Here is a 58407-nt window from a genome sequence, read left to right on the forward strand (position 1 = left end):
AGATTTATGGAGAAACATCATCAAGTTAAGTAAGATTTATGGTGAAACTTTAACAAATTAAGTAAGCTTTATGGTGAAACTTTAACAAGTTAAGTAAGATTTATGGTGAAACTTTAACAAGTTAAGTAAGATTTATGGTGAAACTTTATCCTGTTAAGTTGGATTTATGGGAATAATTTACCAGGTTATCTTTTATTTATAGTGGCGTGTATCCAGGTTAGCACTTTATGCATAAGGGTCTGAGTTACTTGAATTAAAAAAATGTATAATTTACACAATATTATGATAATGTTTACAAAGAAAACGTTACCGATATCTGTGTAGTTAATGCATGTTATAGTTTTCATGCAGACACATACAAATGAACATTAATTTCTTTGATCATGACAATATTCTTTACCAGGTATTTTTCAACTGGTTGCATGTAGACAAACGTCAATCATCATGTAGACAAACGTCAATCATCATGTAGACAAGTGTTATTCATCATGTAGACAAACGTTATTCATCATGTAGACAAGTGTTATTCATCATGTAGACAAGTGTTATTCATCATGTAGACAAACATTATTCATCATGTAGACAAATGTTATTCATCATATAGACAAACGTTATTCATCATGTAGACAAACGTTATTCATCATGTAGACAAACGTTATTCATCATGTAGACAAGTGTTATTCATCATGTAGACAAACGTTATTCATCATGTAGACAAACGTTATTCATCATGTAGACAAACGTTATTCATCATGTAGACAAACGTTATTCATCATGTAGACAAGTGTTATTCATCATGTAGACAAGTGTTATTCATCATGTAGACAAATGTTATTCATCATGTAGACAAGTGTTATTCATCATGTAGATAAGTGTTATTCATCATGTAGACAAACATTATTCATCATGTAGACAAATGTTATTCATCATGTAGACAAACGTTATTCATCATGTAGACAAACGTTATTCATCATGTAGACAAACGTTATTCATCATGTAGACAAGTGTTATTCATCATATAGACAAACGTTATTCATCATGTAGACAAGTGTTATTCATCATGTAGACAAACGTTATTCATCATGTAGACAAACGTTATTCATCATGTAGACAAACGTTATTCATCATGTAGACAAGTGTTATTCATCATGTAGACAAACGTTATTCATCATGTAGACAAACGTTATTCATCATGTAGACAAACGTTATTCATCATGTAGACAAACGTTATTCATCATGTAGACAAACGTTATTCATCATGTAGACAAACGTTATTCATCATGTAGACAAACGTTATTCATCGTATAGACAAACGTTATTCATCATGTAGACAAGTGTTATTCATCATGTAGACAAACGTTATTCATCATGTAGACAAACGTTATTCATCATGTAGACAAGTGTTATTCATCATGTAGACAAGTGTTATTCATCATGTAGACAAACGTTATTCATCATGTAGACAAACGTTATTCATCATGTAGACAAGTGTTATTCATCATGTAGACAAATGTTATTCATCATGTAGACAAGTGTTATTCATCATGTAGACAAACGTTATTCATCATGTAGACAAACATTATTCATCATGTAGACAAACGTTATTCATCATGTAGACAAACGTTATTTATCATGTTGACAAACGTCATTCATCATGTTGACAAACGTCATTCATCATGTAGACAAACGTCATTCATTCTTCATCATGTAGACAACGTTACTGAGTAAATTATCAAACGTTATTCATCATGTAGACAAAAGTTATTCATCATGTAGACAAAGTTATTCATCAGATAGACAAACGTTCATCTAACAGTGACATGTAGACAAAGTTATTCATCATGTAGACAAACGTTATTCATCATGTAGAAAGTTATCTCATCAGATGTAGACAAACGTTATTCATCATGTAGACAGTTATTCATCATGTAGACAAAGTTATTCATCATGTAGGTGTTATTCATCATGTAGACAAACGTTATTCATCATGTTATAGACAAACGTTATTCATCATGTAGACAGTTATTCATCATAGACAAACGTTATTCATCATGTAAAGTTATTCATCATGTAGACAAAGTTATCATCATGTAGACAAAGTTCATCTAACAGACGTTATTCATCATGTAGACAAAGTTATTCATCATGTAGACAAACGTTATCATCATGTAGAGTAAAGTTATCTAATCAGATGGAGTAAAGTTAAGAGACGGAGTAAAGTTATCTATCAGACGGAGTAAAGTTATCTATCAGACAGAGTAAAGTTATCTATCAGACGGAGTAAAGTTATCTATCAGATGGAGTAAAGTTATCTATCAGATAGAGTAAAGTTATCTATCAGACGGAGTAAAGTTATCTATCAGATGGAGTAAAGTTATCTATCAGATGGAGTAAAGTTATCTATCAGATGGAGTAAAGTTATCTATCAGATGGAGTAAAGTTATCTATCAGACGGAGTAAAGTTATCTATCAGACGGAGTAAAGTTATCTATCAGATGGAGTAAAGTTATCTATCAGATGGAGTAAAGTTATCTATCAGATGGAGTAAAGTTATCTATCAGACGGAGTAAAGTTATCTATCAGATGGAGTAAAGTTATCTATCAGATGGAGTAAAGTTATCTATCAGATAAAGTAAAGTTATCTATCAGACGGAGTAAAGTTATCTATCAGATCAGACGGAGTAAAGTTATCTATCAGATGGAGTAAAGTTATCTATCAGATGGAGTAAAGTTATCTATCAGACGGAGTAAAGTTATCTATCAGATAAAGTAAAGTTATCTATCAGACGGAGTAGGAGTAAAGTTATCTATCAGACGGAGTAAAGTTATCTATCAGACGGAGTAAAGTTATCTATCAGACGGAGTAAAGTTATCTATCAGATGGAGTAAAGTTATCTATCAGATGGAGTAAAGTTATCTATCAGATGGAGTAAAGTTATCTATCAGACGGAGTAAAGTTATCTATCAGATGGAGTAAAGTTATCTATCAGATGGAGTAAAGTTATCTATCAGATGGAGTAAAGTTATCTATCAGATAGAGTAAAGTTATCTATCAGACGGAGTAGGAGTAAAGTTATCTATCAGATAGAGTAAAGTTATCTATCAGACGGAGTAAAGTTATCTATCAGATGGAGTAAAGTTATCTATCAGATGGAGTAAAGTTATCTATCAGATGGAGTAAAGTTATCTATCAGACGGAGTAAAGTTATCTATCAGACGGAGTAAAGTTATCTATCAGATGGAGTAAAGTTATCTATCAGACGGAGTAAAGTTATCTATCAGACGGAGTAAAGTTATCTATCAGATGGAGTAAAGTTATCTATCAGATGGAGTAAAGTTATCTATCAGACGGAGTAAAGTTATCTATCAGACGGAGTAAAGTTATCTATCAGATAAAGTAAAGTTATCTATCAGACGGAGTAAAGTTATCTATCAGATGGAGTAAAGTTATCTATCAGACGGAGTAAAGTTATCTATCAGATAGAGTAAAGTTATCTATCAGACGGAGTAAGGTTATTCTAGGAGTATGTTATTGACTGGAGAGTATGATGTTATTACAATATGTAAAACATTCGATGATATCTGCTGTTGTACACATTACAAAATGACAGGAAAAAACAACGTCAGTGTATATTTTCTGGGAATTAACATACCAATTCAATAAACACTGTACACAGAAGGTTCAAGTGTGTGTGAAAGTGACTTCCGTTTACATACATGTCATAGCATTGTGTCCGATACATTTCAAATTTAAAAAGCAAATCTTATATGCTTCTGTTCAAACTTGTACTACGAAATTGTTGGCAAGTTTTCTTTATTAAATATTTCATAGTGCTTTTCAGAGAATGGAAGAGGGACCTGGATCACTATTCTTTTCTATAGTCAGTTCTAAATAAGATCTTTAACAGGTGCTGATATATCTATTGTGTTACTTCAAACGTCAACACGATGTTTAATACGACTGAGAGAGAGAGAGAGAGAGAGAGAGAGAGAGAGAGAGAGAGAGAGAGAGAGAGAGAGAGAGAGAGAGAGAGAGAGAGAGAGAGAGAGAGAGAGAGAGAGAGAGAGAGAGAGAGAGAGAGAGAGAGAGAGAGAGAGAGAGAGAGAGAGAGAGAGAGAGAGAGAGGTGTATTGTGACTGTTAAGGAACGACAACTCTGGTAGAGATTGTTTACAGGGGTGTATTGTGACTGTTAAGGAACGACAACTCTGGTAGAGATTGTTTACAGAGGTGTATTGTGACTGTAATGGAACGACAACTCTGGTAGAGATTGGCGCCAAAGGCGAATAGTAACATGGCGAACATAGCAACGAATAATCACCCAGACGCTTCCTCACGTGTACAGACTCTGATTGACTGACAAACCTGCTGTCCGAAAGAATATACTAGGGAAAAAAACGTAACATCATGAATAAGTTAGGAGCACAGCAAATACAATGTTTAAGGAAAGGAAAATTTACTTAAAATCACATTTGCTTCCCCCGGAGTAAAATACCTTTGTCATAATTCATATTTGCGCGAAGTTCTATACCGTTAATGTATGCCTATGGGCGAGCGCGATACTGTGATCAATACTATGAGATGAAAAGGAATCTATTTTAAGGTGTTTCCAGTCATAAATTTTGTATCTTCTCAAACTAGAAACACCCTGAGTATCACGTTGCAATATTTATCATGATACCGTGTATGTCAATATTTACCGCCTATACGGGCTAGCGACAATAAAGATAAAAGTGTATTGGATTACCTTACCTTAGTATAACATTTAATCCACTAGGGTATGCTTTAAACCGGGAATTATACCAACAGGATTTTATCTCGATTGATTAAATCTGCGTTTGCACAACATTTTCGGGCATTTCTGTTTTCAAAGAAATTTCTTAAGAGTTGTTGAGTTTATTTTTTGTTTCTTTGTTTGTTTTTTGTTTTTGTTTTTGTTCGTTTTTTCTTTACTTTTTAGTACGATACTTGATGGGATATGTTGTAGGTCAGGATATCTTTAATTTATCGATCGGTCGGAGGTTCTAAATACATCCTCCAATTGTCCGAGGCTGATCGCACATGTTGTTTGTTGAAATATGTTTTCTGTGCAAACTGTTAAAACAGGCTGAGAATACCGACTTGGTAACTATTAAAAATACAAATAGATAGAAGAGGGCATCAAAGCAACAAAAGAAAACACGAAGTGAATTTGACCATGTGTTCCGGAAGGGTAACTGACCTCTTCGTCGATATCACTTAATCTCGGTAGTTCAAGTAATTAATTTCAATTTTTCAAATGAGTTCACGATTAGCAAAGAATTAAACAGACATATTAACAAGTAACATTTCCCGCCTTCCAATATTCGTCATCAACCTGAAACTGTCGAAGCCTTTTGTTGTATATATATCGCTTTATATAATTTTTTGTAAGGGAAATCAGTCCTATTTACTTGCAATCAGTTTACTGTAATGATGTGAAGCTCAACTCTTGTTAAATGCAATGAACAATAATTCGTCAGTCAACTTTTTAATAACATTTTTGATAACCTAATAAAACAAGCAATTAATAACTACCTAGGCGATTTATCACAATAGACCTAGGTGTAGCAGACACGACGGCGTACAATATCACCTAACTTAATACACCTAGTCACCTTTACAAAATAATGCAAAACGATCGATCACAACATCAAACGATCACCAGCTTACTACTAGAAAACTACCTTGGTATGTATAGATATATTTTTATCAGTTAGAAAACGTATCACCATAGAGACACAAATGTAAAAACTCTGACTGAAATACTTGTGTACATGTACATATAGACCTTGAATTGTACATTGGTGTACGCCCATACCGGTACTAGTACCCATACGCCCTGACTAGTACACCAATGTACCCCTACGCCCTGACTAGTACACCAATGTACCCTTAGGCCCTGACTAGTACACCAATGTACTCTGACTGAAATACTTGTGTACATGTACATATAGACCTTGAATTGTACATTGGTGTACCAATGTACCCTTTAACCCTGAAAAGTACACCCTGACTAGTACACCAATGTACTAGTAGTACACCATACGTACCCAGTGTGACTAGTACACCAATGTACCCATACACCCTGACTAGTACACCAATGTACCCCTTAACCCTGACTAGTACACCAATATACCCATACACCCAGACTAGTACACCAATGTACCCCTTAACCCTGACTAGTACACCAATGTACCCCTACGCGCTGACTAGTACACCAATGTACCCCTACGCCCTGACTAGTACACCAATGTACCCCTACACCCGGACTAGTACACCAGTGTACCCCTACACCCGGACTACTACACCAATGTACCCCTACACCCGGACTAGTACACCAGTGTACCCCTACACCCGGACTAGTACACCAATGTACCCCTACACCCAGACTAGTACACCAGTGTACCCCTTCACCCTGACTAGTACACCAATGTACCCCTACACCCGGACTAGTACACCAGTGTACCCCTTCACCCTGACTAGTACACCAGTGTACCCCTTCACCCTGACTAATACACCAGTGTACCCCTACACCCGGACTAGTACACCAATGTACCCCTACACCCGGACTAGTACACCAATGTACCCCTACACCCGAACTAGTACACCAGTGTACTCCTACACCCAGACTAGTACACAAATGTACCCCTTCACCCTGACTAGTACACCAATGTACCCATACACCCGGACTAGTACACAATCCATTAACCCAGTGTACCAATACAATCAACACATTAATACCCAGTGTACCAATACAATCAACATTAACCCAGTGTACCAATACAATCAACATTAACCCAGTGTACCAATACTATTACACCAGTGTACCAATACAATCAACATTAACCCAGTGTACCAATACAATCAACATTAACCCAGTGTACCAATACAATCAACATTAACCCAGTGTACCAATACAATCAACATTAACCCAGTGTACCAATACAATCAACATTAACCCAGTGTACCAATACAATCAACATTAACCCAGTGTACCAATACAATCAACATTAACCCAGTGTACCAATACAATCAACATTAACCCAGTGTACCATGTACCAACATTAACCCAGTACCAATACCAACATTAACCCAGTGTACCAATACAATCAACATTAACCCAGTGTACCAATACAATCAACATTAACCCAGTGTACCAATACAATCAACATTAACCCAGTGTACCAATACAATCAACATTAACCCAGTACAATACCCATTAACCCAGTGTACCAATACCCAACATTAACCCAGTGTACCAATACAATCAACATTAACCCAGTACCAATACAATCAACATTAACCCAGTGTACCAATACAATCAACATTAACCCAGTGTACCAATACAATCAACATTAACCCAGTGTACCAATACAATCAACATTAACCCAGTGTACCAATACAATCAACATTAACCCAGTGTACCAATACAATCAACATTAACCCAGTGTACCAATACAATCAACATTAACCCAGTGTACCAATACAATCAACATTAACCCAGTGTACCCATACAATGTACATTAACCCAGTGTATACAATACAATCAACATTAACCCAGTGTACCAATACAATCAACATTAACCCAGTGTACCAATACAATCAACATTAACCCAGTGTACCAATACAATCAACATTAACCCAGTGTACCAATACAATCAACATTAACCCAGTGTACCAATACAATCAACATTAACCCAGTGTACCAATACAATCAACATTAACCCAGTGTACCAATACAATCAACATTAACCCAGTGTACCAATACAATCAACATTAACCCAGTGTACCAATACAATCAACATTAACCCAGTACCAATACAATCAACATTAACCCAGTGTACCAATACAATCAACATTAACCCAGTGTACCAATACAATCAACATTAACCCAGTGTACCAATACAATCAACATTAACCCAGTGTACCAATACAATCAACATTAACCCAGTGTACCAATACAATCAACATTAACCCACAATCAACATTGTACCAGTGTACAATCAACATTAACCCAGTGTACCAATACAATCAACATTAACCCAGTGTACCAATACAATCAACATTAACCCAGTGTACCAATACAATCAACATTAACCCAGTGTACCAATACAATCAACATTAACCCAGTGTACCAATACAATCAACATTAACCCAGTGTACCAATACAATCAACATTAACCCCAGTAGTACCAATACAATCAACATTACACCAATACAACAACATTAACCCAGTGTACCAATACAATCAACATTAACCCAGTGTACCAATACAATCAACATTAACCCAGTGTACCAATACAATCAACATTAACCCAGTGTACCAATACAATCAACATTAACCCAGTGTACCAATACAATCAACATTAACCCAGTGTACCAATACAATCAACATTAACCCAGTGTACCAATACAATCAACATTAACCCAGTGTACCAATACAATCAACATTAACCCAGTGTACCAATACAATCAACATTAACCCAGTGTACCAATACAATCAACATTAACCCAGTGTACCAATACAATCCAATACAATCAACATTAACCCACTGTACCAATACAATCAACATTAACCCAGTGTACCAATACAATCAACATTAACCCAGTGTACCAATACAATCAACATTAACCCAGTGTACCAATACAATCAACATTAACCCAGTGTACCAATACAATCAACATTAACCCAGTGTACCAATACAATCAACATTAACCCAGTACCAATACAATCAACATTAACCCAGTACCAATACAATCAACATTAACCCAGTGTACCAATACAATCCACATTAACCCAGTGTCCCAAAACAATCAATATTAACCCAGTATACCAATACAATCAATATTAACCCAGTGTACCAATACAATCAACATTAACCCAGTGTACCAATACAATCAACATTAACCCAGTGTACCAATACAATCAACATTAACCCAGTGTACCAATACAATCAACATTAACCCAGTGTACCAATACAATCAACATTAGTGTACCAATACAATCAACCCAGTGTACCAATACAATCAACATTAACCCAGTGTACCAATACAATCAACATTAACCCAGTGTACCAATACAATCAACATTAACCCAGTGTACCAATACAATCAACATTAACCCAGTGTACCAATACAATCAACATTAACCCAGTGGACCAATACAATCAACATTAACCCAGTGAACCAATACAATCAACATTAACCCAGTGTACAATCAACAATACAATCAACATTAACCCAGTGTACCAATACAATCAACATTAACCCAGTGTACCAACATTAACCCAGTGTACAATACAATCAACATTAACCCAGTGTACCAATACAATCAACATTAACCCAGTGTACCAATACAATCAACATTAACCCAGTGTACCAATACAATCAACATTAACCCAGTGTACCAATACAATCAACATTAACCCAGTGTACCAATACAATCAACATTAACCCAGTGTACCAATACAATCAACATTAACCCAGTGTACCAATACAATCAACATTAACCCAGTGTACCAATACAATCAACATTAACCCAGTGTACCAATACAATCAACATTAACCCAGTGTAACAATACAATCAACATTAACCCATACAATACATTAACCCAGTGTACCAATATCAACATTAACCCACCAATAATCAACCCAGTGTACCCAATACATTAACCCGTGTACCAATACAATCAACATTAACCCAGTGTACCAATACAATCAACATTAACCCAGTGTACCAATACACCAGTGTACCATTAACCCAGTGTACCAATACAATCAACATTAACCCAGTGTACCAATACAATCAACATTAACCCAGTGTACCAATACAATCAACATTAACCCAGTGTACCAATACAATCAACATTAACCCAGTGTACCCCTACACCCGGACTAGTACACCAATGTACCCCTACACCCGGACTAGTACACCAGTGTACCCCTTCACCCTGACTAGTACACCAATGTACCCATACACCCGGACTAGTACACAAATGTACCCCTTCACCCTGACTAGTACACCAGTGTACCCCTACACCCGGACTAGTACACCAGTGTACCCCTTCACCCTGACTAGTACACCAATGTACCCCTACACCCGGACTAGTACACCAATGTACCCCTACCCTACAGACTAGTACACCAGTGTACCCCTACTAGTACCCTGACTAGTACACCAGTGTACCCCTACACCCGGACTAGTACACCAGTGTACCCCTACACCCCTGTACCCCTTCACCCTGACTAGTACACCAGTGTACCCCTACACCCGGACTAGTACACCAGTGTACCCCTACACCCGGACTAGTACACCAATGTACCCATACACCCGGACTAGTACACAAATGTACTCCTACATCCTGACTAGTACACCAGTGTACCCATACACCAGGACTAGTACACCAGTGTACCCCTTCTCCCTGACTAGTACACCAGTGTACCCATACACCCGGACTAGTACACCAGTGTACCCCTTCACCCTGACTAGTACACCAGTGTACCCCTACACCCGGACTAGTACACCAGTGTACCCCTACACCCGGACTAGTACACCAGTGTACCCCTACACCCGGACTAGTACACCAGTGTACCCCTACACCCGGACTAGTACACCAATGTACCCCTTCACCCTGACTAGTACACCAATGTACCCCTACACCCGGACTAGTACACCAGTGTACCCCTACACCCGGACTAGTACACCAGTGTACCCCTACACCCGGACTAGTACACCAGTGTACCCCTACACCCGGACTAGTACACCAGTGTACCCTGACTAGTACACCAATGTACCCATACACCCGGACTAGTACACAAATGTACCCCTTCACCCTGACTAGTACACCAGTGTACCCATACACCAGGACTAGTACACCAGTGTACCCCTTCTCCCTGACTAGTACACCAGTGTACCCCTACACCCGGACTAGTACACCAATGTACCCCTTCACCCTGACTAGTACACCAATGTACCCCTACACCCGGACTAGTACACCAATGTACCCCTTCACCCTGACTTGTACACCAATGTACCCCTACACCCGGACTAGTACACCAATGTACCCCTACACCCGGACTAGTACACCAGTGTACCCCTACACCCGGACTAGTACACCAGTGTACCCCTACACCCGGACTAGTACACCAGTGTACCCCTACACCCGGACTAGTACACCAATGTACCCCTACACCCGGACTAGTACACCAGTGTACCCCTTCACCCTGACTAGTACACCAATGTACCCATACACCCGGACTAGTACACCAATGTACCCCTTCACCCTGACTAGGTCATTAATCCGCGCACTGACACAAACCAATTAAAACATACATACATTTTTTCATATGAAATGCATGCCTGGTCTAAGGTCTGAGCATTCAGTAGTTGGTATATCTATTGACTGTACTGGTGAGTGGGTAGATTGCTTATTAGCAGACACGGTGTGTATCTATCCCCAGACGACGTTCTCATCCCAGTACTTTTGTATAACTCAGTAAAACGTTTCAGCTGTATCCCAATGACAATCGTAGGAGGCCAAGTTCGTGCTAGACTGGTGTGTCTAGGTTTTGGATGTAAACATATAAATATAAAAAAAATCTTTGCGATAAAAGCAAAAGAAGGAATGTAAAACATCCTTATTAACACATTAGTCCCACAGTGTAGCCATTATGTCCAATTAGATAAAATCGGACTTCGTATTGTTACAATAAATCCATATTGAACATACCAATTTTCATCAAAAGCTAGGAATATCGAATTTCTCCTACAAGTCCTGACTAAGTCCTATCAGAAACGCCTTTATACCGATTCTCATCAAAATCTTACATTAGAAATCTCTCTTCGGTGACCATTTTGTTAAACCAGAGATAGGACTCCAAAATTGTGTTTCTGATGTAATACAATACCTATATACAATTGTACCAATTTTCGGAGAAATCGGACGATATCTAAATTTCCACATATCAGAGGCCTCCCGTCGGCGGCCACGCACTTGAACCTTGGTGTCACAGACAATATACATGTACAAACTTTGGTGTCACACACACAGCGTCAACACACAAGTACAAAATGCACCACAGCGTCAACGAACACATAAAAATACAAGGTATCATTACACGGGTACGATATAAATACTTGAAAGCCAACACCATAACATAATAAACTATATAACTGATATATAATTGATTCTAAATAATACATTAAACGAAAATGTTCGGACGAAATTATAAACGTGACGTCACAAGATAAAATAGATAAAAATAACGCTTTTGTTTGGACGGTTTTAATGACAATGAACCTAGGTATAGTAGTTCTATAGAAAGTGGCTACCTAATGCTGATGCTACTATTTGTGATATCTATCTCAGCCAGCAGTAGTACAGTAATATGTCAATAGTTTGATGAGAATATGATTGGTAGATAAATATCTGCTTCATCCACCTTTCGGTACTGTATTGAAGTGGTCTACAATTGTAAATAAATTATTCATACAACTATATCAGAAATTTATTTATGGATATGATCGACCTCTTACGGTCTAAATAGACCTCGTAACCATAACGAACATGTATCAATATTCCATCGTTGTATGGTAAATACCAAATTTATATTTATATCTCATTATTCTTACTTCCAGGTAATTGTTTATCGTAATTTATTATATTAATTGTTTTTCACGTGAGAAACATATTTACTTTGACAACTTATGGATTATCATCGTTAATTTGTGTTCGCTTTGATACACACGGCCTGTTGTAAGCTGTTTAGTGGGTAAATCGGCCCTGTCAGCATCAGGAACATTCTGTGAGATTTCTACTGCGCCTTGTTGTCAGTCTCTCAAAGGCTGTGGATGGCATCCAACTGGACGTAAAAGAAGATGACAGCCTCTTAGGAAACAGTAGGTAAGATTATCATAGTGGACAACAGAAAAGCGATAATGATAATTGAAATTCTCCACTCTTCGCAATGTAACGGTAGGTTTTCTGTGCGGTGTATAGCTACTCATTATTGCAAATCGTCTTATCTCAGGTGTTGTATATAGGAAAATGACACAAACGGAAAGTCGCAAAGCTCATGATCTTAATTCGGAATAGAAATCGAATCTATAATTTTTCAAACAAACATTAAGATTACCAAATCCTTTATACAGGATTTACTCTAGTATAGTAGTTACATCCAAACTCATGTTACGTTTTACCGTAAAGAATTTTAGATCTAGTAACTAACTCCAGGCTCCGCATAAGTTATACTCATACATTATCATGTTATAGTCAACATTAACAATACATTATCATGTTATAGTCAACATTATCAATACATTGTCATGTTATAGTCAACATTAACAATCCATTATCATGTTATAGTCAACATTATCAGTACATTATCATGTTATAGTCAACATTATCAATACATTGTCATGTTATAGTCAACATTAACAATACATTATCATGTTATAGTCAACATTAACAATACATTATCATGTTATAGTCAACATTAACAATCCATTATCATGTTATAGTCAACATTAACAATACATTATCATGTTATAGTCAACATTATCAATGCATTATGGTGTTATAGTCAACATTATCAGTACATTATCATGTTATAGTCAACATTATCAATACATTATCATGTTATAGTCAACATTATCAATGCATTATGGTGTTATAGTCAACATTATCAGTACATTATCATGTTATAGTCAACATTATCAATCCATTATCATGTTATAGTCAACATTATCAATCCATTTTCATGTTATAGTCAACATTATCAATGCATTGTGATGTTATAGTCAACATTATCAATGCATTGTGATGTTATAGTCAACATTATCAATGCATTGTGATGTTATAGTCAACATCATCAATCCATTATCATGTTATAGTCAACATTAACGATACATTATCATGTTATAGTCAACATTATCAATGCATTGTGATGTTATAGTCAACATTATCAGTACATTATCATGTTATAGTCAACATTATCAATCCATTATCATGTTATAGTCAACATCATCAATGCATTGTGATGTTATAGTCAACATTATCAATCCATTATCATGTTATAGTCAACATTATCAATGCATTATGTACATTTCATGTTATAGTCAACATTATCATTGTGATGTTAAGTCAACATTATCATTTTCATGTTATAGTCAACATTATCAATGCATTGTGATGTTATAGTCAACATTATCAATGCATTTTCATGTTATAGTCAACATTATCAATGCATTGTGATGTAATAGTCAACATTATCAATGCATTGTGATGTTATAGTCAGCATTATCAATGCATTGTAATGTTATAGTCAACATTATCAATACATTATCATGTTATAGTCTACATTATCAATGCATTTTCATGTTATAGTCAACATTAACAATACATTATGCATTGTGATTATAGTCAACATTAACAATCCATTATCATGTTATAGTCAACATTATCAATGCATTGTGTGATGTAATAGTCAACATTATCAATGCATTGTGATGTTATAGTCAACATTATCAATGCATTGTGATGTTATAGTCAACATTATCAATGCATTGTGATGTAATAGTTAACATTATCAATGCATTGTGATGTTATAGTCAACATTATCAATGCATTGTAATGTAAAAGTCAACATTATCAATGCATTGTGATGTTATAGTCAACATTATCAATGCATTGTGATGTAATAGTCAACATTAACAATGCATTATCATGTTATAGTCAACATTATCAATGCATTGTGATGTTATAGTCAACATTATCAATGCATTGTGATGTAATAGTCAACATTATCAATGCATTGTGATGTTATAGTTAACATTATCAATGCATTGTGATGTTATAGTCAACATTATCAATGCATTGTGATGTTATAGTCAACATTATCAATGCATTGTGATGTTATAGTCAACATTATCAATGCATTGTGATGTTATAGTCAACATTATCAATGCATTGTGATGTAATAGTCAACATTATCAATGCATTGTGATGTAATAGTCAACATTATCAATGCATTTGTGATGTCAACATTAACAATACATTATAGTCAACATTATCAATGCATTGTGATGTTATAGTTAACATTATCAATGCATTGTGATGTTATAGTCAACATTATCAATGCATTGTGATGTAATAGTCAACATTATCAATGCATTGTGATGTTATAGTCAACATTATCAATGCATTTTCATGTTATAGTCAACATTATCAATGCATTGTGATGTTATAGTCAACATTATCAATGCATTGTGATGTAATAGTCAACATTATCAATGCATTGTGATGTTATAGTCAACATTATCAATGCATTGTGATGTAATAGTCAACATTATCAATGCATTGTGATGTTATAGTCAACATTATCAATGCATTGTGATGTTAAAGTCAACATTAACAATACATTATCATGTTATAGTCAACATTATCAATGCATTGTGATGTAATAGTCAACATTATCAATGCATTGTGATGTTATAGGCAACATTATCAATGCATTGTGATGTTATAGTCAACATTATCAATGCATTGTGATGTAATAGTTAACATTATCAATGCATTGTGATGTTATAGTCAACATTATCAATGCATTGTGATGTAATAGTCAACATTATCAATGCATTGTGATGTTATAGGCAACATTATCAATGCATTGTGATGTTATAGTCAACATTAACAATCCATTATCATGTTATAGTCAACATTAACAATCCATTATCATGTTATAGTCAACATTATCAATGCATTGTGATGTAATAGTCAACATTATCAATGCATTGTGATGTTATAGGCAACATTATCAATGCATTGTGATGTTATAGTCAACATTATCAATGCATTGTGATGTAATAGTCAACATTATCAATGCATTGTGATGTAATAGTCAACATTATCAATGCATTGTGATGTAATAATCAACATTATCAATGCATTGTGATGTTATAGTCAACATTATCAATGCATTGTGATGTAATAGTCAACATTAACAATACATTATCATGTTATAGTCAACATTAACAATACATTATCATGTTATAGTCAACATTATCAATGCATTGTGATGTTATAGTTAACATTATCAATGCATTGTGATGTAATAGTCAACATTATCAATGCATTGTGATGTTATAGGTAACATTATCAATGCATTGTGATGTTATAGTCAACATAATCAATGCATTGTGATGTAATAGTCAACATTATATCAATGCATTGTGATGTAATAGTCAACATTATCAATGCATTGTGATGTTAAAGTCAACATTAACAATACATTATCATGTTATAGTCAACATTAACAATACATTATCATGTTATAGTCAACATTAACAATACATTATCATGTTATAGTCAACATTATCAATGCATTATCATGTTATAGTCAACATTATCAATGCATTGTGATGTAATAGTCAACATTATCAATGCATTGTGATGTTATAGTCAACATTATCAATGCATTGTGATGTTATAGTCAACATTATCAATGCATTGTGATGTTATAGTCAACATTATCAATGCATTGTGATGTAATAGTCAACATTATCAATGCATTGTGATGTTATAGTCAACATTATCAATGCATTGTGATGTTATAGTCAACATTATCAATGCATTGTGATGTTATAGTCAACATTATCAATGCATTGTGATGTTATAGTCAACATTAACAATACATTTTCATGTTCTAGTCAACATTATCAATGCATTGTGATGTTATAGTCAACATTATCAATGCATTGTGATGTAATAGTCAACATTATCAATGCATTGTGATGTTATAGGTAACATTATCAATGCATTGTGATGTTATAGTCAACATTATCAATGCATTGTGATGTAATAGTCAACATTATCAATGCATTGTGATGTAATAGTCAACATTATCAATGCATTGTGATGTAATAATCAACATTATCAATGCATTGTGATGTTATAGTCAACATTATCAATGCATTGTGATGTTAAAGTCAACATTAACAATACATTATCATGTTATAGTCAACATTAACAATACATTATCATGTTATAGTCAACATTAACAATACATTATCATGTTATAGTCAACATTATCAATGCATTATCATGTTATAGTCAACATTATCAATGCATTGTGATGTAATAGTCAACATTATCAATGCATTGTGATGTTATAGTCAACATTATCAATGCATTGTGATGTTATAGTCAACATTATCAATGCATTGTGATGTAATAGTTATAGTCAACATTATCAATGCATTGTGATGTTATAGTCAACATTATCAATGCATTGTGATGTAATAGTCAACATTATCAATGCATTGTGATGTTATAGTCAACATTAACAATACATTATCATGTTATAGTCAACATTAACAATACATTATCATGTTATAGTCAACATTAACAATACATTATCATGTTATAGTCAACATTATCAATGCATTGTGATGTTATAGTCAACATTATCAATGCATTTTCATGTTATAGTCAACATTATCAATGCATTGTGATGTTATAGTCAACATTATCAATGCATTGTGATGTTATAGTCAACATTATCAATGTATTGTGATGTAATAGACAACATTATCAATGCATTGTGATGTTATAGTCAACATTATCAATGCATTGTGATGTTATAGTCAACATTATCAATGCATTTTCATGTTATAGTCAACATTAACAATACATTGTGATGTTATAGTCAACATTATCAATACATTATCATGTTATAGTTCTCATTATCAATGCATTGTGATGTTATAGTTCTCATTATTAATTTTCAGTTCAGAATAACATATGGAAGTAAATGATAAATCCGTCCTTCTAGACTCCTTCAGTGATGATGAACCTAAAGTATGGAAGTCTGATAGGGGAATCTAATTATCTTATGAAAATATTGATACACCAGTGATATATTTCAATTACCAAAACCAGGTAGGCAGGTGCACTTACCCTCAAATTATATACATGTACTATTTTCTTGTCCGTACTGTCGTTGAATGATTTCCAAGACACCATGTATATATTGATATTCCGAGCCGTGTGACTATTTGAACAGATTAAGGCAATTTATGGCAAACATCTTGGACTACAAGTCAGCCGGTAGTGTCTACTATACTGAAGACTTTACAAAAGATATAAGATGGATTTAACCACATCTCCTCATACTGATCATTGCCTTTAATTGTAAAACCAAGAGGGCGGTCGAGGAAAATTCAAAATGATCAAGATAGAGATCATTAGTTAAAAGAGTAAATGAATTATATACCAATCTTGATATTTCAGGAGAAATACGAAGTGTTCATTATCACGATCAGGAGGGATTTACTTTGTGATGGAATTTATGTTTCGTTGTTATAACGGATGACAAGGTGATTCCTAATGGCAAAGATTAATTCAGTGATTGTGATAAATATTATTTAAAAATGACAACCACGAATGTAATGGTTGCTACCAATACTACTTCCCAATCCTCTGACCAGGTGAATATAACATGGGACGACGCTACCTGGATACTGACCAGCTCCTTCATCATATTCACCATGCAGTCGGGTATGTATAGTCAGAAGGTAGATATGACCAGGAATAGTTTAAAAACATTAAACCCTGTAGTCATCTCATCCTTCAGTGCATGTCCAACATTTATATAAACTAACTAGTCAATTTTTGTTTTTTAATTTTACAGTATTGATATGACGATGTCATTTTAAACATGTTAATATAAAGAAACTTCCGTGAGATTGGTGGAAACTGTAAGTTTACAACTCTATGTCTAGAGAGAATCTGTATAGTTGATACCATTGTAAATATGCTGCAAAGTAAAGATGTGGAGAAATATTAATGGAAATATTTAATTTACAACATTTAAATACTTGTTTCTTTTTATCGATGTAGCATTCATAACTATCGCATTCTTGTATATAAATCATTGTCTGACTACCGATACATACACGGGTCGCTAAAAGTTTTATGTTTTTATACAAGAAGGAGTTCTGACTATCGACCTCGACCATGTTTAGTTTAAACATATCTTATTTGACCAAAAATCAAATGGAATTGGACACAAGTTAAACAACTTAGGAACGACCTCTTCCATTAACAATTAAACAAGGTTACATACATATATGGCAGCATTGCATCAGACATTGAATCATTGAACCAAGACAAACATTATGTATACTCAGAACGTTCGAAATAAAATAAATAAACAAGAAATAGAAGAAAAACATGTTGACTTAATCTTTAAAATCATAAATACTGATTATTGTTAGGAATCTACTGTCGACATTACTTTACAAGAATGCACATAGCGTTGCTATTTATAGATTGTTTAATGTCGATTACAAAACCAACAATGTTATTGGATGAGTCTATACCCATATATCATAGTAACAATATACCTGTTTCACGAAGATGGATGTGACAAGGTGATAATAGGCACATGGCTAAAACAGGTCGGCAAACAAAGGATCCAGCATCCATACCTCAGTCTGAAAAGCGACATCAAGCTTTTAAAGCTAAATATAAAAACATATGATTGCTTCAATTAAAGATAGTTATTTTCATCGAAGTTATCCATTTTCTTAGTCATTGAAGGTCATGCTGTCCGCAAATCACACGCCCTATCCTTAACATTTTACATCCTCCGTAATTAAGCAGTAAAATGTTTCAGCTGATGTTATATTTGATTAGAACATTTGAAAACTGCCCAGAGGTATGTAACACCGGTAATATACAAAACTCATGTGGTTTTAACTACTCTCAAAGTAGATCCGTGTTCACTTTCTTAAAGTGATATATCGCATGCGTAAGTAGAGCCCGTAAGTGAGGTGTTTTTCGGTGTTTCAGGGACCTTTGTTAGGTATGACAGACAAGTGAGGTACTTGTGGTGTTTCAGGGACCTTTGTTAGGTATGACAGACAAGTGAGGTATTTGTGGTGTTTCAGGGACCTTTGTTAGGTATGCCAGACAAATGAGGTATTTGTGGTGTTTCAGGGACCTTTGTTAGGTATGACAGACAAGTGAGGTATTTGTGGTGTTTCAGGGACCTTTGTTAGGTATGACAGACAAGTGAGGTATTTGTGGTGTTTCAGGGACCTTTGTTAGGTATGCCAGACAAGTGAGGTATTTGTGGTGTTTCAGGGACCTTTGTTAGGTATGGCAGACAAGAGAGGTATTTTGTGGTGTTTCAGGGACCTTTGTTAGGTATGGCAGACAAGTGAGGTATTTTGTGGTGTTTTAGAGACTTTTGTTTGGTATGGCAGACAAGTGAGGTATTTTGTGGTGTTTTAGAGACTTTTGTTTGGTATGGCAGACAAGTGAGGTATTTTGTGATGTTTTAGAGACTTTTGTTTGGTATGGCAGACAAGTGAGGTATTTTGTGATGTTTTAGAGACTTTTGTTTGGTATGGCAGACAAGTGAGGTATTTTGTGATGTTTTAGAGACTTTTGTTTGGTATGGCAGACAAGTGGGGTATTTTGTGGTGTTTTAGAGACTTTTGTTTGGTATGGTAGACAAGTGAGGTATTTTGTGGTGTTTAAGAGATTTCATTTGGGTATGACACACAAGTGAGGTATTTGTGGTGTTTTAGAGACTTTTGTTGTGTATGGCAGACAAGTGAGGTATTTTGTGATGTTTGAGAAACATTTTGGTGGTATGGTCGACAAGTGAGGTATTTTGTGGTGTTAAAGGAACATTTGCGATCGGATTAGTAAAGTTTGTTAATTATCTGTCTACATAAATATAACAAAAAGACCAAAACTTGGAACATACCTTCTACCGATGTTACCATACCGGCTTTCTAGAACGTAACCTACCCTGACTATATCCGGATTGTGCAATGTGACTGTAACCGGAATATAAAATACGAGCGTATTCTTAATGTAAAATATACGTGTATCTAGAAAGTATATAAAACTGTATTCATCATGTGAAATGTCAACGTATCCACAATGTTTATAACCTACAAGAAACATTGATGAAAAGCTAATACCGCGTCTAGTAGAATGCCACGGTTAGTACACAGGAGTAAACAAAACTGTTATGTGATCAATATTTATAAAGATTGATCGTCTGATTAAATTACATAATACGACGCAGACAACAAACATGGACGAGATGGCGAAGTTGCTTTTACAAGAGCATGAATGATATATCCAAAATGTCTTTCATATGTAGACAGAAAGCTATACCCCAAAAGTCTATCTTATGTAGACAGAAAGATATACCCCAAAAGTCTATCTTATGTTGACAGAAGGATACACCCCAAATGTCTATCTTATGTAGACAGAAGGATATACCCCAAAATTCTATCTTATGTTGACAGAAGGATATATCCCTAATGTCTATCATATGTAGACAGAAAGATATACCCCAAAAGTCTATCTTATGTTGACAGAAGGATATATCCCTAATGTCTATCATATGTAGACAGAAGGATATATCCCTAATGTCTGTCATATGTAGACAGAAGGATACACCCCAAATGTCTATCTTATGTAGACAGAAGGATATACCCCAAAAGTCTATCTTATGTAGACAGAAGGATATATCCCTAATGTCTGTCATATGTAGACAGAAGGATATATCCCTAATGTCTGTCATATGTAGACAGAAGGATATATCCCTAATGTCTGTCATATGTTGACAGAAGGATATATCCCTAATGTCTGTCATATGTAGACAGAAGGATACACCCCAAATGTCTATCTTATGTAGACAGAAGGATATACCCCAAAAGTCTATCTTATGTAGACAGAAGGATATATCCCTAATGTCTGTCATATGTAGACAGAAGGATATATCCCTAATGTCTGTCATATGTAGACAGAAGGATATATCCCTAATGTCTGTCATATGTTGACAGAAGGATATATCCCTAATGTCTGTCATATGTAGACAGAAGGATATATCCCTAATGTCTGTCATATGTTGACAGAAGGATATATCCCTAATGTCTGTCATATGTAGACAGAAGGATATATCCCTAATGTCTGTCATATGTAGACAGAAGGATATATCCCAAATGTCTATCATATGTAGACAGAAGGATATATCCCTAATGTCTGTCATATGTAGACAGAAGGATATATCCCTAATGTCTGTCATATGTTGACAGAAGGATATATCCCTAATGTCTGTCATATGTTGACAGAAGGATATATCCCTAATGTCTATCATATGAAGACAGAAGGATATATCCCTAATGTCTATCATATGTAGACAGAAGGATATATCCCTAATGTCTGTCATATGTAGACAGAAGGATATATCCCTAATGTCTGTCATATGTAGACAGAAGGATATATCCCTAATGTCTGTCATATGTTGACAGAAGGATATATCCCTAATGTCTGTCATATGTAGACAGAAGGATATATCCCTAATGTCTGTCATATGTTGACAGAAGGATATATCCCTAATGTCTGTCATATGTAGACAGAATGATATATCCCTAATGTCTGTCATATGTTGACAGAAGGATATATCCCTAATGTCTGTCATATGTAGACAGAAGGATATATCCCTAATGTCTGTCATATGTAGACAGAAGGATACACCCCAAATGTCTATCTTATGTAGACAGAAGGATATATCCCTAATGTCTGTCATATGTAGACAGAAGGATATATCCCTAATGTCTGTCATATGTAGACAGAAGGATACACCCCAAATGTCTATCTTATGTAGACAGAAGGATATATCCCTAATGTCTGTCATATGTAGACAGAAGGATATATCCCTAATGTCTGTCATATGTAGACAGAAGGATATATCCCTAATGTCTGTCATATGTTGACAGAAGGATATATCCCTAATGTCTATCATATGTTGACAGAAGGATATATCCCTAATGTCTGTCATATGTAGACAGAAGGATATATATCCCTAATGTCTGTCATATGTAGAAAGAAAGATATATATACCTAATGTCTATCTTATGTAGACAGAAGGATATATCCCTAATGTCTATCATATGTTGACAGAAGGATATATCCCTAATGTCTGTCATATGTTGACAGAAGGATATATCCCTAATGTCTATCATATGTTGACAGAAGGATACACCCCAAATGTCTATCTTATGTAGACAGAAGGATATATCCCTAATGTCTATCATATGTAGACAGAAAGATATATCCCTAATGTCTATCATATGTTCCAAGTTTTGGTCTTTTTGTTACATTTATGTAGACAGATGATTAACAAACTTTACTAATCTGATCGCAATGTTCCTTTAAAGCCCCAATATATGTAAAAATCACTATAAAAAACAAACTTTATCTTATTTTCCAACAAAACAAAACAAATACTTTCCTTTAATTAAAGAAAATAAAACTGACTGTTTTCAATTTAAATAAAAATTGAAAAAATCGGAAAATAAACAATGTGGGACCCACAATAATTCATACATTACCGCTCGTAGCGATGACATTGCGCATGCGCATATTCCGCGTGTGTAAACATGGCAGACACAGCTAAGAAAAGATGACCTGTCGCTTCCTTTTTTTCCAATCATACATCAGGCCAGTTCTAGATTCTTACGTTATAATTGTGCGTCGTATCGTTTCTAAACTAATTATTCCTTCTAATAATTTCCCAAAAACAGAATGTTTATCACAGGAATACCTCAAGTCTACGACAAGACTTCGCAAACAATGTTTGTAAACAAAAACTTACCGTAGACATATCTGCATGTGCTTCCTCTATAAGTAGAAACCTCAACTCTCGCAAGATCAGGCCATGAACTTTCCAACGTGGTTCGGCAACAATCGTAATTTCGATGGCGGCGTGTTTAAAATGGAGATGTGTTTACAAATAGCGAGATTCAACTGCTCATATATCAATACTTTATGCACAAAGTCATGGTAACTATTGTTTGAATAACTTAATTTTAACTACATCTTAAAGAATATCTCAATAATTATGTGTGATTCTACACTAAATTTTTGGTGAATGTTACGTATATTGGGGCTTTAACACCACAAAATACCTCACTTGTCGACCATACCACCAAAATATTTCTCAAACATCACAAAATACCTCACTTGTCTGCCATACCACACGAAAGTCTCTAAAACACCACAAATACCTCACTTGTCTGCCAAACCACACAAAAGTCTCTAAAACACCACAAAATACCTCACTTGTCTGCCATACTACACAAAAGTCTCTAAAACACCACAAATACCTCACTTGTCACCATACCACACAAAAGTCTCTAAAACACCACAAATACCTCACTTGTCTGCCATACCACACAAAAGTCTCTAAAACACCACAAATACCTCACTTGTCTGCCATGACACACAAAAGTCTCTAAAACACCACAAATACCTCACTTGTCTGCCATACCACACAAAAGTCTCTAAAACACCACAAATACCTCACTTGTCTGCCATACCACACAAAAGTCTCTAAAAACACCACAAATACCTCACTTGTCTGCCATACCACACAAAAGTCTCTAAAACACCACAAATACCTCACTTGTCTGCCATACCAAACAAAAGTCTCTAAAACACCACAAATACCTCACTTGTCTGCCATACCAAAAAAAAAATATTATAACGATATTCTTTAATGTGTCATCGAAATGTAAAGTGGAGAGTATGTTAATGATAATCTTTGACATATTCCCGTTCACTTTTGAAGGGAGGCAAAATTTCCGAATGTCGACAAAGACGATAACCGTAACAGCAGGCGATGTTCTCAATCCAGGAATTTCAGTCGTTAATATTACAACGTAATGGAATCATATTGCATAGTATTGTCTCCTGCCTTTACCAGATAATTCTGTAGAGAATGATACATAAATCCCAATCTCCATTTGAAAGAAACGCACTGACAACTTCGGATGAGTTTTCTGTCATGATCTCTTGTCGATACCATTCTCCGATGTCCGTTGTTTTATTGATTTACTTTGGTGAACAAATACCTTTACCATTCAGAGATAGATATGACGAATTTATGGTATGTACACCAGGAATCACTATAAACAACAATTTAGACAAATAATATGCCTCATCCTACATTCTGACTCGAAACAATCGACATCCTCGTCGTCAATGGTAGAAAGGAGCGTTTTGATTGGCCAAGGCAATGTGAGGGAACGTTTCTAACAAACTTTTGCAAGTCTGGAGTTAAATTTCGTTGATATATTACAACATTCAAACTATTGTAGAATAGGTTGCGTCTCGTGTAAAAACAAAATTTAATAATCTAATCTCCAATATATGCATAAAAACAAGTATATCATCCCATAATTAGCTAACCAATGTCATATATGACACAGGATCATTTTAAAACACTGGGGCTATTGTTAATAGAAATGTTGAATGTTCCGCTTTTAATATTGCCTCCACTGAATATTTAACTGATTGTGTTTTCAGGATTTTCCCACACGTACATGTTGTGCATTTCTGTGTTGTTTATTCTTAAAATGTAGATGTGGAGTATGTCAGGCTTCAGTATTTGATAAGATGACTGACATAGATTTTGCTGACTGTCCAAATAGCGATAGGTATTAATTGATTGGGCGTTTTGTGTCCGGTTATGTGGACAGCTTGTGTCTTACGGACACTTGTTTTTATCAAACGTTTAGAGTTCACACCCGGTAGTTGTTATTTTTATCATAAGATTTGAAAATTTAGTTTTCCTATTGGTCCACGTAGAAACCTCTCAGGATGAATGTCTGGGTTTTTGATTGACAGCAAAGTCATGCCCGGATATTACATTTGCTCCATACCTGTGCCCTTTGAGATCTCTCTCCATGATCCTAATATTCCCCTTAGTTAGCTGTGTTGACATCCTGTCCTATTTCGTTGATGCACACACACACAAAACTTCATCAGGTATTTTTCTAACTCTGTTGCTGGAATGTTTAATATTTCTGGCATATCATTGTTTTCGACAAGAAATTAATGCAGTAATTTGATATGTGACTATTGATAATTTTTTTGTTTTGTTTTTGAAGTGTGTTTTGTTATATATGATTCGCAACAAAGATGTTCTCTTGGGTGACGTTCTCTTGGGGTGATGTTCTCTTGGGTGAAGCTCTCTTGGGGTGAAGTTCTCTTGGGGTGAAGTTCTCTTGGGGTGACTATTGATAATTTTTTTGTTTTGTTTTTGAAGTGTGTTTTGTTATATATGATTCGCAACAAAGATGTTCTCTTGGGTGACGTTCTCTTGGGGTGACTATTGATAATTTTTTTGTTTTGTTTTTGAAGTGTGTTTTGTTATATATGATTCGCAACAAAGTTATTGATCTGGGATATGCAAGTGGCAGATTTAGGCCTTGTTATGAGTGTTTCAGAAGTGACAGAACTATCGTTATCTGTGCAGTTAGTGAAGCTTGACAGAGTCTTCGAGGTTCTAGTAGACAGTTGGAGATTAAGGGGAAATACATCCTGTGGAGTAGGGGCAGTAACAGTAGCTGTTGCTAGTGAAATATTGGTGGTCACATCCATGGCATCAGATAAACTGACAGACGAAGATGCTGAAGACATATTAGGGAGCTAACCAGAAAGGCAAAGTCATCGTCTTGGAATCTTTAACTAGTTCGTGCTTGCAAGCGGAAGCAATTTTTTCCACTTTCAAATACGTGCACCTGAAACAAACTTTAAGCTCCAATTCGACCTATACATAATATCACTGAATGTAATACCTTACACGATGGACACCTCGACCTATACATAATATCACTGAATGTAATACCTTACACGATGGACACCTCGACCTATACATAATATCACTGAATACCTTCACTGAACCTCGACCTGTACATATATCACTGAATGTAATACCTTACACGATGGACACCTCGACCTATACATAATATCACTGAATGTAATACCTTACACGATGGACACTTCACATCGACCTATACATAATATCACTGAATGTAATACCTTACACGATGGACACTTCACATCGACCTATACATAATATCACTGAATGTAATACCTTACACGATGGACACCTCGACCTATACATAATATCACTCAAACTAATAACATACACTATCGAAAACTCGACCTATACATAATATCACTGAATGTAATACCTTACACGATGGACACCTCGACCTATACATAATATCACTGAATGTAATACCTTACACGATGGACACCTCGACCTATACATAATATCACTGAATGTAATACCTTACACGATGGACACCTCGACCTATACATAATATCACTGAATGTAATACCTTACACGATGGGACCTATACATAATATCACTGAATGTAATACCTTACACGATGGACACCTCGACCTATACATAATATCACTGAATGTAATACCTTACACGATGGACACCTCGACCTATACATAATATCACTGAATGTAATACCTTACACGATGGATGGACCTATACATAATATCACTGAATGTAATACCTTACACGATGGACACCTCGACCTATACATAATATCACTGAATGTAATACCTTACACGATGGACACCTCGACCTATACATAATATCACTGAATGTAATACCTTACACGATGGACACCTCGACCTATACATAATATCACTGAATGTAATACCTTACACGATGGACACCTCGACCTATACATAATATCACTGAATGTAATACCTTACACGATGGACACCTCGACCTATACATAATATCACTGAATGTAATACCTTACACGATGGACACCTCGACCTATACATAATATCACTGAATGTAATACCTTACACGATGGACACCTCGACCTATACATAATATCACTGAATGTAATACCTTACACGATGGACACTTCACATCGACCTATACATAATATCACTGAATGTAATACCTTACACGATGGACACTTCACCTCGACCTATACATAATATCACTGAATGTAATACCTTACACGATGGACACCTCGACCTATACATAATATCACTGAATGTAATACCTTACACGATGGACACCTCGACCTATACATAATATCACTGAATGTAATACCTTACACGATGGACACCTCGACCTATACATAATATCACTGAATGTAATACCTTACACGATGGACACCTCGACCTATACATAATATCACTGAATGTAATACCTTACACGATGGACACCTCGACCTATACATAATATCACTGAATGTAATACCTTACACGATGGACACCTCGACCTATACATAATATCACTGAATGTAATACCTTACACGATGGACACCTCGACCTATACATAATATCACTGAATGTAATACCTTACACGATGGACACCTCGACCTATACATAATATCACTGAATGTAATACCTTACACGATGGACACCTCGACCTATACATAATATCACTGAATGTAATACCTTACACGATGGACACCTCGACCTATACATAATATCACTGAATGTAATACCTTACACGATGGACACCTCGACCTATACATAATATCACTGAATGTAATACCTTACACGATGGACACTTCACCTATACATAATATCACTGAATGTAATACCTTCGATGGACCTATACATAATATCACTGAATGTAATACCTTACACGATGGACACCTCGACCTATACATAATATCACTGAATGTAATACCTTACACTGAATGTAATACCTTACACGATGGACACCTCGACCTATACATAATATCACTGAATGTAATACCTTACACGATGGACACTTCACATCGACCTATACATAATATCACTGAATGTAATACCTTACACGATGGACACCTCGACCTATACATAATATCACTGAATGTAATACCTTACACGATGGACACATAACATCGACCTATACATAATATCACTGAATGTAAACCTTACACGATGGACACCTTACACGATGGACCTATACATAATATCACTGAATGTAATACCTTACACGATGGACACATCACCTAGACCTATACATAATATCACTGAATGTAATACCTTACACGATGGGACCTATACATAATATCACTGAATGTAATACCTTACACGATGGACACCTCGACCTATACATAATATCACTGAATGTAATACCTTACACGATGGACACCTCGACCTATACATAATATCACTGAATGTAATACCTTACACGATGGACACCTCGACCTATACATAATATCACTGAATGTAATACCTTACACGATGGACACCTCGACCTATACATAATATCACTGAATGTAATACCTTACACGATGGACACCTCGACCTATACATAATATCACTGAATGTAATACCTTACACGATGGACACCTCGACCTATACATAATATCACTGAATGTAATACCTTACACGATGGACACTTCACCTCGACCTATACATAATATCACTGAATGTAATACCTTACGACCTATACATAATATCACTGAATGTAATACCTTATGGACACACGATCGACCTATACATAATATCACTGAATGTAATACCTTACACGATGGACACACCTATACATAATATCACTGAATGACCTATACATAATATCACTGAATGTAATACCTTACACGATGGACACCTCGACCTATACATAATATCACTGAATGTAATACCTTACACGATGGACACCTCGACCTATACATAATATCACTGAATGTAATACCTTACACGATGGACACTTCACATCGACCTATACATAATATCACTGAATGTAATACCTTACCTATACATAATATCACTGAATGTAATACCTTACACGATGGACACATCGACCTATACATAATATCACTGAATGTAATACCTTACACGATGGACACCTCGACCTATACATAATATCACTGAATGTAATACCTTACACGATGGACACCTCGACCTATACATAATATCACTGAATGTAATACCTTACACTTACTATACATAATATCACTGAATGTAATACCTTACACGATGGACACCTCGACCTATACATAATATCACTGAATGTAATACCTTACACGATGGACACCTCGACCTATACATAATATCACTGAATGTAATACCTTACACGATGGACACCTCGACCTATACATAATATCACTGAATGTAATACCTTACACGATGGACACCTCGACCTATACATAATATCACTGAATGTAATACCTTACACGATGGACACCTCGACCTATACATAATATCACTGAATGTAATACCTTACACATCACCTCGACCTATAATTAATAACACTTAAGATAATATTAAACTCAATATGCCGTCCTCTATGTTATTGAATATAATACCATTATGGTTCCAGTTCCAATGATTTATCGATTATTTTAATTCCACCATCATATTCCCGGGTAATTCTCTACTGGGACCCACTATCTGGGGTCCATACTCTCACATAGTTATGGCGTTGAAATTACCTGCTGTAACATCAATATTTGATAGCTTTATAATGTCTGTTCAAAACGAAAATGCTGCTCTTTATTTCGGTTGTCGGGGTTAATTATCAAACGTCGCCATCTTTAAGTCTTCGTCACTCAATCTTATGAGCAGTTTCTGCTCTTTTGTTGTAATTTCCCATAATGCCTTGTTTAAGCACACACAGGAGATTATACTTAATGTGGTATTGAAAGGTGTTGTTCGCTACTTTTTCACTTTTCAGGATTTAGATACAACTTACTTTCTTTCTAATAAAATGACTTAGCAAGAATTTCAAAGTCAAAAATTTGAAAATGAAAACTTCAATGTTCAGACTATTTTATATACTAAGTGGATTGATGTGTCTTCAATGTTCAGACTGTTTTATGTACTAAGTGGATTGATGTGTCTTCAATGTTCAGACTGTTTTATGTACTAAGTGGATTGATGTGTCTTCAATGTTCAGACTGTTCTATGTACAAAGTGGATTGATGTGTCTTCAATGTTCAGACTGTTTTATGTACTAAGTGGATTGATGTGTCTTCAATGTTCAGACTGTTTTATGTACTAAGTGGATTGATGTGTCTTCAATGTTCAGACTGTTTTATGTACTAAGTGGATTGATGTGTCTTCAATGTTCAGACTGTTTTATGTACTAAGTGGATTGATGTGTCTTCAATGTTCAGACTGTTTTATGTACTAAGTGGATTGATGTGTCTTCAATGTTCAGACTGTTTTATGTACAAAGTGGATTGATGTGTCTTCAATGTTCAGACTGTTTTATGTACTAAGTGGATTGATGTGTCTTCAATGTTCAGACTGTTTTATGTACAAAGTGGATTGATGTGTCTTCAATGTTCAGACTGTTTTATGTACAAAGTGGATTGATGTGTCTTCAATGTTCAGACTGTTTTATGTACTAAGTGGATTGATGTGTCTTCAATGTTCAGACTGTTTTATGTACTAAGTGGATTGATGTGTCTTCAATGTTCAGACTGTTTTATGTACTAAGTGGATTGATGTGTCTTCAATGTTCAGACTGTTTTATGTACAAAGTGGATTGATGTGTCTTCAATGTTCAGACTGTTTGATGCACTAAGTGGATTGATGTGTCTTCAATGTTCCGACTGTTTTATGTACTAAGTGGATTGATGTGTCTTCAATGTTCAGACTGTTTTATGCACGAAGTGGATTGATGTGTCTTCAATGCATCCAGTGAAGATGAGCACATTCCATGCAGTTTTACAACTTTTTCTAGTGTTATATCAGACAATTTAGACAATTTAGAAAGTTCCTTTCCAGTTAACACATATAAAGTATCAATATTCTACACCTTGTAGAACGTGAAAGACGTTTTTTCAAACTTTGTTGCCCAAAAAAGCTCTTTTGAAGTTTAAACCCTATCGATCATCAGAAGAAAGTAAGTTTAAATATTTAACCAAATTGACCCCTGTGACCTCGAAAGTGTCATTTATATTAAGAAATTTGATAGTCGATGAACTCTAAACCCTGTCGAACTTAAGTAGAAGTGTTTCAATGTTTCTTACCCAAAATAACACTATTTAATTTGGCCCCTTTCGAAAAGCGGAATCATTTTAATATATTAAAGCGAATACTTTTCAATTTAATTAATTACAACTAAAGTAACATCACCAATATTTAACGAGGTACAGATAGTCACAATCTGATTTTAAATTAACGTACTGTAATTTTGTTTATTGTCATATGATGTCGCTTATCATAGTTTGTTTATTGGTGTATTACCTGTAAAGTGCAGCACGATGTATAATTGCTACGAGTTGCTCTGCATACCGTTGTGTACTTTTGTATTGTTGGAAATACATAAAAATGAGGGCTTGGAACGGTTTACTTTTTCTATTATTAAATTAATTAAATTCCAATGATATAACACAAGCAAATTAATAACATTAGATAATGTTCGAAACAAAACCGTATCTACTGAAATCGTAGGTAGATAGGTACACATCAATCATTGAAAATTAATTATTTTTCATGCAATAAAACTAGATTGACTAAAATCGTAGGTAGATAGGTACACATCAATCATTGAAAATCAATTATTTTTCATGCAATAAAACTAGATTGACTAAAATCGTAGGTAGATAGGTACACATCAAATCATTTAAAATTAATTATTTTTCATGTAATAAAACATTATTTTTCAGGGATCAAAAAGATCGACTAGTGAGTCTCGGTCCTATTTTCTGTCTCTGTACCGATCTGATGTTCGGTATTGTACTTTAAACCTGTTTATTATCTCTGAGCTTTTCCGTTAGCACGGATGTTAGGAAGGATATGGAATGCTTTAGTATGTATGTAGTATAAAACACTAATGATATAATAATACCTTACATGTTATTGTTGTCACATACTTTCCATATTATAGTAGTCAGATGATATCCCAAACATTATGTATCATTTAATACTCGTTTTCATTAGCGTTAGTTAAGTACGTATCACAAATATGTTATCATGATACAGAATAAAAAAATTCAATATCTTATATACATGTACTTTTAACGGTTCAGAAAATAGTGGTTAATGCTCTCGTTAAAACCAATTGTTTGGGTTTTTTTTACTTTTCTTTCGGCACAATCAAAAATTTGCAAAGGTAACATCGAGTATTTGAAATTTAAAATATAAGTGAAAACAGTTTGATGTCACACAGACAATACCAAACTGTATTAGCTATTAGCTTTTAATGTTAAGAGACGAAAGATGGTATCTTTAAAGCTAAATAATGAAAAAAATCTATAAATCAATCGACGGAACACCATCATTTTTTCATTTAACAAATATAACAGTGCGATGGAGAGTGAACCAAACGGGGCGGTGAAGTCTATTAGAAGCACTATGCAGGAACATACGGAAACGTATTTCGGCCACGTTGTGTTTTATTCTATCGCGAAATTTTAGGTTAGTAACTCGAAATTTCGAGTTAGTAATCCGAAATTTTGAGATATTATCCCGAAATTTCGAGATAGCAACGCGAAATTTCAACTTACTAACTCAAAATTTCGGATTACTAACTCGAAATTTCGAGTTACTTACTCAAAATTGGGGAGTTGCTATCTCGAAATTTCTGGTTAATATCTAAAAATTTCGGATTATTAACTCGAAATTTCGAGTTACTATCTCGAAATTTCGATTTAAATAAAACACAACGTGGCCGGAATATGCTTCCGTAGGAACACATTAGCACCTATTTACAAAGTATACTTGGTAGGATATGTTTCATTTTCATTAATAAAATACAGTTAAAAGAATTTTGCAATGGATACTGGAGTCGTCTTAGTTTAACTAGTATAAGAATGTACGAATAAACCGCTACAGCATGATGGTAATGTTAATATGTTTACTGTACTTAATGACATTTAATTAATCAATAATATCACAAACGAGGGATGTGGCCTGTCATTAAGGATGACTATGAATGTTACATCTAGTAATTGTGATGTTTCATAAAAAAACAATACGAGACAGGACAGATCTGTTTTGTTTTGTTTTCATTTTTAATGTAGTGTGTTTATTGTATACATTCTTAATAGCATCTAAAATACATTATTTCTATTTGGATACTTTTTCGACTATTTATCAACACTAATTGGATATGATATAGATGTTCTAAATTAATACACATCACATATCATAAATTATTGTCCCCGTTTTTGACTTCAGGGAGGTATACAAACATCCAATATATTTGAATTAAATAATTTATCAAAGGGGTGGCGGTATAAGTATGTTCTATAGTTATGGCCTGGAGATATGTAAATATTTCATGAATGCATTCACCTACGTAAATGCCCTGATCGATCATCATAATAACAGTTAACGGTGTGCTTTTTACCACAGAACATTGTAGTGTTTAATGGGTCCGTCAGCTTCGAAAAACCTCCAAAGTACAACACTTTTCAGGGACCAGGACAAGCAAATGGCATAATATCAGCAAGGTCCATTGATATGACAATGGAACAAAAGCCTGTAAATATTTAGTATAGCCTATAGCACGTAAATATTTAGTATAGCCTACCGCACGTTAATATTCTGTTTAGCCTACCGCACGTAAATATTTAGTATAGCCTATCGCACATAAATATTCAGCATAGCCTATCGCACGTAAATATTTAGTATAGCCTATCGCACGTAAATATTTAGTATAGCCTATAGCACGTAAATATTTAGTATAGCCTACCGCACGTTAATATTCTCTATAGCCTATCGCACGTAAATATTCACTATAGCCTATCGCACGTAAATATTCAGTATAACCTATTACACGTAAATATTTAGTATAGACTATCGCAGGTTGATATTCTGTATAGCCTATCGCACGTAAATATTCAGTATAACCTATTACACGTAAATATTTAGTATAGCCTATCGCACGTTAATATTCTGTTTAGCCTATCGCACGTAAATATTCAGTATAGAATATCGCACGTAAATATTCAGTATAGCCCATCGCACGTAAATATTCAGTATAGAATATCGCACGTAAATATTCAATATAGCAAATTACACGTAAATATTCAGTATAGCATATCGCACGTAAATATTCAGTATAACCTATCACACGTAGATATTCTGTATAGCCAATCGCACGTAAATATTCAGTATAGACTATCGCATGTTAATATTCAGTATAGCCTATCGCACGTAAATATTCAGTACAGAATATCGCACGTAAATATTCAATATAGCAAATTACACGTAAATATTCAGTATAGCCTATCGCACGTAAATATTCAGTATAGAATATCGCACGTAAATATTCAATATAGCAAATTACACGTAAATATTCAGAATAGCCTATCGCACATAAATATTTAGTATAGCCTATCGCACGTAAACATTTAGTATAGCCTATCGCACGTAGATATTCAGTAAAGCCTATCGCACATTATTTTTTAGTATAGCCTATCGCACGTAAATATTCAGTAAAGCCTATCGCACGTAAATATTCAGTAAAGCCTATCACACGTAAATATTCAGTATAGCCTATCGCACGTAAATATTCAGTATAGCCTATCGCACATTATTATTTAGTATAGCCTATCACACGTTAATATTCAGTAAAGCCTATCGTACGTAAATATTCAGTATAGCATATCACACGTAAATATTCTGTATAGCCTATCGCACGTAAATATTCAGTATAGCATATCACACGTAAATATTCTGTATAGCATATCACACGTAAATATTCTGTATAGCCTATCTGTATAGCACGTAAATATTCAGTATAGCATATCACACGTAAATATTCATTATAGCATATCACACGTAAATATTCTGTATAGCATATCACACGTAAATATTCTGTATAGCCTATCGCACGTAAATATTCAGTATAGCATATCACACGTAAATATTCTGTATAGCATATCACACGTAAATATTCTGTATAGCCTATCGCACGTAAATATTCAGTATAGCATATCACACGTAAATATTCATTATAGCATATCACACGTAAATATTCTGTATAGCATATCACACGTAAATATTCTGTATAGCCTATCGCACGTAAATATTCAGTATAACAAATCACACGTAAATATTCAGTATAGCATATCACACGTAAATATTCAGTATAGCATATCGCACGTTAATATTCAGTATAGCCTATCGCACGTAAATATTTAGTAAACAAATGACTAGTTTGAAGCGTACTAGCACCTACATACGTAGTGTGCGAGATGGTAAGGAATTGTCCACCTTTCTCGGCTGTACTATAATCCTATAGGCACCAAGGTCGAAGATAAGATGGTAACAATGAATTGTAGTCGATTCAGCAACGCTTTAATTATCTTACAAAAAATTCGAAAGGCCTTGTAGAAAGTCCGTCAACGATTCCTTACCATTTTTTCCACTACAGTGGAAGTATGCATCACACTGGCCATTTTTCCGATGAAAGCGACCGTGTAGTCGGTCATTGAAACGTCACACCCCAATCTTCAACTGGTTGTGTTATAAGATGACGGTGACCGTGTAGTCATTGAAAAGTCACACTCTAATCCTCTACTGATTGTGTTATAAGATGAAGGTGAACGTGTAGTCTTTGAAACGTCACACCCCAATCTTCTACTGGTTGTGTTATAAGATGAAGGTGACCGTGTAGTCATTGAAACGTCACACCCCAATCTTCTACTGGTTGTGTTATAAGATGAAGGTGACCGTGTAGTCATTGAAACGTCACACTCAAATTTTCTACTGGTTGTGTTATAAGATGTATGTGACCGTGTAGTCATTGTAATGTCACACTCTCATCTTCTATTGGTTGTGTTATAAGATGAAGGTGACCGTGTTAGTAATCAGTTTCTATGACAACACAACAAATGAATATCTCACGGCAGTAATCAGTTACCATTGCATGTAAGATGTTCCCGGAAAAAAATAATTATAGCTCAAGTTCGTTCTAAATTGTGATTGCCAAGCAACACGTCCCTTTTGTTTTCACCATTTTGTGACTATGTTTATATGTATCTCCAGTTATCCAAATTCCTAGTCCCTATGTCACAATCGTAGCTTTAATTCATTATCTTGTGATTTTTCTTTCAAAAACAAAGACTGTCAATAGAGAATGTTAAGAAAATGACTTTAAACCATAACAGGCGTTATACAACTCCGAATGCATCGAATAATCGTAGAATTATTGTTTAACAAAACATTTTCACCCATACGTGGATTAAATATTAAATCCAACTGATTGGTTGATACCGTAAACTCTGGCCTACATAATGCATGTCGACGTCATCATGCGGAACGCTGACAGTGAGGACAGACGACCTGACACACTTTAGAATTGAGAGCTATTTACGTACGACAGCGGCAGTGACAATGAATGAGTCACGTGTGACTTGTGAACGAACGGACGAGTAGACAGGACGGACGCTTTACACACTAGCGAAAAGCACCTTCCAGTAGTTTATGTAATAATTACCTTGTATTTGGATTTCTTGTTTTGAATATGATAAACCTGTATAACACTGATTAAGATTTGAAATGAATAATAACATCCCTACATAGTTCTGAAATTTTCAATTTTGCACGTAAAGTAGTAGTTTTTCACTACAGGTCATATCATTATGTCACAACAGATATCGTCAAATGTCAATGTATCGTCGTAATAGGTTTTTTTCATTGTTGTAGAAACAGGTCAAACTGATTCATATTTTTTCAACCTCTATTTATACTCCAAATGTGATATTTAGAAAAAATGACTTTATATTTTATTTCTGCTGTTGACATCCATAGCGTGTGATTTGAAAAAAAATGTAACAAAATGTTTTTCCCAAATTCACGAGCGATTTCTAGCAGCTTCTAGTATGATTAAAAAGTACATTTCCGCAAGACATGCGCCTATCTCACTACACATTTACATTGAAATATTGAAATCAGTGTATCACAAAACCACGGCTACATTTCTGTATTTGACTTAACAAGTAATCATAGTTTTTGTTGATAGAGTTTTGTTTTTACAGGTTTTGGTTTACTAGAAGCTGGAGCTGTGACTAATAAAAACGAGGTAAACATCATGGTTAAAAACGCAGCTGACGTCATCTTTGGTGGTTTGACGTATTGGGCGTTTGGGTTCGGCCTCAGTTTCGGACAGGATCAAGGTGCAAACTTGTTTTGCGGTGTGGGGCACTTTTTTGTCGACGCAGATGAGGATCAAATGGGAGTGGTGTTTTCAACGTTTGTGTTCCAGCTTTCCTTCGCCACCACCGCTACAACTATTGTGTCTGGTGCAATGGCGGAGCGAACTAAACTGTCGTCATATATCATCTTCAGTTGCGTCAATACTGTGGTGTACTGTATACCAGCACACTGGATATGGGACAATTTAGGTTTTTTGCGCAAACTAGGTGTAATAGACATTGCTGGTTCCGGCGGTGTACATTTAATCGGAGGTAGTTCCGCGTTTGTGGCAGCAGCTTTGCTCAAACCAAGGTCAGGACGATATGACCATGGACCAGACTCTTTACCCATGGGGAATCCCGTCAACTCCCTCCTGGGAACTTTCATGTTATGGTTTGTACTATGAAATGAATGTTTTAGTTTCATGCTGGTATGGAAGAAAAAACATTTTGCAAACTGAATGAATGCGCGTTCATTCCAGCATGAAACTAAAAATATCTATATCAAGGCTTATTATTAATTTATTAGATAAGATTCAAAAGACAAAAACTAACACTTAAATTTATGAATTCGATAATGTAATGACGATTTATTTGTTAACAAATCACTACCCATATCACATTGTGTGAAATGACGTGACGTCATTGACAGCTAATTCGCGCCATTTTCAGTCATTCAATACTCATTCATGAGCGGACCAGCCACAAACGTGTAAAAGTAAGAAATAACACACACTCACACACACCCACACCCACACACGCACGCGCACGCACACGCACACGCACACGCACACACACACACACACACACACACACACACACACACACACACACACACACACACACAAAATCCGTTATTCATTCGTTGTTTAGTTTTTGTGTACATTGTGGTTTGAATATTTGATGATGTTGTAGTCCTTTTTTGTTCACATCGTTGAATGTTAGCAATCCACACACCAGGTGAATGGAATATAAACAGATATTCCATTAATAAAGAAAGAAGTTCCGACAGGCCGCAAGGTGGCATGTTGCCGTTCACTCATCCAATTATTATCAAATGAGCGGAGCTAAATTCTTTCATTGAGAAATCAGAAGGAAAAATTGACGGATCAGAATGCTGCATTTTGCGTACAAACAATGAAAAATTAATTTTAGTTGGACGAAATCAAAATTCAAATACTTAAATAATTGATTTTCGTGAAAAGAATTTATCCCGTCATCGGTCAAAAAAATAAGAGATTTTCATGCATTGCCCGCTCATTTTTTTAACATATTTGTTTTTCAGCATATTTATCAAATATTATTAAAAGCCTTGGTTGGTTAGATCAGACCTACCACTACTTACAAAGATGTTCGTACCAGAATTGTCCAATCCTTCACATACAATAGATCTGCTTTCGGAATCTATATACATTCTAGTGATTGTTTTAGCTTTATGAGTAAGTTACATACGAAATCAAACTCTTCAAAATATTTAAGTAAATCATCCTAATTGAAATTCAATACATCATTCTTCGTAACTTTATATTTAAATATAATTTTTGCATTATTTGCGGTACAGGTGGGGCTGGCTGGGGTTTAACTGCGGGAGTACATTTGGTATATCTGGAGGGAAGTGGAAACTGGCTGCCAAGTAAGTATAGGTTGTCACCTCTGTTGGCGAGTCAACAATTCATCGATATTTTGTTTTTGTTAGATGGTACAGTTTCAGTTTGGAAAAAAATGATCGGAGTGGTGTAAAACAGTGGGTTAAGTAAAATGAATCATATTTATCGTCGGGGACCTGATCTTAGTACCTCAAATGCTGCAGGAACTAAACTAATTCGGGAACAACTTTTAACTTTTCACAGCTATTTACACATCAGATAAGATTTGTATTTCCATGAGTGAAATTTGCTTGGAAAGCCTTTCTTTCTTAGTTTTAGTAGTATACATCTGATTTATTAGCCCTAAATATAGACGACAGATAAAATCGATCGCATGCCAACTTTAGTCTTGACTTCGGATAGACTTGATTTAGTCTAGAAACTTAAACATACCAACAGAACTAAAACTCAACTTCACTTTCTGGTTTCCGAGGAGTCCAGCTGGAAAGACGTGGGCGTAATTTATTTCCGAATGCGATTAAAATGTGATCACCACACTTTGTCCTCACAATTACGGCTTAACGTTCTTTACAGTCCATAAATACAACCAAAAAATCGCCATTAAAACCAAAATTCAATAAACCAAGGGCAAAATAAACAACACGAGGATTTACAAAAATATTCCTAAAAAAAAAATATCCGGAGAAAAGGACCAGATGTTCCGGTAGAGTAAGCGTCTTCTGTTTCATCGACGACATCCGCAATTGGTCAATAGAAGTAGGTACTTATGATATGATGTTATTTTCCCCACGTGAGAGCAAGGTAGACAATAAAACCAACAGGTATACTATAAAACTCTGCTATTAGTGTCGATCTGATGAACCGATACAGGGAAACAGGAGCTCGCTTGTTATACAGTTATGTATACCTAACTATAACGATAGACACTGTATAAAACGATCGATACAGGGGACAAGAGCTCGCCAGTTATACAGTTATATAAACCTTACTATAACGATAGACACTGTATAACACATCTTACTATAACGATAGACACTGTATAACACACCTTACTATAACGATAGACACTGTATAACACATCTTACTATAACGATAGACACTGTATAACACGATCGATACAGAGGACAAGAGCTCGCCAGTTATACAGTAATATACACCTTACTATAACGATAGACACTGTATAACACGATCGATACAGGGGACAAGAGCTCGCCAGTTATACAGTAATATACACCTTACTATAACGATAGACACTGTATAACACGATCGATACAGGGGACAAGAGCTCGCCAGTTATACTGTTATATACACCTAACTATAACGATAGACACTGTATAACACGATCGATACAGGGGACAAGAGCTCGCCAGTTATACTGTTATATACACCTAACTATAACGATAGACACTGTATAACACGATCGATACAGGGGACAAGAGCTCGCCAGTTATACAGTTATATACACCTTACTATAACGATAGACACTGTATAACACGATCGATACAGGGGACAAGAGCTCGCCAGTTATACAGTAATATACACCTTACTATAACGATAGACACTGTATAACACGATCGATACAGGGGACAAGAGCTCCCCAGGTATACAGTTATATAAACCTTACTATAACGATAGACACTGTATAACACACCTTACTATAACGATAGACACTGTATAACACACCTTACTATAACGATAGACACTGTATAACACATCTTACTATAACGATAGACACTGTATAACACGATCGATACAGAGGACAAGAGCTCGCCAGTTATACAGTAATATACACCTTACTATAACGATAGACACTGTATAACACGATCGATACAGGGGACAAGAGCTCGCCAGTTATACAGTAATATACACCTTACTATAACGATAGACACTGTATAACACGATCGATACAGGGGACAAGAGCTCGCCAGTTATACTGTTATATACACCTAACTATAACGATAGACACTGTATAACACGATCGATACAGGGGACAAGAGCTCGCCAGTTATACTGTTATATACACCTAACTATAACGATAGACACTGTATAACACGATCGATACAGGGGACAAGAGCTCGCCAGTTATACAGTAATATACACCTTACTATAACGATAGACACTGTATAACACGATCGATACAGAGGACAAGAGCTCGCCAGTTATACAGTTATATAAACCTTACTATAACGATAGACACTGTATAACACACCTTACTATAACGATAGACACTGTATAACACATCTTACTATAACGATAGACACTGTATAACACGATCGATACAGGGGACAAGAGCTCGCCAGTTATACATTTATGTACACCTTACTATAACGATAGACACTGTATAACACGATCGATACAGGGGACAAGAGCTCCCCAGGTATACAGTTATATAAACCTGAAAGTGTCATTTAGTGGCCCATTGTAACGTTACATTAACATGACTATAACAAAAACATTTATGTTTGTCAGGTATTTTTTCGCCCGAAAGGAACAATGCCTTCTGAATACCGAGTATTCATTTTTAACAAACATTCCGATTAATAATAACAATATCATTCTTTATGTAGTTACTATGGCATGGTGGGTGATAAACTAATTATATATCCTGTGATCCCCTGGGGATCAGGAACTGTGCACTCGGGCAAATACTTAACGCACTGATAAATACTGACAGGGTAAAACGTTAAGTTATATACACAGACAACATCGTGTGAACAAATCCTTACTAGTAATATCTCTATAACCGCAACATTGACAGGGTAACGTTAGGATATATACATAGACAACATCGTGTCAACAAATCCTTCCTAGTAATATCTCTATAGCCACAACATTGACAGGGTAACGTTAGGATATATACATAGACAACATCGTGTCAACAAATCCTTCCTAGTAATATCTCTATAGCCACAACATTGACAGGGTAACGTTAGGATATATACATAGACAACATCGTGTGAACAAATCCTTACTAGTAATATCTCTATAACCGCAACATTGACAGGGTAACGTTAGGATATATACATAGACAACATCGTGTCAACAAATCCTTCCTAGTAGTATCTCTATAACCGCAACATTGACAGGGTAACGTTAGGATATATACATAGACAACATCGTGTCAACAAATCCTTCCTAGTAATATCTCTATAGCCACAACATTGACAGGGTAACGTTAGGATATATACATAGACAACATCGTGTGAACAAATCCTTCCTAGTAATATCTCTATAGCCGCCACAACATTGACAGGGTAACGTTAGGATATATACATAGACAACATCGTGTGAACAAATCCTTCCTAGTAATATCTCTATAGCCACAACATTGACAGGGTAACGTTAGGATATATACATAGACAACATCGTGTCAACAAATCCTTCCTAGTAATATCTCTATAACCACAACATTGACAGGGTAACGTTAGGATATATACATGGACAGTCGTTTGAATCCTACACTTTATGAATGTTGATATCTTCAAAATATTGTTTTGATGTCCGTTAAGTTCACTTCATGAATAATCTTTATTGTTGATGTTATCCTCTGTGCCGGCGTTATCACGTCTGCTCTTTTGGAAAGAACCTCAGCGGGATATTTTTCTTACGAATTGGACATTCTCACACGTGCCACCATTTTAAGTCCTATCCGACTGACTGACTGTTCACCATTAGACATTTATGCATGTTTATACTTTGTAAACTCTATAATATCATATTACAGACTTGTTAGGAGGTTATCTATTGACTATGTATATATTATGTTTAGTGTTATGGGGTAGGGTGGTTAGGTACAGTAGAAGAGGAACACAGGCAGGTGTCGGGCGGGGATATAAATTTACATTGAAATTATCCTGTGGTATAATACTAATCCTTGTGTGTTGACGATATTTTTTTCTTTTTTTAGATCCGCCATTGTAACGTTGTTAGGGTCTATTGGAGGAGGTGTAATAGGTATTACGATCAGGTAAACTAATATAACCCCGCCTTATAGATTTTCTAAAGACACAAATAACATCATTATCGCTGGTGTAGGGGCGATCGATACCGGTAAAACGATAGCCCTGTAGACGGTTGACGACAGAAAACCTAAAATAACAGGACCTATTGTCTGACAAGTGTTCAGTCAAACAAAATACACTTACTTATTATTATATTGTAAAACAAATATGAGTATTGAAAGATTTGTGTTATTTGGAAAACTATATACTGAAATGTATATAGCGACAAACTGACGATGTTATTTGTATGAAATTTTTGTGTGAAACTAAATTAACGATGTTATTTGTATGAAATTTTTGTGTGAAACTAAATTGACGATGTTATTTGTATGAAATTATTGCGTGAAACTAAATTGACGATGTTATTTGTATGAAATTTTTGTGTGAAACTAAATTAACGATGTTATTTGTATGAAATTTTTGTGTGAAACTAAATTGACGATGTTATTTGTATGAAATTATTGCGATGTTATTTGTATGAAATTTTTGTGTGAAACTAAATTGACGATGTTATTTGTATGAAATTTTTGTGTGAAACTAAATTAACGATTTTTTTGTATGATACTATATAAGATGATAATATAAAATATATAAGACAGTAATATTGTTTGACAATTAGAACTTACAGTTAATTATATACACTGCTTGGCAAAGTTCAGTATAATAATAATATTGATAACAGACTTTACTTCATGAGGATTTAAGAACCAATTTAGTTTAACCGAGGCTAATCTTCCACAGTGTCCTCTTGTCAGTAAAGCATGGGATATTATTAGTTTGACCAATAAATTGTAAGCAAATACAAAATAATTTCATAATTCTAATGAAGGAGGTCACTTCAATCAATCCGTATCTTAATAGGCATATATATGAAAATATCTTCAAATGTGGAATCTCTGTTTACATTTTTGTTTTACATAGTTACTTGACAAAGAAACGGAAATTTGAGATCGAATACATCGTAAACAGTATTCTTGGAGGTCTCGTGGCAATAACAGGTAAATATTCAATTTAACCACGTTTTTATTTAAAACAAATTTAATACGGTTCCATGACAAAATGGATGAAATTGATAAAAATCTTTGATAAATGACATTTAATTGGTGTAAAACTGACCAATAAGAGAGCTGAGTTTAATGCGACAACCTTACAAGCTAATATCACAATTTGTATATGGTTCATGTGTATCACAGAATATATTTTTCAAGTTTGGAATTAGTGCAACGCTGTTGTAAAGGTTTGGCCAATACGATAACACCGATATTTCAGTATATAAATTACATTAGTTGTTTTGATATTGTCCAGCATCCTGCGCAATCATCAGACCGTGGGAAGCCCTTTTAGCAGGAGCTATTGGGGGACTCATCGGCATTTACGCCCCCAAATTCTTCAACTGGATGCGAGTGGATGACCCAGTGGGTGCCATATCTGTCCATGGTGTCGCTGGAGTATGGGTAAAGATTTACGTCTTGTTAGGTTGTTAACTTCAAGCTTCGGTAAGACGGCAATTTCCGTTTAGTAAATTGCATATGTAAGAATTAACTTTCCGTACAGTAATGGTGTATGTTAGAATGAATCTTCCGTACAGTAACTGGTGTATGTAAGAATTAACTTTCCGTACAGTAACTGGTGTATGTAAGAATTAACTTTCCGTACAGTAACTGGTGTATGTAAGAATGAACTTTCCGTACAGTAACTGGTGTATGTAAGAATTAACCTTCCGTACAGTAACTGGTGTATGTAAGAATGAACCATCCGTACAGTAACTGGTGTATGTTAGAATTAACTTTCCGTACAGTAACTGGTGTATGTAAGAATGAACCTTCCGTACAGTAACTGGTGTAAGTTAGAATGAACTTTCCGTACAATAACTGGTGTATGTAAGAATTAACTTTCCGTACAATAACTGGTGTATGTTAGAATGAACCTTCCGTACAGTAACTGGTGTATGTTAGAATGAACCTTCCGTACAGTAACTGGTGTATGTAAGAATTAACTTTCCGTACAGTAATGGTGTATGTTAGAATGAACCTTCCGTACAGTAACTGGTGTATGTAAGAATGAACCTTCCGTACAGTAACTGTTGTATGTAAGAATTTTAACTTTCCGTACAGTAACTGGTGTATGTTAGAATGAACTTTCCGTACAATAACTGGTGTATGTAAGAATTAACTTTCCGTACAGTAACTGGTGTATGTTAGAATGAACCTTCCGTACAGTAACTGGTGTATGTAAGAATGAACCTTCCGTACAGTAACTGGTGTATGTTAGAATGAACCTTCCGTACAGTAACTGGTGTATGTTAGAATGAACCTTCCGTACAGTAACTGGTGTATGTTAGAATGAACTTTCCGTACAGTAACTGGTGTATGTTAGAATGAACCTTCCGTACAGTAACTGGTGTAAGTTAGAATGAACTTTCCGTACAGTAACTGGTGTATGTAAGAATGAACCTTCCGTACAGTAACTGGTGTATGTTAGAATGAACCTTCCGTACAGTAACTGGTGTATGTAAGAATTAACTTTCCGTACAGTAACTGGTGTATGTTAGAATGAACCTTCCGTACAGTAACTGGTGTATGTAAGAATTAACTTTCCGTACAGTAACTGGTGTATGTTAGAATGAACTTTCCGTACAATAACTGGTGTATGTAAGAATTAACTTTCCGTACAGTAACTGGTGTATGTTAGAATGAACCTTCCGTACAGTAACTGGTGTATGTTAGAATTAACCTTCCGTACAGTAACTGGTGTATGTTAGAATGAACCTTCCGTACAGTAACTGGTGTATGTTAGAATGAACCTTCCGTACAGTAACTGGTGTATGTTAGAATGAACTTTCCGTACAGTAACTGGTGTATGTTAGAATGAACTTTCCGTACAATAACTGGTGTATGTTAGAATGAACCTTCCGTACAGTAACTGGTGTGTGTAAGAATTAACTTTCCGTACAGTAATGGTGTATGTTAGAATGAACCTTCCGTACAGTAACTGGTGTATGTAAGAATGAACCTTCCGTACAGTAACTGGTGTATGTTAGAATGAACCTTCCGTACAGTAACTGGTGTATGTTAGAATGAACCTTCCGTACAGTAACTGGTGTATGTTAGAATGAACCTTCCGTACAGTAACTGGTGTATGTTAGAATGAACCTTCCGTACAGTAACCTTCCGTACAGTAACTGGTGTATGTAAGAATTAACTTTCCGTACAGTAACTGGTGTATGTAAGAATGAACATTCCGTACAGTAATGGTGTATGTTAGAATAAACCTTCCGTACAGTAACTGGTGTATGTAAGAATGAACCTTCCGTACAGTAACTGGTGTATGTTAGAATGAACCTTCCGTACAGTAACTGGTGTATGTTAGAATGAACCTTCCGTACAGTAACTGGTGTATGTTAGAATGAACCTTCCGTACAGTAACTGGTGTATGTTAGAATGAACCTTCCGTACAGTAACTGGTGTATGTAAGAATGAACCTTCCGTACAGTAACTGGTGTATGTAAGAATGAACCTTCCGTACAGTAACTGGTGTATGTTAGAATGAACCTTCCGTACAGTAACTGGTGTATGTTAGAATGAACTTTCCGTACAGTAACTGGTGTATGTTAGAATGAACCTTCCGTACAGTAACTGGTGTATGTAAGTTTGTACCTTCCGTACAATACCAGGTATGTGTTCATTTGTACTTTTCATACTTTACGTACAGTAACAGGTATGTATAAGATTTTCATTTTCGTACAGTGGCAGGTAAATGTAAGATAGTAATTTCCGTACAGTATCATTTATATCTGAGATTGTAATCTTACATTCAGTGATATATATAGGTTCGTGCCATACAATGCAGCCTCGTCAATTTAAGTATCAAACAATATTGAATATCAGTTACGAATATATTACGATGGCGCTTTAGTTATCTTTAAACACGGCATTTAGGGTGGTCGGGTGGTGCAGTGGTAACGCACTCGCCTTTCACCTAGCCGTCAAGGGTTCGATTCCCGGAATGGATGTGAAAAGGTATGGGTGTCACCTGCCCGACCACTTGGGTTTTCCCCGGGTACTCCGGTTTCCTCCCACACTAAGGCCCCTCGCGTGCTTCCATCCGAGCCAACAAGAGTGATTCATATAAGATGGAAAAACTTGCTTCGCAATTGTTGTAAAATAAATATAGTTTATGATTATTATTACATGGCAAGAGTCTGGTTGGTTGTTGGGAGTATAGTGCTTGATATCTACCCATGATCTTTACTTCCAGGGTTTGTTGGTAGTAGGTCTTTTCACGGAGAAAGATAACTTGGAGAACCTGACGCTAGGACGCAGCGGCTTGGTACATGGGGGTGGTTTCTACCTGTTGGGCGTCCAGACACTTGCCGCTGTTGTTCTCACTATCTGGGCAGCCCTTTGTACGCTAATTCTTCTTGTAGTAAGTAAAAGCTGCTGTACATGTACATAACATAATGTGATAACCGAAGTTTTCAGACCGCATATTGTCAAGTCAGCCGGCAGTCGGTCAGGACAGGAGAAATTCACAGGAAGATTCGCTGTCTTTTAACTAATTCAATGTTGAACTATCCGCGACATTTAACTACACCGGCCCACCTATATCAAATGTAGGTTTTATAAAAATGAAATTTATATGTTATAAGAATTATTTGTGAGTAGATTTTAGTTTTTATAATAACCGATTAAAACATGCCATTAAATAAAGATATATATATATACAAAACTAATCAAAGTTCTGTTAAAAACTCGAGCAAAAGGCCTATTGTATAAACTATTTAAGCCTGAGCTGAACCTAGAAGATTATTTAACAAGTAATATTCCTAATTATTTTAAGTGTTTAACAAAATACAGAACGGCAAACCATCCGTCTCTCTATCGATGATGGCAGATGGAATAATGTTACAAGAAATGATAGGAAATGTGAATTACGTAATGTAGATTGATTACGAATATTACCATTTTTCTAATATCAGACGCCTATATATTGATAGTGTCTACTGCTACAACTATGTATAAGTTTGTTAGCTTGATAACAGCTCCAGGTAACAATGTACGTGTACCGCTGTGTGAATCTATAACTGATTTTCTGAAGTTGTGGGCAAACACCTAAAATGTTACATTCCAACTGTTTTTTGTATATCATGTTAACTGCGCCATGTAAATAATCTGTTGACATCTTCGTTTGTTACGTATAATTCTGATCTCAGAAGAAGAATGTTTGTTCAATTGCACTTCCTTGTATTTCAGCCTATCAAGTTGACTATTGGTATACGTTTGTCGCCCCAGGAGGAATTACTGGGAGCGGATTATGTAGAACATAACATAAAACAAAAAGAAACCAACATCATTTTTTCTCGGCCGACTACTGCACGTGATAGGGCCAGCAGGACCAACCTTAACAGTGTCGTGTGTGAACAAGTATCTCAAAGGACTAGGTCACGTGCTGTCGCATCGGTTTCGGATGTAATGCCTTTCACTGACTTCCCTGACCAAACCACCAATTCGGCCGTGGATTCCACCACAGTCTTGTCACGTGACAACCTACCAAAACAGAAACGCCCACGGATTCCTTGTTTCTGTTGCAAGCTGAAGAACCGAGCGTTAGTTAACAGTACTTAATCACGAGAATAGCGTATCTTCAGATGTACATTCCACATATGCTAAATACGACACGTTCATTTGAAACCACAAAAGAAATTTATGTGATTCATTGATACTGGGTTGATTGGGATGGGACAGAAGCTCCTTGGATGAGAAATGAATGTATACGTGTGTCTGATATGCGAGATTTCGTTAATTGGGACGAGACAGTAAGTACTCTGTATGCGATAAGGAAATAGAAAAACCGTCTGATTTAGTGATGACCAACTACTTGTTTCATTACGCCATTCCTCATCCTATTGAGATCATCATAATATTAAATTGAAGAATTACGGAATGCAATGTTAGATATGACATGATAGTATTTTGATGCTTTATATGTTGTCCATGCACAACGATCTCAACGACGGGTGATTGGAGGGAATTTTTGGTCGTGATAATTCACACAATGACGGGTGATTGAAGGGGGGTTTTGGTCGTGATAATTCACACAATGACGGGTGATTGAAGGGGGGTTTTGGTCGTGATAATTCACACAATGACGGGTGATTGAAGGGAATTTGTGGTCGTGATAATTCACACAATGACGGGTGATTGAAGGGAATTTGTGGTCGTGATATTTCACACAATGACGGGTGATTGAAGGGAATTTTTGGTCGTGATAATTCACATAATGACGGGTGATTGAAGGGAATTTTTGGTCGTGATAATTCACACAATGACGGGTGATTGAAGGGAATTTGTGGTCGTGATATTTCACACAATGACGGGTGATTGAAGGGGGGTTTTGGTCGTAATAATTCACACAATGACGGGTGATTGAAGGGGGATTTTGGTCGTGATAATTCACATAATGACGGGTGATTGAAGGGAATTTTTGGTCGTGATAATTCACACAATGACGGGTGATTGAAGGGAATTCGTGGTCGTGACAATTCACACAATGACGGGTGATTGAAGGGAATTTGTGGTCGTGACAATTCACACAATGACGGGTGATTGAAGGGAATTTGTGGTCGTGATAATTCACACAATGACGGGTGATTGAAGGGAATTTTTGGTCGTGACAATTCACACAATGACGGGTGATTGAAGGGAATTTGTGGTCGTGATAATTCACACAATGACGGGTGATTGAAGGGAATTTTTGGTCGTGATAATTCACACAATGACGGGTGATTGAAGGGAATTTGTGGTCGTGATAATTCACACAATGACGGGTGATTGAAGGGGGGTTTTGGTCGTGACAATTCACACAATGACGGGTGATTGAAGGGAATTTGTGGTCGTGATAATTCACACAATGACGGGTGATTGAAGGGGGGTTTTGGTCGTGATAATTCACACAATGACGGGTGATTGAAGGGAATTTGTGGTCGTGATAATTCACACAATGACGGGTGATTGAAGGGGGTCGTGATAATTCACACAATGACGGGTGATTGAAGGGGGGTTGTGGTCGTGATAATTCACACAATGACGGGTGATTGAAGGGAATTTGTGGTCGTGATAATTCACACAATGACGGGTGATTGAAGGGAATTGACGGGTGATGTGAATTTTTGGTCGTGATAATTCACACAATGACGGGTGATTGAAGGGGCTTTTTGGTCGTGATAATTCACACAATGACGGGTGATTGAAGGGAATTTTTGGTCGTGATAATTCACACAATGACGGGTGATTGAAGGGAATTTTTGGTCGTGACAATTCACACAATGACGGGTGATTGAAGGGGGGTTTTGGTCGTAATAATTCACACAATGACGGGTGATTGAAGGGGGGTTTTGGTCGTGACAATTCACACAATGACGGGTGACAATGACGGGTAATCACACAATGAAGGTGAAGGGAATTTTTGGTCGTGACAATTTTTTGGTCGTGACAATTCACACAATGACGGGTGATTGAAGGGAATTTGTGGTCGTGACAATTCACACAATGACGGGTGATTGAAGGGAATTTGTGGTCGTGATAATTCACACAATGACGGGTGATTGAAGGGAATTTTTGGTCGTGACAATTCACACAATTCACACAATGACGGGTGATTGAAGGGGGGTTTTGGTCGTGTCACACAATGACGGGTGATTGAAGGGAATTTGTGGTCGATAATTCACACAATGACGGGTGATTGGAGGGAATTTGTGGTCGTGATAATTCACACAATGACGGGTGATTGAAGGGGGGTTTTGGTCGTGACAATTCACACAATGACGGGTGATTGAAGGGAATTTGTGGTCGTGATAATTCACACAATGATGGGTGATTGAAGGGGGGTTTTGGTCGTGACAATTCACACAATGACGGGTGATTGAAGGGAATTTGTGGTCGTGATAATTCACACAATGACGTGTGATTGAAGGGAATTTTTGGTCGTGATAATTCACACAATGACGGGTGATTGAAGGGAATTTTTGGTCGTGATAATTCACACAATGACGGGTGATTGAAGGGAATTTGTGGTCGTGATAATTCACACAATGACGGGTGATTGGAGGGGGGTTTTGGTCGTGATAATTCACACAATGACGGGTGATTGAAGGGAATTTTTGGTCGTGATAATTCACACAATGACGGGTGATTGAAGGGAATTTTTGGTCGTGATAATTCACACAATGACGGGTGATTGAAGGGAATTTTTGGTCGTGATAATTCACACAATGATGGGTGATTGAAGGGGGGTTTTGGTCGTGATAATTCACACAATGACGGGTGATTGAAGGGAATTTTTGGTCGTGATAATTCACACAATGACGGGTGATTGAAGGGAATTTTTGGTCGTGATAATTCACACAATGACGGGTGATTGAAGGGAATTTGTGGTCGTGATAATTCACACAATGACGGGTGATTGAAGGGAATTTTTGGTCGTGATAATTCACACAATGACGGGTGATTGAAGGGAATTTTTGGTCGTGATAATTCACACATACGATTGTGTAATGACCCGTCGATAATATTACATTCATCATTGTGCATTTATTGGTAACTCTAATGGACAAATGTCAGTTTATTATCACAACATATCACATGGATTCAATGATAAATGTATCATACATGCAGATAATATATATAATTATATGAAAATAACATAATACAATATATCAATATATCATTCACTTAAAGTTTCCCGGTAAGGCCTAAAATCATTTCTCTCGTGGAGACAACTTCTTTTGAAAAAAAGTTTTCATAAATGATTCAAATTTTTTCGCACAATTGGGTCCTTTTATAACGTGTAATGGTATATGTATTTATTGTAGTAAAATGTTGACGTAATTCTTCATCAATTGTCTGTGATGATTCAACAAAACTATCTCAACCTGATCTATATTGGCTGATCTCTGTACACACGATATCCGAGCCTGTTTAAACCACTGACGATTCCAGTCATTTTACCATGAAACAACACAAAATGATGTATACTGACCAGGTCTTTCTATGGTCATATTTAAATATGAATTGGGAAACGGTATGATATTGTTAGGATTTATCAACACTAAACTATTAAAACTCCAGTTGTCATTTACATCCAAACATACGTCTTTGTGGAGCCAACAAGACTTTTAAACAAACAAATGTATTATTAACAAATCTTAAATGTTTTATGGAAATTTCTTTCAGTGAAAATATAGAGCATGTAATGACATATAATTCACCACCAACCAAACCGAAACAAATTTCTGAATTATCATTTTTGAAAATGTACGAACACCAATGAGATAAAACATACTTGTGTACTGTCGCTTGTCTTTATTCGTTAAATACAAAATCATATGAAAATTCCGAACACCTAATCACAGCATGTGTACATGTGTGTGATTATGACAGTATGTGTACCTATATGTGATTGTTACAGCATGTGTACATGTGTGTGATTATGACAGTATGTGTACCTATATGTGATTGTTACAGCATGTGTACCTGTGTGTGATGACAGTATGTGTACCTGTGTGATTGTTACAGCATGTGTACCTGTGTGTGATGACAGTATGTGTACCTTTGTGTAACTATGACAGTATGTGTACCTGTGTAACTATGACAGTATGTGTACCTGTGTGTAACTATGACAGTATGTGTACCTGTGTGTGACTATGACAGTATGTGTACCTGTGTGTGACTATGACAGTATGTGTACCTGTGTGTGACTATGACAGTATGTGTACCTGTGTGTGACTATGACAGCATGTGTTCCTGTGTGTAACTATTACAGCATATGTACCTGTGTGTGATTATGACAGCATGTGTACCTGTAAGTGACTATTACATTATGTGTATCTGTGTGTGATTATTACAGCATGTGTACCTGTGTGTGACTATGACAGTATGTGTACCTGTGTGTGACTATGACAGTATATGTACCTGTGTGTGACTATTACAGCGTGTGTACCTGTGTGAAACTATGACAGTATGTGTACCTGTTTGTGATTATGACAGTATGTGTACTTGTATGTGATTGTTACATCATGTGTACCTGTGTGTGATGACAGTATGTGTACCTGTGTGATTGTTACAGCATGTGTACCTGTGTGTGATGACAGCATGTGCATCTTTGTGTAATTATGACAGTATGTGTACCTGTGTAACTATGACAGTATGTGTACCTGTGTGTAACTATGACAGTATGTGTACCTGTGTGTGACTATGACAGTATGTGTACCTGTGTGTGACTATGACAGTATGTGTACCTTTGTGTAACTATGACAGTATGTGTACCTGTGTAACTATGACAGTATGTGTACCTGTGTGTAACTATGACAGTATGTGTACCTGTGTGGGACTATGACAGTATGTGTACCTATGTGTGATTAGACAGTATGTGTACCTGTGTGTGACTATGACATCATGTGTTCCTGTGTGTAACTATTACAGCATATTTACCTGTGTGTGATTATGACAGCATGTGTACCTGTGAGTGACTATTACAGTATGTGTATCTGTGTGTGATTATTACAGCATGTGTACCTGTGTGTGACTATGACAGTATGTGTACCTGTGTGTGACTATGACAGTATGTGTACCTGTGTGTGACTATGACAGTATGTGTACCTGTGTGTGACTATTACAGCATGTGTACCTGTGTGAAACTATGACAGTATGTGTACCGGTGTGTGATTATGACGGTATGTGTACCTATATGTAATTGTTACAGCATGTGTACCTGTGTGTGATGACAGTAGTGTACCTTTGTGTAATTATGACAGTATGTGTACCTGTGTGTGATGACAGTATGTGTACCTTTGTGTAATTATGACAGTATGTGTACCTGTGTAACTATGACAGTATGTGTACATGTGTGTAACTATGACAGTATGTGTACCTGTGTTGGACTATGACAGTATGTACCTGTGTGTGACTATGACAGCATGTGTACCTGTGTGTGACTATGACAGCATGTGTACCTGTGAGTGACTATTACAGTATGTGTATCTGTGTGTGATTATTACAGCATGTGTACCTGTGTGTGACTATGACAGTATGTGTACCTGTGTGTGACTATGACAGTATGTGTACCTGTGTGTGACTATGACAGTATGTGTACCTGTGTGTGACTATTACAGCATGTGTACCTGTGTGAAACTATGACAGTATGTGTACCGGTGTGTGATTATGACAGTATGTGTACCTATATGTAATTGTTACAGCATGTGTACCTGTGTGTGATGACAGTAGTGTACCTTTGTGTAACTATGACAGTATGTGTACCTGTGTGTGATGACAGTATGTGTACCTTTGTGTAATTATGACAGTATGTGTACCTGTGTAACTATGACAGTATGTGTACATGTGTGTAACTATGACAGTATGTGTACCTGTGTTGGACTATGACAGTATGTACCTGTGTGTGACTATGACAGCATGTGTACCTGTGTGTGACTATGACAGCATGTGTACCTGTGAGTGACTATTACAGTACGTGTATCTGTGTGTGATTATTACAGCATGTGTACCTGTGTGTGACTATGACAGTATGTGTACCTGTGTGTGATTATTACAGCATGTGTACCTGTGTGTGACTATGACAGTATGTGTACCTGTGTGTGATTATGACAGCATGTGTAACCTGTGTTTTATTATGACAGTATGTGTACCTGTGTGTGATTTTGACAGCATGTGTAGCTGTGTGTAATTATGACAGCATGTGTACCTGTGCGTGATTATGACAGTATGTATAGCTGTGTGTAATTATGACAGAATGTGTACCTGTGTGTGATTTTGACAGCATGTGTAGCTGTGTGTAATTATGACAGCATGTGTACCTGTGCGTGATTATGACAGTATGTATAGCTGTGTGTAATTATGACAGAATGTGTACCTGTGTGTGATTTTGACAGCATGTGTAGCTGTGTGTAATTATGACAGCATGTGTACCTGTGCGTGATTATGACAGTATGTAAAGCTGTGTGTAATTATGACAGAATGTGTACCTGTGTGTGATTTTGACAGTATGTGTAGCTGTGTGTGATTATGAAAGCATGTGTACCTGTGTGTGTCTATGACAGTATGTGTACCTTTGTGTAACCATGACAGTATGTGTACCTGTGTAACTATGACAGTATGTGTACCTGTGTGTGACTATGACAGCATGTGTACCTGTGTGTGACTATGACAGCATGTGTACCTGTGAGTGACTATTACAGTATGTGTATCTGTGTGTGATTATTACAGCATGTGTACCTGTATGTGACTATGACAGTATGTGTACCTGTGTGTGACTATGACAGTATGTGTACCTGTGTGTGACTATTACAGCATGTGTACCTGTGTGAAACTATGACAGTATGTGTACCGGTGTGTGATTATGGCAGTATGTGTACCTATATGTAATTGCTACAGCATGTGTACCTGTGTGTGATGACAGTATGTGTACCTTTGTGTAACTATGACAGTATGTGTACCTGTGTGTGATGACAGTATGTGTACCTTTGTGTAATTATGACAGTATGTGTACCTGTGTAACTATGACAGTATGTGTACCTGTGTGTAACTATGACAGTATGTGTAACTGTGTGTGTCTATGACAGTATGTGTACCTTTGTGTAACCATGACAGTATGTGTACCTGTGTTGGACTATGACAGTATGTACCTGTGTGTGACTATGACAGCATGTGTACCTGTGTGTGACTATGACAGCATGTGTACTTGTGAGTGACTATTACAGTATGTGTATCTGTGTGTGTACAGCATGTGTACCTGTGTGTGACTATGACAGTATGTGTACCTGTGTGTGACTATGACAGTATGTGTACCTGTGTGTGACTATTACAGCATGTGTACCTGTGTGAAACTATGACAGTATGTGTACCGGTGTGTGATTATGGCAGTATGTGTACCTATATGTAATTGCTACAGCATGTGTACCTGTGTGTGATGACAGTATGTGTACCTTTGTGTAACTATGACAGTACGTGTACCTGTGTGTGATGACAGTATGTGTACCTTTGTGTAATTATGACAGTATGTGTACCTGTGTAACTATGACAGTATGTGTACCTGTGTGTAACTATGACAGTATGTGTAACTGTGTGTGTCTATGACAGTATGTGTACCTGTGTGTAACTATGACAGTATGTGTACCTGTGTAACTATGACAGTATGTGTACCTGTGTGTAACTATGACAGTATGTGTACCTGTGTGTGACTATGACAGCATGTGTACCTGTGTGTGATTATGACAGAATGTGTACCTGTGTGTGATTTTGACAGCATGTGTAGTTGTGTGTAATTATGACAGCATTTGTACCTGTGTGTGATTTTGACAGCATGTGTACCTGTGTGTTATTATGACAGTATGTGTAGTGTGTGTGATTATGAAAGCATGTGTACCTGTGTTTGATTATGACAGCATGTGTACCTGTGTGTGATTTTGACAGCATGTGTACCTGTGTGTTATTATGACAGTATGTGTACCTGTGTGTGATTATGGCAGCATGTGTACCTGTGTGTTATTTTGACAGCATTTGTACCTGTGTGTGACTATTACAGCATGTGTACCTGTGTGTTATTATGACAGTATGTGCAACTGTGTGTGATTATGACATCATGTGTACCTGTGTGTGATTATGACAGCATGTGTACCTGTGAGTGATTGTGACAGCATGTGTACCTGTGTGTGATTATGACAGCATGTGTACATGTATGTGATTATGACAGCATGTGTACCTGTGTATGATTATGACAGCATATGTACCTGTGTGTTACTATTACAGCATTTGTACCTATGTGTAATAATTACAGTAGGTGTACCTGTGTGTGTCTATTACAGTATGTATGCCTGTGTGTGACTATTACAGTATTTGTACCTAAGTATGATTATTACAGCATGTGTACCTGTGTGTGACTATGACAGCATGTGTACCCATGTGTTTCTATTACAGTAGGTGTATCTGTGTGTAATTATGACATTATGTGTGCCTGTGTGTGACTATTACAGTATGTGTACCCATGTGTGACTATTACAGTATGTGTACCCATGTGTGACTATTACAACACGTGTACCCGTGTGTGACTATTACAACATGTGTACTCATGTGTGACTATTACAACATGTGTACCCGTGGGTGACTATTACAACATGTGTACCCGTGTGTGACTATTACAACATGTGTACCCATGTGTGACTATTACAACATGTGTACCCGTGTGTGACTATTACAACATGTGTACCCGTGTGTGTAAATTGATGAAATTGTGTCGTATCTGGTACATTCTCTAGTTAGTGAGGACTACCGTACCAGTTGATCAACCTTGTTGTTATCATAATACTTTTACACTATTAAGAGGTATGACGATATTGTGGTGTAGGAAATACGTTGTCTATCCGGAGTATTTTGTATCACTTCCTATTGTTTGTGTTCAGTTGGAGAGGGTAGGGCCTTTTGTTTTTATTTCTCCTAATACCTGTTCTTATTATCGCTGTCATCGTATATCAACTTCCGGATTAAAATCGTCTGCATAGATACTGAGAATCGGGTACAAGTACCTTCCGTGCTCACGTTGGGTGCACCAGTATTACATACCGGGGTTTGATGAGAGCAGAAAAAAATTTACTTTTAATGATAAAATAGTATTCTGTTAGTGTAAATGACAACCATCTCATGCTCTGTATAAAGCGTCAGACAGATGATAATCATTAAAACCACACCATGACACTCGAAGTTCTGGCTACTAGTACAGATGTACTGTATGTATTGCAGCAGAACTGCCGAGTAACCGTCGCGGC

At 36.1% G+C, this 58407-nt stretch overlaps 1 protein-coding gene across 1 annotated transcript; it reads left to right on the plus strand.

The window, feature by feature from the left end:
• Nucleotides 1–18448: 18448 nt before the first annotated feature.
• LOC132556379 (putative ammonium transporter 3) lies at nt 18449–49201 on the plus strand. The gene is made up of 8 exons (XM_060220786.1): nt 18449–18575; nt 37814–38363; nt 39531–39602; nt 43484–43543; nt 44499–44575; nt 44883–45031; nt 47835–48002; nt 48830–49201. Exons 1-8 carry the CDS (start codon nt 18449–18451, stop codon nt 49199–49201), a joined length of 1575 nt encoding a protein of 524 aa, XP_060076769.1.
• The last annotated feature ends 9206 nt before the right edge of the window (nt 49202–58407 follow it).

Source organism: Ylistrum balloti, unplaced genomic scaffold (assembly GCF_031769215.1).
Source record: "Ylistrum balloti isolate Yb309-2 unplaced genomic scaffold, AGI_CSIRO_Ybal_v1 Utg370566, whole genome shotgun sequence".
Taxonomy (NCBI): domain Eukaryota; kingdom Metazoa; phylum Mollusca; class Bivalvia; order Pectinida; family Pectinidae; genus Ylistrum; species Ylistrum balloti.

Bases quoted from the DNA above. Each gene is read 5' to 3' on its own strand.
- LOC132556379 (XM_060220786.1), top strand. From the start codon at position 18,449: ATGACAACCACGAATGTAATGGTTGCTACCAATACTACTTCCCAATCC. The intron at 44,576-44,882 runs GTAAATATTCAA...GATATTGTCCAG, and splicing joins AGGTCTCGTGGCAATAACAG to CATCCTGCGCAATCATCAGA. The intron at 48,003-48,829 runs GTAAGTAAAAGC...CTTGTATTTCAG, and splicing joins GTACGCTAATTCTTCTTGTA to CCTATCAAGTTGACTATTGG.